The sequence below is a fragment of the Schistocerca cancellata genome, chromosome 9 (genome assembly GCF_023864275.1).
Source record: "Schistocerca cancellata isolate TAMUIC-IGC-003103 chromosome 9, iqSchCanc2.1, whole genome shotgun sequence".
In the NCBI taxonomy this organism is placed as follows: Eukaryota; Metazoa; Arthropoda; class Insecta; order Orthoptera; family Acrididae; genus Schistocerca; species Schistocerca cancellata.
This window is the reverse complement of record NC_064634.1, coordinates 95,167,880-95,239,968: the sequence shown is the minus strand read 5'-3', so window position 1 is coordinate 95,239,968 and position 72,089 is coordinate 95,167,880.

Below are 72,089 nucleotides of genomic sequence, written 5' to 3'. Positions count from 1 at the left end.
TTCATCGCTACCTCGGAGATGCTGTGTCCTATCGCTCGTGCGTCGGCAACTCACTTAAATCTTGATAACCTGCCATTGTAGCGGCATTAACAGATCTAACAACAGCGACAGGCACTTGTTATCTCATATAGGCGTTGCCAAGCGCAGTGCCGGGATTCTGCCGGTTTACATACCTCTGTATTTGAATACGCATGTCTATACCAGTTTCTTTGGCGCTTCAGTGTGTAATGTCGCATCGGCGTACTTGCGCCCATATCTTTGAAGATGGTACACTCACCGGACAAAGTCGTTTGTGACATGTACTCCTTTTTGATGTGCATCTTCTCGGGGGTGCATTAGACCCTGATGTTACTTCTATGGATGACAATGCGTAAAGCATCGAACATAGCCGATGGAAGAGCTCTTCGAACGAGAAAATTTATGGCGAATGGAGTGGCCTAATCGTTCTCCCGACTTAAATGCCATCGAGCACACTGTAGCACGTCCACATGCGTCAACGAACATCCAGCAGTGGTAAATCGCGCTGCTGGAGGACTCGAATTCCTTACCAACCCAGGGGCCAGCATCGGAGCGCATTACAGAGCACGCATTGCCGTCTGTGGTGATCACAGACACCATTAGGAACAATGTCCCACCTTTTGTAATGTCCGGGAGACCATCATGAATCGTTAGGATGTTGCTGTAATTATTATCTTTGAATAGAAGTGTCATTTGTGTTCGTTTCAATGTGCATTTCTTTCAGTTGCCTTCTCTACGATACTGTAGCATTTCTTTCTATCTATGGTTTCATCGCGCTATGTAATTTGGAACTTAATGCAAGAGCTATTTTTTCCTTAAGCTTTGCACACTGGTGTTGTGTAACGTTTGAGACGGACCGTTATATAGCAACTGTATCTGTTGTGTTCCAGTGCGTTCCCCTAAAATCTTGGGTTTAAGAAAATAAATGAGGAAACCCTGCAGTTGCCGCAAATAAAGCTGGTTCCATACAGATTATTTTTCCACCTGAGAAATCAACAAGCTTCCGAAACAAAGCGCTGAATAGGTAATAGCAATGAATTATAGAAGAAGATTGAGAGGAGCTTACGATACGTTGCTTCTTCTGAGTGCTCGCACTTCCTCGCTTTATCTGTTGCGGCAATAAATCGTAATACTCTTATCGGGTCACGTTTTACACGTTTAAAGAGAAGCTCTTAATCAGAGGATTGAACGCATTCCAAAGCACACCTCTAACTGTTGATCCTCCCCGCAGTGTAACTAGGAATCGAAGACAAATTAATAACCGTACACTGTTTTTCGAGATGGGAACCACGAAATAAAATTTAGTCGGACGAGCGGTTTAGCGAGAACATTGCACTTCCATGCACGCACGTATAGAGAAGCATCAGAGATTCATAAACACCATGATAGTTTTAACAGAAAAAAAGAAGGTTTGAAGTATAAAATGTGGACGTCGATTTCGCGACAGCAGCGTAACAATCGATTGTTTCTGATCGTGAGTGATGACACCATCCAGAGATAGTCACAGTCGGCATCACGTGACATATGGTTGTGCCCTCTACAAATGCGAGAACCCTTCAAGCCTTAGTGGGATTACCCGTTTTACCTCGGAAGATGTCTCCCTCAGTTGGAGATGAAACGTTAGGAAGCTGTTTTATGCATCCACCAAGGCCTTTCAGCCAGGAATATTTTAACTGAAGAAGACGCCAATCGTGAAAAACCTACATTCTATGATTAACCGCCTCAACCGGGAGGACGTGTCGGTTTTAGTTTGGTGACTGCAGGGACTGCGCAAGAAGAACGCTCAGCCCACTTTGCTATTCCGCTGCCGGGATACTGCAACAGACCTGAAATTTCTGAAGGTGAGGAGAATGTTTGGGTGGGCGCAAGATAACCGTATTCACAACCGCATGGAACTAGTGATGCTACTGGACGGGATCCACCAGGTGCGGCGAGAACTGGCTGCGACTGGCAGTAAGCTGTTGTACACTACTGGCCATTAAAAATTTTACAACAAAAGGAAATACGGATGATAAACAGGTATTCATTTGACAAATTTATTATACTAGAACTGACGTGTGATTACATTTTCACGCAATTTGGGTCCATAGTTCCTGAGAAATCAGTACCCAGGACAACCACCTCTGGCCGTAATAACGGCCTTGATACGCCTGGGCATTGAGTCAAACAGAGCTTGGATAGTGTCTACAGGTACAGCTGCCCATGCAGCTTCAACACGATACCACAGTTCATCAAGAGTAGTGACTGACGTATTGTGACGAGCCAGTTGCTCGGCCACCATTGACCAGACGTTTTCAGTTGGTGAGAGATCCGGAGAATGTGCTGGCCAGGGCATCAGTCGAACATTTTCTGTATCCAGAAAGACCCGTACAGGACCTGCAACATGCGGTCGTGCATTATCCTGCTGAAATGTAGGGTTTCGCAGGGATCGAATGAAGGGTAGAGTCACTGGTCGTAAACACATCTGAAATGTAACGTCCACTGTTCAAAGTACCGTCAATGCGAACAAGAGGTGACCGAGACGTGTAACCAATCGCATTCCATACCATCGCGCCACGTGACATGCCAGTATGGCGATGACGACTACACGCTTCCAATGTGCGTTCACTGCGATATCACCAAACACGGATGCGACCATCGTGATGCTGTAAACAGAACCTGGATTCATCCGAAAAAATGACGTTTTACCATTCGTGCACCCACGTTCGTCGGTGAGTACACCATCGCAGGCGCTCCTGTCTGTGATGCAGCGTCAAGTGTAATCGCAGCCATGGTCTCCGAGCTGATAGACCATACTGCTGCAAACGTCGTCGAACTGTTCGTGCAACTGGTTGTTGTTCTGCAGACGTCCTCATCTGTTGACTCAGGATCGAGTCGTGGCTGGACGATCCGTTGCAGCCATGCGGATAAGATGCCTGTCATCTCGACTGCTAGTGGTACGAGGCCGTTGGTATCCAGCACGGCGTTCCATATTACCCTCCTGAACCCACCGATTCCATATTCTGCTAACAGTCATTGGATCTCGACCATCGCGAGAAGCAATGTCGCGATACGATAAACCGCAATCGTGATAGGCTACAATCCGCCCTTTATCAAAGTCGGAAACGTGATGGTACGCACTTCTCCTCCTTACATGAGGCATCACAACCAAGTTTCACCAGCTAACGCCGGTCAACTGCTGTTTGTGTATGAGAAATCGGTTCTAAACTGTCCTCAAGTTAGCACGTTGTAGGTGTCGCCACCGGTGCCGACCTTGCGTGAATGCTCTGAAAAGCTAATCAGTTGCATATCACAGCATCTTATTTCTGTCAGTTAAATTTCGCGTCTGTAGCACGTCATCTTCGTGGTGTAGCAATTTTACTGACCAGTAGTGCATCTCCAATAAGGTGGACGGGCCAGCGTTCACGACTACGGAACTCAGTTCAAAATGGTTCTGAGCACTATGGGAGTTAACATCTTAGGTCAGCAGTCTAACTAACCTAAGGACATCACACACATCCATGCCCGAGGCAGGATCCGAACCTGCGATCGTAGCAGTCCCGCGGTTCCGGACTGCAGCGCCTAGAACCGCAAGGCCACCGCGGCCGGCACGGAACCCAGTACCGACTAATAGGCAGAAGAGTAATTTTGACGGCTTATAGAGAGTCTGACGTGAAACATCAGTCGCTGACAATTCTCGAACGGTAATTAACCAAAGAAGAAAGTTCAGTCCTACCGAAAGGAGGTAACTTTACAGTGACACCACTAAAGGTTCCCACAGAGAACATTACTGCAAATGTGGAGGCGGGAACCCGTCGCTTGTCACCATAGTTTGCTGACGAAATTAGGACGGAAGTGGCCAGAATATTAGGCAAAGCGGAGTCACCTACCAGTAATTTGTCTCAGTCGGAAAGGACGGCACTGACGGAGATCAGTGTGGATAACGGGTTCATTGTACTTGCAGCTGACAAAGGTAAAGCCACGGTTTTGATCAAGAGCGAAGATTACCACAGGAAGATTAGTGACCTTTGCGCCCCACTACTTACATAAAGCTTCAGAAGGATCCTATAACGAAAATTTTGACAGTCACCAGTCAGCTGATAAAACAGTCTTTTTTTCTCATCGGACGATAAAAGACAGCTCTGCAAAACAGAACCTTTCCACCCAGATTATACGGTCCACCAAAGATGTGTAAGCAACATATCCCTCTGCAACCGATTGTGAGTGCCACAGAATCTCACACCCGTGAAGTGGCTCGATATCTTGCCTCTTTTCTGTAACCGTATACAGGTAGAAATGACAGTCACATTAACAACTCTGTCTATTATATTGAGCAACGGGAGGAGATTAACGTCAGCTGATGTGGTATTTTTGTCAGTTTTGATGTAGTTTTCCTTTTTCTATTGTTCCTATAAACGAAGCTATTCCATACATAGCAGATATTTTTAGGACTGTCGTAGTGGCTTTATTTAGACACTGCCGTACCGCAACTGGTTTCCAGTACAACAATGAATTTTACGAACAAATCGACGGAGCGGCTATGGGCAACCCTCTTAGTTCAGCTGTTGTCAATTTACTTATGGAGCCCTCCGAACAGCGGGCGCTGGAGGCATCCAGTAAAGGACCATCCAAGTGGTAACGCAGTCTGGGCGATTGCTTTGTCGTGTATGGTCCGACAGTGAAGAGGAGCCGGACGTCCTCTTGGTGCATCTCAATCGTATTAACCCAAAGATACAGTTTACGATGGCGAAAGGGAGCAAAGGTCAACTTAAATTTCTCGATTTATATGTAATCAAAACGGGAGGTCGGGAATCTGGGCCACGAGGCATACGGAAAGGACACACACACTGATCGATACCTCCACAAGGAATCAAACCATCATCTTGGACGAAAAAGAGATACCATTAAAACCTTGATGGACAGAGCCGCCAAAATCTGCAAGCGGGTTTTTCTTTCAGGCTGAATAAAATCACTTACGATCAGCCTTCAAAAAAAATGCATATGCTAGTAAGGAGATTGACTGAAGGAAGAAGAAGCCCTAGAGAGAGGCCGCCATTAGGAAAATATTTTCTGCAGCTCATTAATACATCACAGATCGTATCGGGGAAGTTTTGGCCGTGTGTGGGATCGAAAAGATCTTTAGACCTATACGGTTTTGAGGACAGAACAACAACTGGGTAAGTTAATGTTACAATCTTATCACAAAAATACAAGCTTTTACACAGTTTACATTGTGACAATGTTGTGACAGTTGTCGAACGAACGCATCTCGTCCTCAGAAAGTGAAATAATCCTAAACACAACAATGGTAAATTTCAGCTAGAAGTTTCTTTACAAATTTATTCCTACGACTACGTCATGATATTACTACGATAAATTATGCGATTCTGGTTCAAAGTTTGGTACTATTTAGGATGACAATAATGTCCACTGAGGATAGTTACTTTTATGACAAGTTGAGCAAAAGATTACCCAAGGTCGCTCGAGTTTACAGTGGACGCAAGCTGGCGAACCAACACGTTTATGCTTCTGCTTGCGGTATTTACCTTAGTTGTGATGAACTGCAATCTGCATGGCTACTCTCATCTTCTGAAATTCCTATAAAAACTAATTAAGCCTTTGCTGATTTTTCCAGCAGAAACTCTCCCTATGCTTCTCGTTTGTGAGGAAACACTATTCTCATCCCTTACTCGGAATATGGCGATATGCACGTGCATGGTTGGTTCAGCGTGCATATTAAAATGCCCTCTCAGTCCTCGTAAGAACAATTAACTAACTGGCTGGTTCGTTTCTCCACAGTTGGAGCTCAATGACACTACAGCTAATATCTAGCTGACTGTCAGCTGCAGTGAATGCAGTCTTCAGATTTCTTCTCTGCATCGTACAGAGTGCTACGTGCCCCTTTCTGCACTTGACGCCAGCTCAGAGAAGAGTCCCCGAAAATTTCGCCATTGTCTTTCTCGTAGCTGAACTGTCTCCCCACCTGGGTTCTTTCGTTCTCCACATCATGGCTTTTTTCGACCAATAGGCGCGTTCCTCTCATTTTTTGGGAAACTCTCCCTGCCAATCGCAAGGGCCCTACCATTAAACTGCATGGAAATCTCAGCACTTTACTCCTTCCTAGTTCGTTTCCACCAATCGGATGTTTTGTGCCCACTCCAGACGCCCAAAAGCTACATGCGTACATCACATTTGTACCACTCGCTGTTCACATGATCAACTGCGGCACTGGTTTCGTTTGTATGCATTTGGAACTCCAAAACGCAGTCTCCTAAAGCTTCTTTCTGTCCTACTTCTGGTGGCGCGTTACTTGCTCTCCAGTATGTCTCACCTGTCCGGTCGCTCCCGGCCGCTGTGGCCGAGCGGTTCTAGGCGCAACAGTCTGGAACCATACGACCGCTACGGTCGCAGGTTCGAATCCTACCTCGGGCATGGATGTGTGTGATGTCGTTAGGTTAGTTAGGTTTAATTAGTTCTAAGTTCTAGGCGACTGATGACCTCAGAAGTTAAGTCGCATAATGCTCAGAGCCATTTTTTCCGGTCGCTGACTCCCACCACGGGACGCCCCCTAAGAGATTTTCGTGGTGCCTACAGTGGTGCAACCTCTGCTTCTGCCCACACCTGCTTCCACACAAAACGTTTCCTCTCGCTGCCTGTTTCACCTTCTACTGATCGACATGCATTATATAGAAGCACTGTGTTAATACCGTCTGAACCGTGGATTTACTTTCAAAATCTTTTCTTAAAGAATTTACTTTACTTACTAGCGACTCATCAAGACATTAACACATTTAATCACACTATGTGAGCGTGAAAGTACTTGCCAGTGGGTAACTGATGAAAACAAATTTCTTTCAACAAATGGAAAATTTATTCCTAAAAACCCTTTCTTTTTTAAAGAAAACATTTAAAAATTATAATCAGAAAGTACCCTCTAAATATCAAGTTACAATTTATTCAGAGGCAGAAATAACAACTTTTTTTTTTTACACGGCCGCAGTCATGACCGCTCACAACAACCTCTGAAAGACTACACTGGTGCAAATCTGCTACACACCAGATTACTTTAAATTTTAACAACTCTCACACACACATAAACTATGCAACCCGTAGGAGGGATGGAAATGGTACAAAACACTCACATTAAAAAAATTACTCGCCACCGAAAGTGCAACTTATTTTTAAAAGAAAACTCTTACCGTGGAAGGGTGGCAACTTTATATACTAAAATGACCATTTAAATAAAAACCCATGAATTTCAGTCTTACATAAAATATACAAACATGCTCTACATTAGACATATACCGCCTCTCAAGATGATAGGCAAGATAATAACATATTTCAGGAATTCAGCCGTTACACTTCAAGGAATAAATTCGTTAACACCGAACCCGACAAACATGACAGAGGCAGCTATTAACGTACGGCAGACCGACAGACAGACAGACAGACACTAACTGCCTAAAAAACGCGGACGGGAGACAGACGAGCAAGCTGGGGACGAGAGACTGACCAAGACAATAAGTAGAATTTAACAAGTAAATGAAACAACGTATCACGAATCACTTAACTTCTAATAAAGTGCGATGTCTGGCGAAGACCTGGTGCAGCACCCGCAAAACGCTCTCCCGAACCGTCCGCTGCCAGCCGCTTCAACGGACGCAGGAAGGCACGCCGATCTCCCGTCTCACGGCGTCGCAGCTCGCACCGGCCAGACTGATGTCGTGGGTTGACGCCTGTTGCTCTCGTGTCGGCCGCGAAGCCACTACCCCTCGCTATACGGCGCGGCCTACTGAACTCACATGCTCCGACGCTCAAGACGGACAATCATCTTGTGTCTCAGTGCGCGACCGACCAACCGATCGATCCAACCGCCAATGACCGTTGCCTGAACAAACTCGAGCGGACTGGCGGCCTAACACATACTAGCACTACGGACTACAAACAGACACTGACTGCCCCACACTGACCCTGCTGACCAACTGACCAGACTCCCCTTAGCGAGCTCATAGCGCCCCTTAAGTGCACGCGAGCAGACCTTTTCCCTTTCCCACCAGAGGGAGACACGAAAGCTGCGATTGCCACAGCGGCGCCACCGCCAGAAACGGAAGGCGACAGCTTCACACGGCTCACCGTCAATTCAGTGTCATGCCTTTTGCATTACATACTTAGAGGCAAATCTGCTCATTACCGCGAAAGTAAGTTAGGTGTCTGTTGTGTGTTGGCAGGAGAGCCAACACCGGGTTTGAGAGGAAGTCGAAAGGCACGCGTTGTAGCTAACGCAGGCTGGCGTGAGGTCTGGGACAGGACAAGGAAATTAGACTTTAGCAAAAAACGTACGTAGCTGCTGGAATAATTAACTTTAATCCATAAATGGTGAACGTCGCTCTTGACGGTACATGTCTTACAGCATCAATAGTAACTGGTAATGGCGCCTTGCTAGGTCGTAGCAAATGACGTAGCTGAAGGCTATGCTAACTATCGTCTCGGCAAATGAGAGCGTATGTTGTCAGTGAACCATCGCTAGCAAAGTCGGTTGTACCACTGGGGCGAGTGCTAGGAAGTCTCTCTAGACCTGCCGTGTGGCGGCGCTCGGTCTGCAATCACTGATAGTGGCGACACGCGGGTCCGACGTATACTAACGGACCGCGGCCGATTTAAAGGCTACCACCTAGCAAGTGTGGTGTCTGCCAGTGACACCACAGTGTCATATTCACTTTCCCATTATGATGTATAAAACTCTTATGTAAGGTGTGAAATTGACCATCATTTATTTTGCCACCATACAGACCCACCCGGAGGATTAGTCGTGTTTAAGAAAGGCAACAGATGCACGGCACCCCCTACTGACACTGGTGGTGTATAAAAATCCGTGCAGTTGCGTACAAGTGTATACTAGAACAACGAAAAGAAGTATCAACACCCGCATAGCCGAACGCAGAAGGAACCGTCATCTGGCCGTAGCAGAACACTTTTTTCGAGATGGGAACTACGAAACAAAATTCAGTGAGAGGACAGTTTTAGCAGGGACATCGCAAGCACGCGTGTAAAATGAAGCAACTGAGATTCATAAGCACGATTATAATTTTAATGAAAAAAAAAGTCACAGAATCAACAACACGTGGTGTATGGTGGTGCCCTCTATGTGCTCTGTAAATGGGAGAGCTCCTCAAGCCTTACCGTTTTCCTTAGAAGATGTCTCCAAGTTGGAGACGAAACGTCAGGAAACTGTTTTATACATCGACCGCGGCCTCTCAGCTCGGAAGTTTTTACCGAAAACAACGCTGGCCATGAAAGCCTACTTTGTATGATTGTACTCTTTCAGTCTGTATTTCTGGTGTACGACTAGTGCAACACTTAATGGTCCCAGATTACTGGTCACTTTTTCATATATAATATTATCGTTTTTGACTGCCCATTTAATTTGAACCGTCACTGTTTAAAACTCGAGACAGCAACTATTTGGTCTACATTGCAATTGTGGGAACTGAAATCGAACAGACAACAAACAGTGCTACATGGCTGTGATCCACAGTCAAAAAAAAATAAATTATCTTTCTTGCAACTACGCATTAAAGGAATTGTTTAAAGTAACTGCGAGGTCGAAATTGCAATCGTGGTGTCTGAAGTTAAATAAACAATCAAAGTTGATGATATTATACTTGATACATGTTGTCCAAACATCAAAATTTCCACTCGACTGTGAATTTCGCTCAATAAAAAACAATATTCCCTTTGCCAAGAGCGTAAAGAAACGTTTAAAAGTGCCCATAAGATCAAATTCAAAAGTTGCGTCATTGTCGCGGTAAGGTATTCCAGTGACCCATGAAATATATTTTCTATTAGAAATTCAATCACGGACTACAAATGTTTATCAATCGGGTTATTAATTTCAGTCAACGATGACCGTCTTAAGATCCCAGAAGACGCAGTATAATACACATATTGTGTCATTGCGTAATAGATGGTACAGTCTTAATAATTAGCCATACAAGATTTGTCATAAAGCTACGAAGTATCCAGGGTTAATTATTATGACTGAACCACCCGTATGTTTAATGTCACGATATGTGTAGTGTACTGCATCTACTCAGGTCTGAAGAAGCTCATCGTTGACTGAAATTAACAGCCCGATTGATAAACATTTGTGGTACATGAGAATATGTGGTGATTGAAACTAAACAGACAGTCAGAGGCACCATGTTAATCTTGAAAAACAAGGAAGGTCTACTTGAGTATGAAACTTGCTCAAGAAAAGATAGTGAGTCTCGTGGCCAGCCAGGCATATGGGGAAGGGTTCGAAATAACAGTAAAGTCGATATTTCATATGTTGTGATTGAAATTAAGCGGACAGTTAAAGGGGATAAAGATGTTCTTCAAAGACGGTAACTGCTATATGAATGTAAACTACTTTCAAGATAAGATCACTAGTCTCCTAGAAAACAGGAATACAAGAATTCAGAAAAATATTGAAAATGACTAAACAGTCAATGACGAAAATGGCCTTCAGAAACAAGACGTTCCATATGGCTGTGAAACCTGCACAAGAAAAGAAAATTACTCCTGATTTCTTCCTCCCACATCCATCTCGCGAAATAAAAGCAACAGGAAAAACAAAGAAATTACCGAAACTTCTTGGAAGATTAAAATTGTGTGCTGGACCGAGAATCGAACTCGGGACCTTTGCCTTTCGCGGACAATTGCTCTACCAACATCTTTTTTTTTTCTTAAATCTCATTTTGTTCGCTTTTGTTCGTTGCATCTGCTCGTTCGTTGTTGATCGAGTAACTCAGTTTTTTTGATTAATTTTATTTATTTATTTATTTTTTTATTGCAGAGGGCAGCTAACCCTCTGACCGAAAACGCTGAGCTACCGTGCCGGCCGAACTGAGCTATCCAAGCACGACTCACGCCCCGTTCTCACAGCTTTACTTCTTCCAGTACCTCCTCTCCTACCTTCCAAACTTTACAGAAGCTCTCCTTCGCAGGAGGACGGGAGGTGAGTCGTGCTTGGGTAGCTCAGTTGGTAGAACAATTGCCCGCGAAAGGCAAAAGTCCCGAGTTCGAGTGTCGGTCCGGCACACAGTCTTAATCTGCTAGGAAGTTTCATATCAGCGCACACTCCTGCAGAGTGAAAATCTAATTCTGGAAAGAAATTACCGATCACATAGACCGTCGCCGCCAGTCGCTCTTCCTACACACCATTAGGAAACCGGAAATGAAGGTACAACAGTGATTGTTTTAAACTTCTTAATTTTTATTATTATTTAACCAATAACATTCTTTATAAAGCATACTTAACAGTACTTCCCTTGGATTGGTTTGCAGTCTACAACCTATGGTAGACTGTATTTTTCTAATTAAATAATAAAATATGACTTTCTGTATGCAGTCTGTTAACTGCGGCTGTTATTCAGTCGTCTTATTCCTTGGTTCTCCAGAAGAAAGCCTCCAACGTCCAGAGATTTTAGATATCGCTCAGCATGTGGAGTAGTTCTGATACTTAATATACATAAGATAGCGACCTCACTGTCCTGGCGCTAAAGGTCCGAGAGATTTTGACCGGCCGCCGTGATGTTATGTGGATGTGACAGGAGCGACATGTGGTAACGTCGGCCTTTTCGCCGTATTTCCAGCCCGTGGAGTCTCTACTTCTCATTTTAGTCGCTCCTCAAATTACATCATGAGTCTGAGTGCACATGTTCCAGTACTCACACCAGGGAGAAGGTCCTCGGCAGTTCCAGGAACCGAGCCCAGACGCTGCACAGGACACCATCGATCTCCTCACGTTTCTTCTGCCATTGTGACCTACCCTACAGTGTGTATTCATCTCTAGCAGACGGCTTGTAGAATCCAGAAGAAAAACAGCTGGGCGTAGATGGGCTAATGTCCTTCACCGCATAAAGTATGCAGCTGGTGCAGACTTCTCTTGCTGGAGTTTTTGCACTCAGCATCCCAGGCCAAGGCTCCACGACCGTATCTATGAAGATCGCTCAGGGCCTCTGGATCCGCAGCTCCGTGGGACGCCATCGCTGCAGCTGGTCAGAAGGGCCGTGTCCCCGAAGGTCACGTAGCGTCCTCTTCGTATTCCCCTCTTGTTAGGTCAGCTCCGTAGCGATATCGTATTTTACTTCATTTTTCCGCTCGCTTGTGGTGTTGCTGGGAGGCGCCTTCCTAAGTTTCTGGTGCAGTCGTCTCCATGATCACTTTCCTTCAAGCTTGTTACATAGCCATTCTTTTCCTAGTATCGTAGGTACCGTTTTATTCTGCAAGAAATTCACATCATCATCTGTCATTGCTGACCGTCTATTGCACTCCCCTACCATAAAAGCCGGTGTTCTTTCACAACCGTGATACCGGCACCGACGCGAAATGTTAAGGTGTCTTGCGGAGTACAAACGAAGGTGGCGAAGTGTACCGCATCGGTGATATGCGCAACAGTGCAGCTCGAGTGTTTGGGCCACTTCAGCGACTGGTGTTGTGTCTCGCGGCCTGCGCCATTTTCCGTGAGAGGTTACCGCATTTTGCAGTGCGGCCGCGGCCGACGGCATTGGCAGCGCGTAGCGGTGTATCGAGTGGCAGGCGCGTCTGCGGCAGGTGCGCGCGTCGCTTCGCCAAGAACCGTCGTCTGCGACTCGCCTGCAAATAGGAACCCGGCCTGCTCTGTGACTCAGAGCGCACCTGCGGACTCGCGTAGAAAGCCAGCCAGGCACGGACAGCAGGGATTAGCGCTGTCTGCTGCCGGCATGCCATCTACCCGCTGCAGTGTGCGGTCTATCTGCCATACGTCTGCTGCCCTGAGCAGTTCACCTGCCACATACCTGTTGCACTGAGCGGTCCTCCTGCTGTATATCTGGTGCACTGTACGAATCAGCTGCCACTTTGATGCTGCACTGTGCTGTCCACTGGCATTTCTCTGTACAGAACACCTGCCACCTGGTTGCTGCACTGTCATCCATCTGCTCCGATGTGCAGTCCGCCATCTATCTACTGCTGCACTTTGTGGTCCAACTGCTGTCTACATTCTGTACTGTGCAGTCCCACTGCTGTCTACATTCTGTACTGAGCAGTCCAAATGCTGTCTACATTCTGTACTGAGCAGTCCCACTGCTGTCTGCATTCTGTACTGTGCAGCCCAAATGCTGTCTACATTATGTATTGTGCAGTCCAAATGCTGTCTACATTCTGTACTGTGCAGTCCAAATGCTGTCTACATTCTGTACTGTGCAGTCCAACTGCTCTCTACATTCTGGACTGTGCAGTCCAAATTCTGTCTACATTCTGTACTGTACAGTCCCACTCCTGTCTGCATTCTGTACTGTGCAGCCCAAATGCTGTCTACATTCTGTACTGTGCAGCCCGAATGCTGTCTACATTCTGTACTGTGCAGCCCGAATGCTGTCTACATTCTGTACTGTGCAGTCCAACTGCTGTCTACATTCTGTACTGTGCAGTCTAAATGCTTTCTACATTCTGTACTGTGCAGCCGAAATGCTGTCTACATTCTGTACTGTGCAGTCTAAATGCTGTCTACATTCTGTACTGTGCCGGCCGATGTGGGCAAGGGTTGTAGGCGCTTCAGTCTGGAACCGCGTGACCGCTATGGTCGCAGGTTCGAATCCTGCCTCGGGCATGGACGTGTGTGATGTCCTTAGGTTAGTTAGGTTTAAGTAGTTCTAAGTTCTAGGGGACTGATGACCTCAGATGTTAAGTCCCATAGTGCTCAGAGCCATTTTTTTCTGTACTGTGCAGACCCACTGCTGTCTACATTCTATACTGTGCAGCCCAAATGCTGTCTACATTCTGTACGGTGCAGTCCAAACGCTGTCTACATTCTGTACTGTGCAGTCCCACTGCTGTCTACATTCTGTACTGTGCAGCCCAAATGCTGTCTACATTCTGTACTGTGCAGTCCTAATGCTGTCTACATTCTTTACTGTGCAGTCCCGCTGATGTCTACATTCTGTACTGTGCAGCCCAAATGCTGTCTACATTGTGTACTGTGCAGTCAAAATGCTGTCTACATTCTGTACTGTGCAGTCCCACTGCTGTCTGCACTCTGTACTGTGCAGCCCAAATGCTGTCTTCCTGCAGCAATGTGCTGTCAAGCTGCTGCCTACCTGCTCCATTGTAACCTGCTGCGCTAACATCAGGATTCTGCTATACGTAGTTTACTGCTGTGAGACCTGGCAACATTGTTGGTGAAGAAGGCTGTTGCAGATTCAGTGGGAAGCGGAGAGAAATGTCTGCAAAACCACAGTGTTGCACGTCGTTATGTTCCCTGCACGGTTTGCTAACTGTGCTTCTATCAGGGGGATGGTAAAGTATTTCAGTGTGCCCATCGTGTTCTACAATATGCCATTTAGCTAAATGTATGGCGATTAGAAATAATACTTGACAACTACAGATCCCTGGCAATGTATTGAGAATTAGTTATGAAGTTTTGCTGAATATTCGATGTCAGCTGAAGGTGTTCATTTAGAATGAAACCTGTTGCTCCGTAATAAACGTACTTAAATACAGCTGTGGTGGTTTAATTAACATTTACACTATTCACCTGTGAACGTATAAAACGATCAAGATTATTTACTGATATATTTATTATAATTTTTGACTCGCCGAACGAGACGACGTATTTTAAGGTACAATTCGTCCAACTGAAAATGCGGCTATAAATCCCAAAATCCGTGCGGCGTTTTAATTGTCGGCTATACACCCACACAGCTCTTGTAGGCAGTGGCAATCATTGTGCGGCAGATATGGCAAAGTAGCCCATGAAGCAAGAGTCACTTCCTCCCTTCTGTATCATTTACAGTAATGATCATACAGCATGGAATCAAAGCTGCAAAAAATTCGGGAGGAAACGAAAGCGCAGAGGGTTAAACAGGGGAGTACCTTATGCCGAGGCAAAAAAATTTCCAAGTCGATGCAACTGCCCCCATTCACAACTTCCTTTGCGTTAGTGATTACGAAATCAGCCGTCAATGTAAGCATATTCACGCAGACGCAGACCAGCAGTGTAAGCACGAATATACTGCAAGTGTAGTTGCAAAGCAACCACTAATTCCACTTCGACAAAAATTCAAAAGTATTACCCAAATAAGGGAGGGAACCAAAAAGACAGCTTCACCACGACCAAAAGAATCACGAAATACAACAACAGCATGCTAAAATTCCAAACCACTACCATCACTGGAAGAGAAACAGTACAGGATGGTTCAAAAGGCTCTGACCACTAAAGGACTTAACATCTGAGGTCATCAGTCCCCTAGACTTAGAACTACTTAAACCTAGCTAACCTAAGGACACCACACAGATCCATGCCCGAGGCAGGGTTCGAACCTGCGACCGTAGCAGCAGCGCTGTTCCGGACTGAAGCGCCTAGAACCGCTCGGTCACAACGGCCGGCACGGTACAGGACTAAACACAAAACATAAAACGGTAATATCAACGCCGTTAGACCATCTAACACTCGTCCTGACTGATCATTCCGAAGAGAACCAGTCCTCGAAGGTAATGAAGTATGAAGTTGCGGTGTTACACCCCTCCTGCCCACAGTTCCTGCTACAAATGGCACCCAATGGAGGCGACGCCGTACCGCATCTGGCTCGACCCTACTTGCAGACGTGATTCAAGCAGTCACTTTGAACACAGATTAATCAATGTTTTCATGGGGCTGTAGGTGAACACGAAGGACACTATCTCAGTCATAAAATTTTTAAGATAAAATCGCTTCAGCTGTAAGTACTTTGCCGGCCGGGGTGGTCGAGCGGTTCTAGCTGCTACAGTCTGGAACCATGCGACCGCTACGGTCGCAGGTTCAAATCCTGCCTCGGGCATGGATGTGTGTGATGTCCTTAGGTTAGTTAGGTTTAAGTAGTTCTAAGTTCTAGGCTGATGACCTTGGAAGTTAAGTCCCATAGAGCTCAGAGCAATTTTTTTGGTAAGTACTTTATTTACAAGCTCGACCGGTCATGTGCAATAAAATCAAGTCATCCTTGCTATGAACTCTGGATCATGCCATTGTCTTTTTTTATCAGAGCATGACTTGAATTTATTGTCCCTGACGATGTAGCTGAAAAGCTGCGTAACTGGTCATGCTTATAAATAAATTAATTACAGATCAAACGATTTTATCTTCAAAAAGATACATCCAGGCTGAGACTGCCCTGAATACAAAGTCTGCTCAATCGTAACAATGAGACGAGCACAAATTCGAATTCTTAATTGTGTTATTCTACATTTAAGATTTACAAGGCAACAGCGAACGAATATTAACCGACCCGACAGGTTAGCCGAGAGCGTTAATGCGCTGCTTCCTGGACTCGGGTAGGCGCGCCGGCCCCGGATCGAATCCGCCCGGCGGATTATTGACGTCGGCCGGTGTGTCGGCCATCCTGCATGTGGTTTTTAGGCGGTTTTCCACATCCTGATAGGTGAATACCGGGTTGGGCCCCATGTTCCGCCTCAGTTACACGACTCGCAGACATCTGAACACGTTCGCACTATTCCTTGGATTACACTAGACGCAGACTGTTGGGGTACACTAATTCTGTCCCGGGGGGTACGGGGTGGCGGCAGGAAGGTCATCTGGCCACCCCTTATCACTAACCTTTCAGGCACTCAAAGCTCAGGTAAATTTCATCTCTTTGGTCCCACCAAAGGTGGCCAAAGGATCGTCTCAAAGATGATCATATATTCACATTCACTATCTGTGGTTAGCATTCATTTCACAGATCTCACCAAACTGGATGTAGGGATTTATTTTGTGGGAGTGCACATATGATAAATTAAATGAATAAATTGTCATTCTTTCCTACACTGGTATCGGGCTTCGCTGTATTAATTGAAATTGAGTTATTTTACAAAAAAAATGTGTTGTTCTGACAAAAATAATGAAGTATGTTGTACCTATTTTCAATGTCGATCGGTACTGTACCCTTTCACTGTCCCGAATTTTTTCGACAGTAATGCGGGACACCTATTTGTCTTGGATTTAACAATTATGAAACGATTTATCCGGAATTATATGTTCATTTAAGTTGTATCGGTATGCTGTTACTGAAAGGGTACTTTCCGAGATGAGTAACATATGGAGCAGTAATAAACTAGAAACTACGAGAGCAACTTTAATGACTAGAGTGAGTTATGATTAGACTTGTGTTGAATGTTTTCATAATGCTGTAGAAGAATGCAGACATCCTGAAGAAAATTAACGGCACAGATGAATATTGTATGTCTGCTGGCACTCCATCTTAGAAGGTGTTAATGAAATATAAATTAATGTACTCTTTGTAACAGCTTAAACTGGTAGTTTGCATTTATTACATTCAATTAAGACTTTCTCTGCAATATCAAAAATTTTAATTTGTTGGATTTGGCTCTGAACTCTGTTAAGGGGCTAGTAGGGTCTTAGGTATGCATGAGCATTATGCCGCAAACCGCTCTTTTCTACCTGTCCCAATTTCTTAAATACATGCCATCAAAGTTGTAAAGACAGTTTTGAAACACCCTGTATTCTAGATACTTTCTTATGACACAATAAGAAGCCATCGACAGTGAGGTTCAAAATGGTTCAAATGGCTTTGAGCACTATGGGTTCAAAAATGGTTCAAATGGCTCTGAGCACTATGGGACTTAACAGCTGTGGTCATCAGTCCCCTAGAACACACATCCATGCCCGAGGCAGGATTCAAAATGGTTCAAATGGCTCTGAGCACTATGGGACTTAACATCTATGGTCATCAGTCCCCTAGAACTTAGAACTACTTAAACCTAACTAACCTAAGGACAGCACACAACACCCAGCCATCACGAGGCAGAGAAAAATCCCTGACCCCACCGGGAATCGAACCCGGGAACCCGGGCGTGGGAAGCGAGAACGCTACCGCACGACCACGAGATGCGGGCAGGCAGGATTCGAACCTGCGACCGTAGCAGTCGCACGGTTCCTGACTGCGCGCCTAGAACCGCGACGAGACCACCGCGGCCGGCGACAATGAAGAGCAGCCGACAAAGGGCGATCGCCGACACCGCGACGCCGCCCAGCCCGCCAGACAACTGAACATCTTAAACGTCATTAGCCGTCTACTCATTGAGCTGTACGAAACTGATTTAATTTACGTTCGTATTCCTTACTGCAAATTAGTACTACGTCTGATCATGAACGTCTCTATAACGCTCTTTCACAAATCCTTATCATTCACACGTGTAATTTGTACCTGCTGGTCGGATGGAAGCGTGCGTCGCTGGCGTTGTCGGCACTGAAACGGAAGCGACAAAACATTCCCCATCTCGAGTCCCACCTACTGCGCAACGTCGTGGTCATCGGCCAACTTATCGTCTACAGACTGTTTGCCAGCCGGGTGGCCGAGTGGTTCTAGGCACTTCAGTCCGGAACCGCGCGACTGCTACGGTCGCAGGTTCGAATCCTGCCTCGGGCATGGATGTGTGTGCTGTCCTTAGGTTAGTTAGGTTTAAGTAGTTCTAAGTTCTAGGGGACTGATGACCTCAGAAGTTAAGTCCCATAGTGCTCAGAGCCATTTGAACCATCTGAGGTCATCCGTGCCCTAGACGTAGAACTACTTAAACCTAACTAACCTAAGGACATCACACACATCCATGCCCGAGACAGGATTCGAACCTGCGACCGTAGCATCAGCGCGGTTCCGGACTGAAGCGCATATAGCCGCTCGGCCACAGCGGCCGTCTGAATAAGGAACTAAAGGAAGCGCTGGGCCGTACCCAAAATTAAATCATGAGACGGAGCGATGTAGTGTTCTATTTTCCACGTTCCTCTTGATTCCAGAGGACGGTGTGATTGTTCCTCTGTATTATTTTCAGCTACAGTTGCATCAGGACAGATTTGTAGTAACTCTACGGAGGTACGTAAAATTAACTAAGAACTTTGTCCCAGCATCATGGTATTCTCCAGAGGCATCAATTACTTTGACCACTCTCTGCGTCACTTAATTGGTGAGAAAAGGTGTGAACGATAAATCTCTACATACAGCATCTTACCTGCATTCTATTTATTTGTGTATACTTGGAATAAAAGGTAGAAATACCACTCTATAGTTCTCCTCAGCGGCTGAAAGACGCTGGCTAGTTGAGGATACTGTTTCCTAGAAAGGGTGTGCCTCTATCACACAATATCACCCACTTACTTTAATATTTAGGAAGCACGTTATGGAGGCGCCAGAATTTTATTTCCTCAAAAATGGTTCAAATGGCTCTGAGCACTATGCGACTTAACTTCGGAGGTCATCAGTCGCCTAGAACTTAGAACGAATTAAACCTAACTAACCTAAGGACATCACACACATCCATGCCCGAGGCAGGATTCGAACCTGCGACCGTAGCGGTCGCTCGGCTCCAGACTGTAGCGCCCAGAAAATGAGTAGTGGAAACTGTTGCTTTAGCTGAGTTCTCTGCTCACGGGATTGAGAAACAGAAAACTACACTACAGGTAGTACAAGATTTCGGTTAAGTGAGTGGCACTAATTTCCCGGGACGTCTTCGTCAAACTAGAACACAGCCTGTAGGTGTCTGACCCTGACCCTCATTAGCGTTGTAGAAATAGCAAGACGTGTTTGTGTGGGGTCTCTAGTGCAAGTAGGACAAACAGTAAAGTAGTGGGGTATCTGCACATCTGTCCTTAGAGTCGCTGCGAGCAGTGTTGTTCTTGGCGCGTTTTGAAGAAAATATTAGACGTTCGCGTGTTGGAATGAGAGGAAACACTCTTTGTTACCCAGGAGTCTAAGGAGGGATACTTTTCTTCTCAATTCTGCTCAGTGTATGAGAAGGTTAGTATCTGCAGTCGCAGGTCGAGCAGTGATGTTATGTCCCGTGCAATACCAGCAGAGATGTCTGAGTAGCGTTCACGTCGTGCGAATCATAGCCGCCTTTGCCTGGAAAGGCACAGGAAACCTGGAGTCGAGAAGACTCGAACATGGGCAAACAAAGCGCTATTCCAAATGATTCGGCTGCTAGATTTCTTTGATTGGTTTTACATAGTATTACACACAATAATAGCTCCGTAACTCCAGAGAATCGAGAGGAAACAAAGTGCCCTTCGAAAAGGGAACATTAATATCACAAAGCTGACAGGCAGATTACGTGACTAAAGGTAACACTCAATTTTCATTTATTTATGTTTCGTCTACTGCATCTATATCTATACATGTGTTATAAATTAAAGTACCCCACAGCGTTTTTCTGCTTATATGTGAAGGTTAATCTCAGGAATTACTGTAGGGAGTTTGATGCGATGTTCACTTATAGATAGGCACATTAACGAGGAAGCTTTGTGTGTGTAATTTATAAACACTTCGCACAACTTGGCTGTTCTGTGGTGAACTGAATTTCTTTCTGCATGTGGCAGCTAATCTCGGAAGGTACAGTAGGGATTTTGATACGGTTTTCACTAGCAGATAGTCTGATTAAGGAGGAAGGTTTGTTTGTGTGCGGAATCTATTACCGCTACACCAGACAAGACGTCTGACCATAGACAGTTAATTCTACCAATGTAAAGTCAGGGCAAGTCGATAGTTATGTGATGCTTCCTTCTACTGGGTCACGAATGTGTAAGGGCTGTGAAACAGTGCAGAGAAGAAAAGGAGACGAGAATAGGAGAGAATACAAGCAGCCAAACTCGAATACAATCTGAGCTGCAGTTCTTGACTACTTGGATCAAACCAAATTTACGATTGGTTCTTGTATGCGCCTTATAACTGCGATTTGCTAATTTGGCGTCTACTAAAAGTTATTTATTTATTACATGAGCAGTCAGACTCTGCGAAACATGGCCAATTCACTGAATGAATGAGAGCAGTTGTGACAACTATTTTACAAATCGATACAAAAGTTGTGCGGAGTTATATGCGTTAGTTCTGTTGAGGTGACAATTCTGTTAATCTAGAAGAATATTATAAGTAGACAACATTTTATTGTTAAAGAGCATACACATAACACACGTCTTCTTCAATTGAGAACCTGACCATGTTTAGCAGTCTGTTTCAAAATCCTCGTTACAGGATTCCAAGATGGTGTGGCGGCGATAGTAGAGGGTTGCTGCCGGCTCTGTCCAGCAAATTGCTAACGTCAGCATCAGCATTCCTGCTGGAACTGATAACATCAGCATTAGCTTTCTCAGAATCGTTGATGCCAGTGTCCGGCGGTTGGGGAAATGACATTATTCCCAGAGTTCCCTCCCCCTGCGGCCAGTGGCGTTATGTACCTGTATTTTGCGAGAATGTGGAAGGTGTAAGATGGCAAGAACTATGCCCCTTACATGAAGTTATTAAAGATCACCTAACTCACGTTGAGCGAACAGTAGGGCTGAACAAAAATGACTGACAAGGCACAATGCATCTTGTAGAGGGTATAGTATGGACGTATTGGAATAATTAATGTCGGGTGATGGTTCTAAAGTAATTCACATGACATGAAAACTTTGTGGAAACGTGTCGATTTACGATTTACTGGAGGCTAGTTTATCCCAGGGAAGTATTCGAGTTGACTGTGGCTGGCTGGGGAGCGGCGAACAAAAAAAAATGGCTCTGAGCACTATGGGACTCAACTGCTGTGGTCATAAGTCCCCTAGAACTTAGAACTACTTAAACCTAACTAACCTAAGGACATCACACACATCCATGCCCGAGGCAGGATTCGAACCTGCGACCGTAGCGGTCATGCGGTTCAGGACTGCAGCGCCTTTAACCGCTCGGCCACTCTGGCCGGCGAGCGGCGAACAGAAGTGACAACAGGCAGCTTAGGGCAGCTCAAGCTCTGAGAAAGCGGGGCGCAGCCTCCAGCTGCCTTAAGATGAGTGACAGTGAGGGTGGGTGGTTGACCCCATGCTGGTGTACCAGGAAGCAGACGAAGAACTTGTACGCTTGTTGATAAATGTCCGTCATCCTGTTTTCAATTAAACATACGACTAAGCCGCGCAAAGCTATGGTGGAGCTGTCAACAGAGGCCAAAATATGCATGTTCGTGACTACAGCAACTTCACACTGAATTCGCAGTCTGCAGAGTCTGAAGTAAATCAGGTGAAGAGCGACAGAATGAAATACGCTGGCCTCCGATGGGAACAAAGGACCAAGGAATTTGAAGTACTCTCCTGGGAGTCAGAATTCCAGAAAAATTGGTGTTTTGTGCAGACGCTAACCTTGATGGGTGGCCTGGGAGGAGAGGAAGGGATATTTTGTGGGAATTTGTTCACTTCCCAGAGCAGGCATAGGTCATCACTGGGCAGCAACGCATAATTAACGCGACTTGTGCTGCAATTGGCGTAAGTGATTTTGCTAGAGGGGAAACCAAGGCAAAGAGCGGACTGGGAGAAGTCCCCGTATAGGTTTTCCGTTCCCAGCTTGCCTAGAGTGTGGACATGGCGTTCTTTACTCAGCTTGCCTGAGAAATAGTGAGCATCTCTGCAGTTTAGGACTTAGCAAATGGAACGATTGAGCTTGGAGATAAGAAGTTTTGGTTCAGCTATGTACTGAGCAAGATAGCTAGGAGTGAATAGACGAGTGCAGCCCTGCAGCACCATGAGGTCAGCTGACGCCCGCACAACGGCGCCGCTCCGCCACGTTGTATTCGGTGATATTGCGCCCGCTCCAGCCACTGCTTAATTTGTTGGATCACGTCGGCAAAGTTCCACGAGGGTTTCATGGGCCGTGTATTGTAGAATTCTTCTCGCAGTTCGCATTACGCCTGGGTCAGTCGATAGGAATTATTTTTGAGTTATCGCACTTTACGCCACGCAAACGCAATTTATTACCACTGCCTGGTAGGAGAGTCATGTAATGTGATGATTGAAGGTCGCGAGTTAAAATAAATTTGTGCTAATCAACAGCATCTGTTTTCAATCAAGTAGTTGAAAACCCAAAATTTGCATCTGGTGTTCAATAGCTGAATATAACATCAATGTGCACCCCTTTTTAATTAAAAGTGATCAATTCTGAATCAATTAATGTCAACACTGCCACCACAGTTCAATCAGGAGTCACAGGGCCTTATTACTTTCTTTGCATTTTCCGATATTGCGGCAGTTTTGCACTCTCTGTTGATCTGTTAGTCAATTAGCTGGGGTGAACACACGCCAAAACCAGATAAGTGATGGGTGGTGTGTTACAAAGGGCCCGAGGGAATCAATGGTGTGGAGCATCAGCTCCTCGTCCTTCGAGCAATTTTAATTTTTACAGGTCGATTGTGTGTGCACTATTATTTCTTCACTGTCTGCACATACTTCTATGCCTCATGTGTTCAATTGATGAGATGCTTGCATGGAACAAAGAAGACTTCAATAACTCTATCTGTTGTAATCATCCACCAGAGAAAGGTGTTCACAGTTTTCTACATCAAGAATGGAAAGGAATAATAACAAAGGAGTGTATGATTGCAGACAGAATGAAATCTTTGCTACATATAATGGCAATGCAACACATTACCTGCTTTCGTCCGCCAACAAAACGTGTCGCATTCTCTGGAATTGCATACCTTTTTTAAAACATGTATCCCATCTGCCACTATGCAAGAAGCGGTTGTGAGCTGTTTTGGAAATACCAATCAATAAGTATTTCATCCATCTCTAAAATATTGTTATTGTGTGTGTGTTTGTGTGTGTGTGTGTGTGCGTTTCAATATACTTAGGACTTTGTTATTATTATTACAGCACTATCAGAACTACAGTTCCCTGAACCATCACAACAGCCACAATAGTTCACAGTCCAATGGGTGACATGGAAGTGTTCACAGTAGCAGCCTTCTACCTCAAGTTTATTTGGGTAGTCGAGCAATTAGGATATCATAACAAAGACCAGCTATTACTGTAACTGCCATTTCATGCCAGCATAAACGCCAAAGTTATGCCTTGCATACACCATCCATACGTTGAAAATATGTTGCAATGTGGGCTCACTACTCGCTACTTTGCTTTTAAGACAAATAGAGGCTATTTCTGGGCATGTGACAGCCATTTACTGCTTCCTGTAAGTGACATACTTTTCCACACCTGTGCTTTCTGCTGGGGCGCATGAGTCTGTATGCAGCTCCAACACTTCACAGGGAGCACAAGCCATATTGAACAATAGTGGAACTGCATAGTTTCCTATGAAACAATTTAACCACTTGAGCATACACTCGCTGTTAAGATAACAGCCAACACTATACAGGGTGTTTCTAAATGAATATCGGGGTTTTAAAGCTTTATGATATTTATTATATTAAACTTATAGTTATAAATGATATGTTAAATGAAAGAGCAATTCAAACAGTTTTACCAAGGATCTTATAAATGTTCAATGTGAGCACCATTTGTCACAAGGCACCCATAAAGTCTATATCCGAGTTCTTCCCAAATGTTGATAAGCGTGTCTTCAGTGATTATAGCAAGAGCTGTTTCAATTATGTTTCTTAATTCATGGAGGTCTGCTGGAAGCGGAGGCATGTACACGCGATCCTTGATGAAGCCCCAAAGAAAAAAATATTTCTCACTCGCTCAACAGTCTCTTCACTAACGCTTCGTCGTCCTGCGCTCTTCCCTTTACAAATGCAGCTGGTCTCTTCAAATTAATGATACCATCTACGAATGTTATTGTCACTTGGAGGATCACACCCGAACTTCAGCCAGAACGCACCGTGCGCAGTAACAACAGATTCGGTCTTTGGAAACTGCAAAACACAAAACGTTTTCTCTACACTAGTCGCAGTCTTCGCTACTACCGCTGTCTAGCGGATTGCGGCGGAAACATTGCGCGCTGCGCATGCACACTGGTGCCAAACACAACTGTTTGAGATTAGATTAGATTAGATTAGATTTACTTTCATTCCAATTGATCCGTAGTGAGGAGGTCCTCCAGGATGTGGAACATGTCAGAAAAACAACAATACACGACAAATATTTACAACTAAAACAAGTAAGCTAATGTACCATTCCACAGGTCCCAAGTGGAATGATCGTCATTTTTTTAATGAACACTAAGAGTCATTTTACAAATACTAATGCACTGAATTTAAAATAAAGTTTTTTTATTGATTTATAAGGTAATAAACATGTAATACAACTACTATAATACTTATTTACAATGAACACATTACTGCACTGAAATGGTGCAGAAATTAGATTAAACTTACACACACACACACACACACAAATTTTCAATGAACACATTACTGCACTGAAATTGTGCAGAAGTTATGTTGTACTTATATACAAATCAGTTGGTTTTACTAAGAAATTCATCAATGGAGTAGAAGGAGTTGGCCACCAATAAATCCTTTAGGCTTCTCTTAAACTGAATTTCATTGGTTGTTAAGCTTTTTACGGCTGCTGGCAAGTTATTGAAAATGTGTGTTCCTGAATAATGCATACCTTTTTGTACAAGACTAAGTGACTTTAAATCCTTGTGAAGATTATTCTTATTTCTAGTATTGATTCCATGAATTGAGCTGTTGGTTTGAAAAAGTGATATATTTTTAATGACAAATTTCATTAAGGAATCAATATATTGGGAAGCAGTAGTTAGTATCCCTAGTTCCCTAAACAGGCTTCTGCAGGATGTTCTTGAGTTCACACCACATATAACTCTTACTGCACGTTTTTGTGCCCGGAAAACTTTAGCTTGGCTTGATGAATTACCCCAAAAAATAATCCCATATGACATTATGGAATGAAAGTAAGCATAGTATGCCAACTTTTTCATTTTTATATCCCCTATGTCTGACAAAATTCGTATTGCAAACAGAGATTTGTTAAGACGCTTCAGCAGTTCTGTGGAGTTTCTTTTTCATTTGAAATATCGTTTATAACTGTAAGTTTACTGTAATAAATATTATAAAGCGTTAAAACCCCGATATTCATTTATAAACACCCTGTATTTAGTGTCAAAATAATAACATTACTCATTATACCAAAAGCTGTATATTTAGAACTATTGAAAAACTGTTCAGTCTCAAACAGTGAAATATCAAAGCATATTGTGGCAAGACAGTCATCATGTAAGTATTAGCGCCAATCGCAAATAAGAAAAATTCTGTCAGTAATATACTGTATATTTAACAATTCGTTAACATTACAGACGAGGCCATGCCATTGCAGTAGAAACAGCATCACCTTGTGTGGAAATAATATTATATAATCATTCCTACATTTTAAACAAATGTGGTACTAAATGTTTCAGTGTAGATATGAAGTTGGATCATCAATTCTGGTTATTCTACCAGTAACAATTTATGTTTGCATGGAGTGCTTATGATGTGCTTTCTTGGCTTATGTTTTAGATGTACTTAATGACAATGTAGCCACTGAGGTACTGAAGGCCATGACGACATTTCCTAATTAAAGTTCCTGTGTGATTTCACCGGTCATTAAGGAGCAGATAACTGAGTATTACTACTTCCTCTACCAATAATAATTTACACTTCAATAGACTGCTTATGATATGTCCTTTCTCCATTTTTAGAAGCACTTGATGACAACAGGGCTACATTGCATGAATAAATATCTGAATATATGTCTTACACCCTGAATGATGGAAATGAGAAGAGGTTAACGTATTAAACTGTAATGTATTAAACATTATTATCAATTATGGAATTGTGTCTCTGTTGCATGTATGGGCCTGCGTGCATGATACTTATCTATTTCTCTTCTTCCTTTCCGTAAGTATCAGAGCTACCTTGGGGTGGATTAACCATGCCACTAATGTACATATTCTTGTCATCAACCTGGATCCTCTAAATGGTGGCCACAAACATCACAAGCCAGGTCCTCACACTTACTGTGGTCATCATTTACGACACAATCGCTGAAGCCCAGCTCCCTTGGCCATAAAACTGGTGGCCACAAACATTGAGATCTGGGTCATCACACTTCTAGTCACCACTTGTGACTCTGCATGCAGTAGTCTTGTCACCCAGCCCAGAACAGAACATCAAACTGGTTTGGGAGATTGATTCTGGCACATTTACTATGGTCACCACCGCATGCGACTACATCACCCTATCTGTAGCAACATGTTTACTGTGCTCACTTTGCAATTATCATGGAAACGTCCTGAGTCTAGTAACAACAGGAGTAACTAAGTCCATCTTATTAAGGGGCTCCGGAACGCCCTATACTTGCAATGTTAAAATAACGCTTATAAATTACATCTTTCCTCACAAAGTATTTGAGGTAGGAAGTTGAACTTTTTACAGATTATTTATTGGAATATGGGCTACAACTTAACACAGGGATTTTACAAAATTTTAGTTCAGTTATTAAAGATGATTTTTTTTCAATTGTAATGAAAATTCACAACATTTTTTTGCAATTTTTTATTTATATATTCTAAAATATACAGTTTTTTGGAAAAAGGCTGTGTTAAATTATGCAGAAGGTACTGTGTAACATTTACTGAAAGTTTGAAACAAATATGTTTGGAAGATCCTTAGAAAACATGTAATTAGTATGAGAAAATAAAAGTTTTGGGAATCGAGCGACAAAGATTGGATTAACTTTTTAGTGCATTCCAGGTCCATAGGATGGATTATCTTCATCCTCTGCAAACTCCTCCTCCAGCTTCCTCTTGTTCCTCCTCCTGTTTACTCTTGCTTGTATTTCTAGACTCTTTACAGCTCTGTCTGCAGCCCGAAGGCGTTCCTTGTCTAAAGCAAGCATCGCTCGTATCATGTTAGAACCTATCTTCATTCCCATTTCTAAATACCTTGCACCTTACAATGTTGCCATCATTGAAAGTCGCAACAGCATCATACACACCAAAGTGAAGTGCTTCTATTCCAACAAATACAGTCTTGGGGATTCTCGACCATATAACACTATTTACACTTTCATTGGGTTTTTCCGTGAATACACTTTTTCAACAGTTCAGGTGCTGCTAAGTCTCTGAAAATAGGTTTAGCCACAACACATACTTTATCTCACATCACTTAAATGTACCTGATGAACACGGACGTTAATAATAACACCATTTGACAGCAGTTTAACAGCGCCACAGTGGGTCACGCCCATGTAGAACACATTTCAAAAAAAAATTAAAAATAGTTGTAGTCTTCGGAATTGAATAAATTATATATCTATTAAAAGGTAATAGTCTGCAGATTCAGAAAACGCAAAAAAGTAAAAATTGAACTGTTATATCCTAGCCAGTAATGCCAACCGAGCCCGCTGCCAAAAAGGTTGGCAGCATCAAAGTCCGGACGCCGTCCGCATAAGCAGCGCCAGCGATACAGGAAATCGCCGCAAGTCTGCGCGCGCCACCGCTGGCTTCTGGCTTCTTAAGCGCTGGAGTCGCGAGCGCTAGGACAGTTCTGTATTCGCCGCTCAGTTGTATACTCGCCACCGATTTGTGTACTTGCTAGTCAGTTGTGTGTTCATCGCAGCAGAGTTGTTGTTTGTCGTCAGCCGACGCTGACCTAGCCGCTCCGACTCGAACTAGACAGATTTCTGTAGACACGGAGTTCACTACTGTGTTTCTGTATCTTCGTTAATAAAGATAAGTACCGACTTTTATTTAATCAGAGTGTTTGGGTTTTCATCTTTCTGTTCACTGTTCCAGCGGACCGGTCGGCCCGCTATTAAAAGTGTGGCGGTGACTTCGTAAGCCGTTTCTACAGCGAAGTGTTTGTCGCTACGAACGCCGCCACAAAATGAACTTTTCATGATTTTGAGCCTTTCCGGAGCCCCTTAATGAACATCAGCTAAGTCACACAGCTGCATTTGACTACTCTGCAGCTGCTGGTTCTTTCAGGGACAGGATCTTGCAATACTGCATTGATAACATCAATGTGGGTTATTGAGATCTGGCTCCCTTTCTTCGTACTTGCCAAGGAGTGTTGGAAATGGAGCTCCCTGATATCATCAATACTCAGCAGTATCCTGTAATCAAGTGCACAGCAGTTCTCTACTGTGAGCTGATGCATCCCCTCCCCCTCCCCCTCCCCCACTTGGGGAGAAGGGCACGATATAATGGGGTGTTCAATTGCAAAATGGTATGGAACTTTTATAGAGAGTGTCAAGCCATTTTTCTGATATGTCGGAAAAAGGGTCTTGTAAGGTGCTCAGATGTGAAGTCAATGTTGATATATACTCACATGTTTTTAATCCAGTTAATAGGGGGTCCAGTTTCATCCCTCTTCCAGATGATATCGCCACTCAAAAGGTATGTATTAATGTCACAATATAGATAAGAGCGATGAATATTTCTTTGCATGGTAGCTTCTGGCTTGCAAGAGAAATTATCCGAAACATGCCCATCTTATAGATATACATACAATATCTAATGAATGTGGGCGCTATATCTTTGATGGTAACTTATTCTGTGTCACAATTCCAGACCTATCAAAATACGAGAAGCAGTAACCCAATTATTCATTTGAAACTCATGGTCTGGATGTAGATAAGAAACAAAGCAAGCCAGGACACATGATGCACGAAGCAGACAGACCTTTCTACGTATCTGAAGTAGCTGGCCACATCATAAACACATAGATTTACTGCTATCCTCCGAAGATAAGAAGTATCACTACATCTGGATCTAGAGCATGTCCCACCAACTTCCCACCCAACTGAGAAAAAATGAGCATAAAAGACATTTTTGCCATAGATGTCTTAATTATTTTATTAAGCATGAGTATTCAAAAAGACATCTGATTGATTGCTTGAGCCAAGAAGCAGTATGTGTGGAAATACCCACTGAGGATAAAGATTTCTTAAAGTTTAGAAACGCACATCACCAGGAATGCTGTCCCCTTTGTTGTATATGCTGACTCCGAGTGCTTGCTAATCCCTTCGCTGTTTTGTGAAGATTGGCCCACAGCCTATTACACCACTTTCATAAAGTGACATGTACTTCAAGCAGCAGTGTATCAAATTGCATGCTCATACGATTCTAGTCTCAACAAATTCGAGTCATATGCCAGGGATAAACGTGCAAGATGGTTGCTCTCTAAAAAAAAGCTAGTGTAGAGTGGTGATTCTTTTTATGACAGAAACATTCCAATGACTAACTCACATGACAATGATGACATACAGAAGCAGCAGTTGAATGTAATATTTGGGGGTGTCACTAGATAAATAAACAGAAACACCACATACAGACCTTTGCCATCTAATGGGTAAGTTCCACAGTATGCCTAACAACGCTTGCAAGTACAAATTCCTATGACACATATCCATCTTCTTCCATAATTTTAGCGAGTATGACGCTTACTTCCTTGCTGAGCACTTGATTGAGTTTTGCTTGGAAAAAGATAAGATCAATGTCATACCTGACGATGTAAAAAAAAATACATTTGATTTTCCAAGTGAATCTCATCAAGTAGCGTGTTAAAAACAACCATTATTTCAGGGGATGATTGTATGCATTAAACAAGACAAAAGTGTCTTATGACCAAGGGTGCTACAAAAGATATGTTCTGACACATGACAGTAACATGTGTTCATATTCATTGTGATTTCATTCAAGGCAGTGCTTTACTTGTTCTACAGGACACAGCTACGCAATAATTAACGTTATATACAACCCCTGGCATGAAATACTGTGAGGTAAAAAGGCATCAGGTACATGTCGTTGCAGATATGAGCACCATTGTTGCATTGACCCTCTGTGTCGTACCAGGGTCAACAGTACACTGGGATACTGCCGTGCAGTAACAATGTAAACATTAGTTGGCTAAGTGTCTGCAGTGGGTTGTTCTGTTTATGTTGTGTGATTGTACTGTAGTCTTGTCACACCTGCTCATGTTTGTGTACATTCCCCCTAACTCCAGGTGCCTACCGTGATGTTTGGCCTACTTACAGGTCACATTTACAGCGCTCGTTTTTATGATGTTTGTGGTGTGGTACAATATGTCTTCTCTCCTGCAGATACTTTGACACAACCTAGCAATGTAGTCTTTTATTCCAAAAGGCAAATGGCAGACATGATTTACTGGTCTGTTTTAGTAGATGGAGTTGATCTGTACACTGAACGATTGCCAGCATGCAGGGAACCGCCTGTTAAACAGTTCAGCCGACTGTTCCAGCTTCTTGGGGAAACAGATTCCGTAGTACCCACCAAAGCAGACAGTGAGACGTCTTGTTCAGTTTGCACACTCCTGAAATGAAATGGAGAGCCATTCAGGTACAGTAGACAACAATCATGGAACCAGTGTGTGATCAATAGCAGCAGCTGAAGATGTTCTGATCTGGGTGGTACTTCATAAGTAATTGTTGTACCCATACCATGTTGAGCGTCTCCAGGACCTTAGGGCACAAGACCATCCTGCCAGAGTGCAGTTCCACCAATGGTTCTTGTGGCAGTGTTGGGCAAGTCCACAATCTGCCTCTAAGATTTTGTTTACTGGTGAGACAGGGTTTACATGAGATGGTATTGCAAATTTCCATAATCATTATGTGTGGGCCAATGAAAATCCCCATTTTGTTCAAGAAAAAAAGGAAACTATCGATTCTCAATCAATGTATCAGTAGGCATTCTTGGTGATAGATTATTAGGGCCATACATGCCACCACAGAGGTTAACCAGTGTTCGTTATGACTGCTTTCTGTAGTAAAGACAGTCTACTTCGCTGGAGTATGTACCATGTTAGGACAGACTATAGATGTGGTACATACGTGATGACTCACCAGTACACTTTCTCTGCATTGTGCGTCAGCACCTGACGAGGACATTTGAAAGCTGGTGGATTGTCCAGAGAGCCCTCACACCTTGGGCTACTCATTTCCCGGATCTAAATCCGTTAGACTTCTGGTTATGGGGACACATGAAGCAACTGGTCTACGCAACTCCAATAAACGATGTGCAAATTCTACACAATCGTGTCTTCCATACATCTCAACACATTCAGAACCAGCCAGGGCGATTTCAAAGAGTGTGTGAGTCCTTATACCGAAGGACAAAAGTATGCATTGAGATGAATGGACATCACTTTGAGCACCTCCCCTGAAGAAGCGATCATACACCAGAATGAATGGACATCACATGGAGCACCTCCTCTGAACAAGCGGTCACACATCAGAATGTATGCTTTGTGAGACCCATGGTTATAAAACATATTTTCTTGTTTTCATGCGTACAATTATTCCTTGAAATACTGGATTGTCTTTAATGCCATACAGGATGTAATGGGTATAAGTGCAGATATTTTTATGTGGTACCTTAATATATACACACATCAGTGTCTCGATTGTTTTGTTCTTTGCTTTCAATAGTCGTCCCACAAACACATCACGAACTTCATGACGGGACATTTTCTGCACTTTCATAACTGCAACACTAGGTGGACTACACCTGTCACTGTTGACTAACAATTTGGCGTCTATGTGTCCACACTTCAGTACCCAGGGGAAAATAAGCTCTATGAGTTTGCTCTTGCCATATGAACTTTGAAATGTGACATGAACCCAAAAACATACGACACGTAATAGCCAGTACAAGTCGCAAATAACGTGAATACTGATGCAATGTTGTTTAGTATACTAACAGAAACATTTGACGCACACCTGTTACACCCTATGTCTGTCCAAATGTTTACTAGAGGAACTTCTAAAAATCTTAAATTAAGCGGTCAGGAACTTTTCGAGATCAGTAGCAGCAACGTTAAATAACGTCTCGTCTCTATACCAGTGGTTCCCAACCTTTCTAAGACCGTTACCCTTGAATGTAATCATACATTAACTAGTAACCCCCTATCCCCATCATGAGCTTTGGCACCAAGCTAAAGTTTAAATGCAAAAAGAATTTTCTTTGAACATTTTTGTTAAACGACGAAAGATACACGATTTTTAGTTTTTGTAGGTGGTTTATGGAATCACGAGCTAATGAGTCAATGCGACAGTCAGTACTGCTTAATTCTAACAACCTTTTTTTTCTGTCTTTTGAAGCAGTTCTCGCTGCATCACGAGTGCCATCTACCGCTTCTTCTCACAACAGAAAGCTGACTATTGACATTGAGAGACGAAACTTGTTGCTGAACATGCTTCCTCAATACTTCTCTCCCAAGCGACTTTTTTCCAATCATGATGTGCATACCCCCCCTCCCCCCATTTAAAATACACTCCTGGAAATGGAAAAAAGAACACACTGACACCGGTGTGTCATACCCACCATACTTGCTCCGGACACTGCGAGAGGGCTGTACAAGCAATGATCACACGCGCGGCACAGCGGACACACCAGGAACCGCGGTGTTGGCCGTCGAATGGCGCTAGCTGCGCAGCATTTGTGCACCGCCGCCGTCAGTGTCAGCCAGTTTGCCGTGGCATACGGAGCTCCATCGCAGTCTTTAACACTGGTAGCATGCCGCGACAGCGTGGACGTGAACCGTATGTGCAGTTGACGGACTTTGAGCGAGGGCGTATAGTGGGCATGCGGGAGGCCGGGTGGACGTACCGCCGAATTGCTCAACACGTGGGGCGTGAGGTCTCCACAGTACATCGATGTTGTCGCCAGTGGTCGGCGGAAGGTGCACGTGCCCGTCGACCTGGGACCGGACCGCAGCGACGCGCGGATGCACGCCAAGACCGTAGGATCCTACGCAGTGCCGTAGGGGACCGCACCGCCACTTCCCAGCAAATTAGGGACACTGTTGCTCCTGGGGTATCGGCGAGGACCATTCGCAACCGTCTCCATGAAGCTGGGCTACGGTCCCGCACACCGTTAGGCCGTCTTCCGCTCACGCCCCAACATCGTGCAGCCCGCCTCCAGTGGTGTCGCGACAGGCGTGAATGGAGGGACGAATGGAGACGTGTCGTCTTCAGCGATGAGAGTCGCTTCTGCCTTGGTGCCAATGATGGTCGTATGCGTGTTTGGCGCCGTGCAGGTGAGCGCCACAATCAGGACTGCATACGACCGAGGCCAACACCCGGCATCATGGTGTGGGGAGCGATCTCCTACACTGGCCGTACACCACTGGTGATCGTCGAGGGGACACTGAATAGTGCACGGTACATCCAAACCGTCATCGAACCCATCGTTCTACCATTCCTAGACCGGCAAGGGAACTTGCTGTTCCAAGAGGACAACGCACGTCCGCATGTATCCCGTGCCACCCAACGTGCTCTAGAAGGTGTAAGTCAACTACCCTGGCCAGCAAGATCTCCGGATCTGTCCCCCATTGAGCATGTTTGGGACTGGATGAAGCGTCGTCTCACGCGGTCTGCACGTCCAGCACGAACGCTGGTCCAACTGAGGCGCCAGGTGGAAATGGCATGGCAAGCCGTTCCACAGGACTACATCCAGCATCTCTACGATCGTCTCCATGGGAGAATAGCAGCCTGCATTGCTGCGAAAGGTGGATATACACTGTACTAGTGCCGACATTGTGCATGCTCTGTTGCCTGTGTCTATGTGCCTGTGGTTCTGTCAGTGTGATCATGTGATGTATCTGACCCCAGGAATGTGTCAATAAAGTTTCCCCTTCCTGGGACAATGAATTCACGGTGTTCTTATTTCAATTTCCAGGAGTGTAAACCAAACAACACTTGCAGAAATTGGAAGACTGTAAGTCACCAATGTTCTTTTGGTTTGACCAGTTCCAGTGATAACAATAATAGTAATATCGTCCACGGCCAATAGCAATAATGTAGGCATTACATAGTTAATGTTGTGCTACACTGTCAATCAGTTCGCTTATCTCTCGCGAAGTGAATGATGAAGCAATGTCTCAGTCTTACTGTCAGAGATACATCATACAAATTAAAAAGTATGTGTATAGTGGACGGACTGTGTGGCGACGATTATGGTCGTACATTCGTTTCACTAGCTGTAATCTCCACCACAGTGTGTCACTGGTTAATGCTAGTATTTGAGGAAAAAAAGTAATTATTTGTAAATGAAGCTGTATGGTACCAGAGACCTTTTCAAGACTCAAACATCTATGACTTGTACATCATTTATTGGTAAGTGATGTACTCAGTATTAGTCTTATGAAATAGTGACATAGTAACGATATTTTAAAAATGATTTACCTTCTTGACCGAAACACAATCGAACACTTTTGATTTTACCCAAAGAAAATTTCATTTTGCCTCTCGAGGGGTGAATACCCCCATTCTGGGAATCACTGCCTTATACAGTAGCACAGCTATTATTAAAATAAGTGGCGGTGATAGCCAGTTATTGCAGGGTGTATGAAAAAGAATTATCCGATTTTTTAAAAAATCATAGTTATTATGTTATCTGAGATTTTTGCGTGAACAACGCACCACTGAATAGAGGAAACTCTCGAGTTTTACATGGTTCCGCTAGGTAGCAGCTGTGTGTGCCCACCTCAGTTCTACTAAAAATGGTGTCGGGAAAACAGAAAACGCTTTGTGTTCTGCGTTTTGCGCAGTACGGATCAGTAATAACTGTTCAGCTTGACTTTCGTACTCGGTATTGTGTGGATCCTCCTACAGCGCAGAGCATTAGACGATGGTATCAACAATTCCGAGAAACAGGTTGTTTGTGCAAAAATCCGTTCGCCGTGTAGGTTGACAGCTCAACATGCCCCTGATGTCTGTCTGGCGTGTGCTGCGTCGACGTTTACACATGAAGCAAATACGAAAGTCAGTTAATGCACGCTCTTCCTGGAGCTGATAGACAACAACGTGTGAAGTTCTGTAATTTCGTTCTTGGCAAGATGGGGGATGACAGTTTTCTTCCACGCTTAGCGTGTAGTGAAGTGGTAGCATTCCATTTAAATGGAAAGGTGGACAGTCATGTGAGAATATGGGGTGCGGAACACCCACACGAAGTTGTACAACATTAGAGGGACTGTACAAAATTTAATGTGTTTCGTGCAGGTTCACAGGCCAAGGTGTACAGTCCAATTTTCTTTGCTGATAATCCTGTTATAGGAAGCACATAACTCGATATGACTGAGAACTTTCTTTTCCTACAGTTGGACACTGATTCGAACGACTTCATTTACCAACAACAGGGGACACCGCCACACTGGCATTTGCAAACGAGGGAATCTTTAAGCCAAAGTATTACTAAACGGTGGATCTGCCGCACTGGACCAAATGATTCAGCCTTACATTACCGGACCAGACTCTACGTGATAATTTCTTGCGGGAGTTTATAAAAGACTCTGTTTATGTGCCTCCGTTACCAACAACAACGAATGACACGTAAATTTTGACAACATAGACCAGTGAGAGTAGCGACCTCATTCTATATTTAAAAATGAACAGTCGAGATCGCAATAATATTTCTTTATTAACCGGTTTCGGCTCATCTACAAGCCATCTTCAGAATTTTTAGGCCCCCTGTGGCTGGTGGTAGCGGCTACTCGGATTTATCGTGATACCACGATCGTTCATATTTAAACAGTGAATGAACTGAGACATCACATAACAGCAGCTGTGGAAGCTGTAACTCAAGACATGCTCGCTACAGTGTGTGAACAATGTGAATACCGCATCAATATATGTCGTGAATCTCAAGGGGGGCGTATTGAACACCTACGAATAGAAGCTTTTTAAGTTTCCCGTTCATCTAAAAACAAAATTCATTGTCTATGTTTATTAGTTTCAGGGGGTTTCAGAGGGTCTACACAAGGGCGATGTTCTTGAGGACGATATTATGGAAATGGAAGAGGATGTAGATGAAGATGAAATGGGAGATATGATGCTGCGTGAAGAGTTTGACAGAGCACTGAAAGACCCAAGTCGAACCAAGGCCCCGGGAGTAGACAGCAATCCGTTAGAACTGCTGATAGCCTTGGGAGAGACAGCCCTGACAAAACTATACCATCTGGTGAGCAAGATGTATGACACAGGCGAAATGCCCTCAGACTTCAAAAAGAATATAAAAGTTCCAATCCCGAAGAAAGCAAGGGTTGACAGATGTGAAAATTACCGAACTATCTGTTTAATAAGCCTAGGCTGCAAAATACTAACACGAATTCTTTAGAGACGAATGGAAAATCTGGTAGAAGCAGTCCTCGGGGAAGATCTGTTTGTATTCCGTAGAAATGTTGGAACACGTAAGGAAATAATGACCCTATGAGCCGGCCGGAGTGGCCGAGCGGTTCTAGGCGCTACAGTTTCGAACCGCGCGACCGCTACAGTCGCACGTTCGAATCCTGCCTCGGGCATGGATGTGTGTGATGTCCTTAGGTTAGTTAGGTTTAAGTAGTTCTAAGTTCTAGGGGACTGATGACCTCCGCTGTTAAGCCCCATAGTGCTCAGAGCCATTTGATCCATTTTGACCCTACGACTTACCTTAGAAAATAGATTATGGAAAGATAAACCTACTTTTCTAGCATTTGTAGACTTAGAGAAAGCTTTTGACAATGTTGACTGCAATACTCTGTTTCAAATTCTGAAGGTGGCAGGGGTGAAATACAGGGAGCGAAAGTCTATATACAATTTGTACAGAAACCAGATGGCAGTTATAAGAGTCGAGGGGCACGAAAGAGAAACAGTGGTTGGGAAGGGAGTGAGACAGGGTTGTAGCCTCACCCAGACGTTATTCAATCTGTATATTGAGCATTCAGTAAAGGAAACAAAAGAAAAATTCGGAGTAGGTATTAAAATCCACGGAGAAGAAATAAAAACTTTGAGATTCGCCGATGACATTGTAATTCTGTCAGAGACAGCAAAGGACTTGGAAGAGCAGCTGAACGGAATGGACAGTGTCTTGAAAGGAGGATATAATATGAACATCAACAAAAGCAAAACGAGGATAATGGAATGTAGTCGAATGAAATCGGGTGATGTTGAGGGTATTAGATTAGGAAATGAGACACTTAAAGTAGTAAAGGAGTTCTGCTATTTGGGGAGCAAAATAACTGATGATGGTTGAAGTAGAGAGGATATAAAATGTAGACTGGCAATGGCAAGGAAAGCGTTTCTGAAGAAGAGAAATTTATTAACATTGAGTATAGATTTAAGTGTCAGGATGTCGTTTCTGAAAGTATTTGTATAGATTGTAGCCATGTAAGGAAGTGAAACGTGGACGATAAATAGTTTAGACAAGAAGAGAATAGAAGCTTTCGAAACGTGGTGCTACAGAAGAATGCTGAAGGTTAGATGGGTAGATCACATATCTAATGAGGAGGTACTGAATAGAACTGGAGAGAAGAGAAATTTGTGGCACAACTTCTTCTAGAAGAAGGAGTAGATTGGTAGGGCATATTCTGAGGCATCAAGGGATCACCAATTTAATATTGGAGGGCAGCGTGGAGGGTAAAAATCGTAGAGAGATCAAGAGATTAATACACTAAACAGATACAGAAGGATGTAGGTTGCAGTAGGCACTGGGAGATGAAGAAGCTTGCACAGGATAGAGTTGCATGGAGAGTTGTATCAAACCAGTCTCTGGACTGAAGACCACAACAACATCAAGCACAATATTAGTTTCAGAAATATAGACGGGTGACTCTTTTTGCTACACCTTGTATATTTATGACTACAAACCAGCTATCCACTGGTATGAATGGTCATCACCGAACTGCTGTTATTAAAATGTGATAGTGTGTTATATTTCAGTCTTCGGACTGAAGATGACAACAACAACTTCACATACTGGGGCTAAAGAAATGCTTCGCTAGTACTGGTACGAAGTACGGCTCTACCGCGCACTATACAGTTGCTTGCACAGTATACGTGCAGGTTTATACGACTAGTAATTTGATCCGGTAGTGCACCGCCTCTGCCGACGCAATTAAACCTGACGACGTGTGCAGCAGGTGGGGCTGGTACAGGCTGCAGGTCGGGCGGGCATTTAAGAGGCGGCGGTCATTAAGCGACGGCAGAGGAGGGCCGCGACAGGTGCCGTGGCGGCGGGCAGGGGCTGTGGTTCTCCGCTCTGCCAGGTTGCGCAAGGCTGGCGCGGCGTGCAGTCTGCCCCTCTGCCGTATAAATACGGGGCTGAGTCACGCCGGCCAGCTCATGATAAAAATGTTTTGGCGGCAGACACCCGCCGAGACGGCCGGAGGGCCCGCACTCGCCGCTGCCCCCCCCCCCCCCCCCAGAACACTCTCCCCCACCCAGGCCGCTTTGGCGACCCACTGCAGTCTCCCTCCTCCCGATGGCAGCGCAATTATTTTCAGAGTTACCGGCGGTGACGCGCCGCTACTCGCCGAGCGGCGGGTATTTTCGTGGACGCACCGACTGCTTCTGTAGCGAACTTTCCGAGACTGCGAGACGCGCCTTCTTACGTAAACGGATTTCAAATTTACTTCGCACTCTTTAACGAGCGATATAATCCTCTAGAAACCTAAAGCGAAATTTATAAAATAAATTGAAGCAGAGAGATTTTCATTGCCTCGTAAACATATACGTCAATAATTTTTTCTCAACATAAACAATATTGAAGTCTACGAACGACGTCTGTAACACACCACGTTGCCAAAGAGACAAAACGTGATAAGGGTAAAAAAATAATTATTACTTTGAAACTTCCTGGCAGATTAAAACTGTGTGCTGGACCGAGACTAGAACTCGGGACCTTTATCTTTCGCGGGCAAGTGCTCTACCAACTTCTTTTTTTTTTGTATATAAGTGGACGTATTTTTTTACATAATGGTGTAACAATAACAAACATAAACTGCTTCTAGCATTTTTTTAAATATATAAGACGATTACCTTTATAAAATAAAATATTTCTGGGAAACGTAAAGAAGTGGACTTTTTTTACGTAATAGTGAAAAAATATCCTGCTTCTGTCAGTAGAAAGCAATAACGGACCACGTACCTCTTTTGGACGCGTACCTCGCTAATCCCGTTATACCTCGCGTTGGTGTTGGGTACGTCTTCACGTGTGGTGGTGGATCCTCTCCACTGTCCTGGTCCTTTCTTGTTCTGATACTTATAGGCAATAATTACATTCTCCTACCCGGGACACCCGAACTGGGTGGGGGATCAAGCAAGGCACTCCTTAAAAAATTAGCGTAATATGTTCGATGTCTCGGATGTCTCATAAGCTGTGAGTGATGTTCTTGTAGTAAGGCCCAAAAGTCGAGCACATTCTTACTGCCGTCTCGGAAAAGATAACGCACAGTCAAACCTCGAATCCGAGTCACTGCGTTTGTCTTTTTGTTCGGGGATAATATGTCATATATGGGAGAAGTAGTACCCGTGGTTCTGTTGCTTGCGGCCCCACCCGAAGGAGGAAGACGATCATTTTTTTTTTTTTTTGACCAAACACCATACGTCCGCCGAAGGCCCGCACATCAGGCGATGCTCCTCTGTGTCTATAACATTGTACTGCGGACACAGTGGCTCGTCCGTCATATGAAGTGTATGCAACCGGGAACGAGTACTGAGCTACCCAAGCACATAGTTTTAATCTGCCAGGAAGTTTCGTATCAGCGCACACTCCGCTGCAGAGTGAAAATCTCATTCTGGAAACGCCCCCTAGGGTGTGACTAAGCCATGTCTCCGCAATATCCTTTCTTTCAGGAGTGCTAGTTCTGCAAGGTCCGCAGGAGAGCTTCTGTAAAGTTTGGAAGGTAGGAGACGAGGTACTGGCAGAAGTAAACCTGTGAGGACGGGACGTGAGTTGTGCTTGGCGGTAGCTCAGTTGGTATAGCACATGCTCGCGAAAAGCAAAGGTCCCAAGTTCGAGTCTCGGCCCGGCACACAGTTTTAATCTGCCAGGAAGTTCCATATCAGCGCACACCCCGTTGCAGAGTGAAAATCTCATTCTGGTAATTATTACTTTATTCACCAAAGTACCTCGATGTATAAATATTCTCAGTGTGTACACTAAGGCACAAAAGTCATTGGATACCTTTTTGATGTAGTGTCGAACCTCCGTTTACCCTGCATAGTACAGCAACTGGACGAGCCATGGACTAAAGTCGTCGGAAATAACATGCAGGGATATTAAGCCACGCTGCCACTATATCCGCTTATAATTGCGAAAGGGTTGTGCACGAACTGACATCTCGATTATAACCCTTAAATGTTCGAAGGGACTCCTGTCGGGCGACCTGGCTGGCAAAACCATTTGCTCGAATTGTACAGAATGTTCTACAAACCAATCGCGAGCTACTGTGACTCGGTGACATGGCGAATTGCCATCAATAAAAATTCCATCGCCCTTTGAGCACATGAAGTTCGTGAATGGCTGAAAATCGTCTCCAAGTAGCCGAACATACACATTTCCAGTAACTGATCGGGTCAGCTTGTAAGGTGTCAGGCAAATCCAAGCCCTTCCATGAAAACCCTGACATGATAAGCAAATCCAGTAGTATGTCACATAGCTCCGAATAAATCGTGACATTAAATTGACCAAAGTAATACGAGTAACGAGTGAGCAAATGGAATACCACAAACTAACACAAGAATGCCTAAATGCATGTCATACCTTCCCACCGTGAGACAGACGCAGTTCCGAGGGGAGAAACGAGAACAGAAGCCGAGAGCAGAACCGTGTTAAGCTAGAAGGCCCTACGATAAGGGACGGACAACCACGTCACCAGATAACCACCAGGACCACCCCCCCAGCCCATGTTAAAAGCTATAGCCCTACAGAAGAACAGCCGCAAGTTTTAGCGTGAGACTTTTTCGCGTCCCTGTTACGTTGCAAATGTTAAAAACATTGCCCCGCCACGAAAAGTAACCGCCAGGACTACCCCCTAGCCCATGTTAAAACATAGAGCCTTCCAGAAGAACAGTATAGATCTTACGATAACACTAAAAGGGCCACACCAGCTGCAAGTTTTAGCGTGAGACTTTTTCACGTTTCTGTTACGTTGCAAACGTTAAAAACATTGCCCCACCACGAAACGTATAACGTTTCTCATTGGATAGACAAAATTTTTGTAGGCGGAGCTTACAGTTAACATTGAGACCCTGATTGGTCAGATGAAAACACAGCCAGATAGTTTTCTTTTAGACCAACTTCGGTAAATTGTAGTAAGGATAGAGTTAGTTCCGAGACGGCGAGCTGGATGGAGCTGCGCTGGCCACCGCCCCCTGACGAACACCAACAAGGTAATGAATGCACGCGATGCCGCATTTTTGAGCGCATAAGGCTTCACTCAGAACTGTAGAAGTCTCATCTGTTACATCCCCTTTTTACGTAATACTAGTGTCGATCGTCAACTGAAGCTCATGGTATTCACATTTGCTACGTAAGTTAAAATCTGAAACGCAATGATTTTTCTGTTATATAATTATTGAGAAGCCACATCAGCCACTGTAATTTACGACAAGTTAGATAAGTAATTAAAGATAATTGAGGGTCACTGTCGATCATTTCGATAGTTTTCTCTTTTGTGAAACTTAATTTAAACCTAGATTATAGATGTGATATGGCATAGGTCATCCTTCGATCCGTTGTAGAACATTTTTGCTGAGCTCAGTTGGTTTTTATCATCCTGTATTAAAACATTTCCTTTTATCAAGAGTGCAATTTATAAACAATGTTTTGTGAGTAGAATAAAATTTCCAATAGTAAACTTAACTGCTTTTTCGACGTTATTTTACCAGCTAATTAAAAATAGGAAAGCCTTGAACCCCTTCCACTAAATTTAGTTAGTATTAAGAATCTTTTACAGGGAGTGCAGTGGAGCTGACGCTGAAATCATTAAGTATTTGGTTATATCATCGCTAGTCTCACTGAACTCTTCTGAACTCTACATGTCATGTGTGGTCTGACGTCTCCTTACCAGCAACAGGTCCCAGGTTCAAACTAGTCAATTCCCTAAAATACACGCTCAGAGCGTCGTTGCGCGAAAGTGGTAGGGGGACACGACATAGAACAACAGACACCACGCAGAATGTTAGAAGCTGGACCAAAGGACCCCGTTCATTCCATGGAAACAGAACCCACACCATTATGGAGTCGCCATCAGCTTACACAGTGCCTTGTTTACCACTTGACCCCATGGCTCCGTGTGGTCTGCGCCACACTGGAACCCGACCATCGGCTCTTACCATCTGAAATCGGGACCCATCTGACCAGGAGACGTTTTTCCAGTCGTCGAGGATCCAACCGACATAGTCACGAACCCAAGAGAGCCGCTACAGGTGATTTCGTGCTGTTAGCAAAGGCACTCGCGTCGGTCGTCTGCTGCCATTGCCCATTAACGTCAAATTTCGCCGCAATGTCCTAACGGAAACGTTGATTTCTCCGGTTATTTCACGAAGTGTTGCTTGTCTGTTAGCACTGACCACTCTTCAAAATGCCACCGCCCTCGGTCGTCAACTGAAGGCCGCCGGTCACTGCGTCGCCTGTGCTGAGAAATAACGCCTGAAGTTTGACATTCTCGGCACACTCTGGACACTGTGGATCTTTGAACTCCGAATTTCCTAACGATGTATGAAATGTAATGTCCCATACCTGTAGCTCCAGCTACCGTTCCGCGTTCAAAGTCTGTCAATTGCGGTCGAGCGGCCATAATCACCTTTTCACATGAGTCTCCTGAGTACAAATGGCAGTTCCGCCAAAATGCACTGCCTTTTTAATGCGTGTGTACATGAATTACAAGTACACAATACAAATCAGTAATATTCTACGAAGTATCAAAATTCTTAAAATAGTTTCTTGCAGAAGTAAAAGAATAGACTATCTTACTGTCAGAAGATCTAAAATCTCAGAAGAGTTACAATCTTAAATCGGTCCCCTGCACGTCGCTCTGTTCTTTTATTTTTATTTATTTATTTTTTTCCCTAGCCGTTTCTAGCATGTGCAGAGGACATGGCTCCTGATGGTAGTGGCTAAACTGATTTTCTCTTTTCTCTGTCCTGATCTTCTCCTCCTTCACCCCCCCCCCTCTCTTCCTCAATTTCTTAATCTTCTTTGACGATGTTATAATATGGGGAATGGCTTCGATGTTAGTTTTTTTTAAAGTTAGAACTGGTTACACGCAAAGACCATTTCACCTTATGCAGTTATGTCACGTGATGATACGAACAGTAGATTTTTCCAATTTCATAACAAAATAGAAACCACAATGTATCACGTATGTATCATGCAACCAAAAAATGTATAAAGATATGAGAAACATTATGTTAGGTAATAAGCCTACAAAATACATTAGTCTTACTACTCCATTACAGTAAATTACAAAACTTTAATACGTACGGAAGTATACGTAATGAGAGAAAAGCTCCTTAAATTTTAAACTTACATTTTTCAAAGATCGATTAAATGGAAAACAGCTTTGGCAACACGCCTGTTCATGTAACTTAGAGCAAATCTCAGAAAAAAGTTCTTTATTTTTAAAATATTGTAGACTGTAATTGTTCTTTAATGATTATATTTATCACACTTCGTCAGTGCACGTAACTCCAATGAGGCACGAATCACAGCTTGGACACGCTATTAATTTTGACTAATGTCTCGTTTTATTAGTATTCGTATGACCCACTTTCAGTCTCTCAACGGTAACAATTTCTTTCCTCGTGAAAGCCGAGTTGAGAAACCAAGGGCATTGGCTTTTCGCTAGGGAAAGGAAGGCACAGAGTTTAACGTCTTCTCAAGACGATGTTATTAGGGCCTTGCATTAAGCCCCGTTGGAGAACGGTGAGAAACTGAATCGTTGGCGTCCTTTTCAATTGAACCACCTCGGCGTTTGCTTTAACCGATTCAGGGAAACCACGTATTCGCCAAATTTTGATGGCCGGTCGGGAATTTGAACCGTTGTCCTCCCGTATGCGATTTCATTGCCTAAGTAATGCACCATCTCGCTCTGTGTGTATCATACATGATACAAGGACACGCTAGAAGATACAGTAGCCGTTTTTAATATACAGTCAGGCACTACTTTTAATATTTTTCAGTGTCTGTCGTATGATGACGAATTGCACTAAAACTCTCGGCACCTGTAGAGAGAGAGAGCTGTCAAATAATAAAATGACATTCAGTTACGGTAGAGTGTTGATAAACATATTATTGAAAGTAATTAATGTGGAAGGCTAGTAAAGGAATGAATCTTTAATAATCTGTCACGTAATAGCATGACTTGTGTTCCCTTCTATAAATGCGTGCTGTGTGCGGTACGATGCGGCACGTTCTTCCTATCCACTCAGTCGTTACTGTTCCTCCTTGCCGTGCGGTGTACAAGGTCGCAGTTGGACGCGAAAAAACGAACACAGCCTTCGATCTGCAACAAACTGACATCTCCCACTGTGCGAAGGATCCAACTCAAAAAGACATTCCCACTTTGATGAATACACGCCAGATATACGGTTGGAAATATCATAAGGCGATTTGAGAAAGAGCATCACATGGAACGTGTTCCTCGGAGAGGAAAGCCAAGGAAGCTGAACGAAAGATAAAAAATTAATAGTAAGAAATATCAAGTGCACCTAATGCTGCTAGAAGCATAATTAAGATGAGTCGCTAAAATGAGTACGCAACGGCGTTCGGATGAAATCGATCGATTTGGTTGTGGTGACGGATTGACCTATAGCGTAGCCTAATGTTCCATGTCCGCTCCATCTGTAATCGGTCGATTCCTGTCCAACACTAGTTGTACCGCAATAATTTTAGTTGTTTGTCAGAGGAGAAGGGTAAGAGGAAGAGTGGCAAGAAAAATGCAATATGCGACAAAAATTAAGTTCGCAAGGTACCTCGTTAAAAATGGCAAGAGTGATTACGTTCTTCGCTCTTGAGAGCAAGTACAACATATTTTCGACAGTCAGAGGAACCGTAGTGTGGAGAAAGCCGAATGACGAGCCGCTGACTAAATATTTGCAAACTTATGTAATATACGTTGGAAATATTGTCTTGGTATGGGTATGTATTTCGACATTCGATGTGGGTAAATTACTTTTACTGCCATCACATTAAACAATGACCGTCACTTCATCATTCTGAAGAAAAATTTTTGCACAAGATTGCAGAAAAGATGGAGATTTGATCTGTATGCAAATTCTTCCAAGATATTGGCCCGAAGCACTCAACATACCTTCAAGAGAATGCCTGTTGTATAACTGTTGCCAAGTTATTCAGACACTGAATCAGTCACTATATCTGACCTCCCACGGGAAATTATTGAACGAACACGATAGAAGACTCGCAAAAGCTACAATCAGCTCGAAAGATGACGTGAAAAAGCTTTAAAAAAAAAGGGCGGGGGGGGGGGGGGGGGGAAACCAGGTGGGGCTGTCTACACTGCGAAGATCGTTGGTTGCATGCAAAATCATTTAAAACTGTTTGCAAAATGTAAGGGCTATTCCATGAGTTCCAGTATTATTTCTGTATTCAAGAAAAATTATGCTTTTACCAGAAATTAAATATCTGTATTAGCAAACGGTTGTAGGTTGGCTAACTATTGGCTTCCAGGGGCAACGAAAATACGATTTTCAGAATTTCATATACTTACTGATCGAATTTTAAAATTTTACACGCTGTCATAATCTACTGATTAGGAGGTATAACCTTACCTTATAGGTTTTTGACTCAATAAGTATTCAAGTTAGAAATTGTGTGCACAGGTTGATTCCGTGATGGTGTTACAAACTGCCGGCCGGGTGGCCGAGCGGTTCTAGGCGCTACAGTCTGGAACCGCGCGACCGCTACGGTGGCAGGTTCGAAACCTGCCTCGGGCATGGATGTGTGTGATGTCCTTAGATTAGTTAGGTTTAAGTAGTTCTAAGTTCTAGGGGACTGATGACCTCAGATGTTAAGTCACATAGTGCTCAGAGCCATTTGAACCGTTTTTTGTTACAAACTGCCAGGTAAATGTCTAAATTTGAGGTAAGGGATACTGGTCTGGAAACGACGACGTCGAAAAGTATAAGCGAAAATCGTTGATACCTCTGACAGTGGATTATATCAACAGGTACTGTTGTTGCTGCGATTGTATGGTAAACAACTCGCAAATGTGACAGTGAGGACTCAAACAAGAAGAAAACACCCAGAAAACTTGAACTGTAAAATGCGTACTTTAAGAGCTATGAGTACTTCTCCACCTTCGTGACTTTGAAACACATCTGTCCTAGCGAGCAAATGGCCAAAGCTTGTTTTATCTCTTCTCCTGAATGAAGTGAAATGCATATTCCTGTCACGAAAAGGTTTAATGATAGGTTATGAATTTCGTAAGTCGAACGCGGAAAATATGTGCAAAATAGTGGAAAATGAACAGTGTAAACTTACCACATCATCCAAGGAAAACATTTTTAACGTTTTAGTACCGGCAAACATTCTTTTCTCCGTCGTCTTAGTACATGTCACTTCATTCAAGATGTACATTTGCAGACACATGTTTATAAACACTTCACAGATGTTTTTGTACATGGTGTGGTCAAAGATGAATTTATTCGTAGTGCTAAAGATATAACTATTAAACAATTGACATATGCAAGAAATAACTATAGAATAGGTCTTTTAAATTCCTGAAATAACTATGGCCTGTGAAATATATTTGTTCATTTAACATAGATTCTGGTTTTTTGATTTTGTGGAGGTATATCTCCAGTTGTTCTAAAGACTTAGGGTCTTACCATTGGCTTCGTTATGTAGTATTACCAAATTGTTTTCTAGACTGTTAATGCCATGTCCAGAAAAATTTAGTTTTTTGGAAAGATGGGCTTTCTCAGTATTCCCATTCGATCAACGTTGACATCTGGTGTACGTGTCTCACATATCCTTGGCTATAAAGGTTTTAATTCAGCTATTCCTGGTATTATTTCAATAAGACAATTCAATTTACATACACTGATGAGTCAAACATAATGACCACTTGCTTTATAGCCTGCTGGTCAACTTTCGAACCCAGCACAGCAGAGATTGTGTTTGGCATGTACTCTGCAAATCCCTGGCACGTTTCCGGAGGTATGTGGTGCCAGATGTTTCAAATGTGTATGCACAGCGCACGTAATTCCCGTAAAATACGGGCTGGTGGTTTGTGGCTGCAGAAATCGCGCCCGATAGTATCCCAGATGTGTTCAGAGAAGGTGATGGCCATCATGCTACTCACACCACTGCGATACGGACAGTTATCCTGCCTGGCATCGCCGGAAGAATACAGGAATGTAAATAGTTCGCTATAATTTTCGCGAGGTCCAAAACTGTCACGGTTCCTTCGATTACGACCACAGGTCCCATGGATACCTCCCGTCTGCACCGCTCAGTCGTCAGACCCGCCACCTGTCCTGCCTCACAGAGCAGGAAGGCCTCCGACCCCCGAGTTATGTGGTGAGATGTGGACGTCCAAGAATTTATCAACCAGCGTTCTTTAAGAACTTTCCATAGTCGCTCACGACAATTGCACCCACTCAGCCGAGCACCTTCGCTATTTCCGAAATGCTAGTCCCAGGCGCCGAACAATAACAATGATTCTCCATTCGTCTCTGGTTCGCTGATATCCTTTCCTTACCGCGTCACGTACCCAGAGTGTCACCAGGCGGCATTCAGTCTCGCTGTGAGCAGTGGTCGTCGGCATATACAGGGTGTTACAAAAAGGTACGGCCAAACTTTCAGGAAACATTCCTCACACACAAAGAAAGAAAATATGTTATGTAGACATGTGTCCGGAAACGCTTACTTTCCATGTTAGAGCTCATTTTATTACTTCTCTTCAAATCACACACCAACAGAACGTACCAGCGTGACTTCAAACACTTTGTTACAGGAAATGTTCAAAATGTCCTCCGTTAGCGAGGATACATGCATCCACCATCCGTCGCATGGAATCCCTGATGCGCTGATGCAGCCCTGGAGAATGGCGTATTGTATCACAGCCGTCCACAATACGAGCACGAAAAGTCTCTACATTTGGTACCGGGGTTGCATAGACGAGAGCTTTCAAATGCCCCCATAAATGAAAGTCAAGAGGGTTGAGGTCAGGAGAGCGTGGAGGCCATGGAATTGGTCCGCCTCTACCAATCCATCGGTCACCGAATCTGTTGTTGAGAAGCGTACGAACACTTCGACTGAAATGTGCAGGAGCTCCATCGTGCATGAACCACATGTTATGTCATACTTGTAAAGGCACATGTTCTAGCAGCACAGGTAGAGTATCCCGTATGAAATCATGATAACGAGCCCCATTGAGCATAGGTGGAAGAACTTGGAGCCCAATCAAGACATCACCAACAATGCCTGCCCAAACGTTCACAGAAACTCTGTGTTGATGATGTGATTGCACAATTGCTTGCGGATTCTCGTCAGCCCACACATGTTGATAGTGAAAATTTACAATTTGATCACGTTGGAATGAAGCCTCATCCGTAAAGAGAACATTTGCACTGATCCGTAAATAGAACATTTGCACTGAAATGCGGCTTGACACATTGTTGGATGAACCATTCGCAGAAGTGTACCCGTGGAGGCCAATCAGCTGCTGATAGTGCCTGCACACGCTGTACACGGTACGGAAACAACTGGTTCTCGCGTAGCACTCTCCATACAGTGACGTGGTCAACGCTACCTTGTACAGCAGCAACTTCTCTGGCGCTGACATTAGGGTTATCGTCAACTGCACGAAGAATTGCCTCGTCCATTGCACGTGTCCTCGTCGTTCTAGGTCTTCCCCAATCACGAGTCATAGGCTGGAATGTTCCGTGCTCCCTAAGACGCCGATCAATTCCTTCGAACGTCTTCCTGTCGGGACAGCTTCGTTCTAGAAATCTGTCTCGATACAAACTTACCGCGCCACGGCTATTGCCCCATGCTAATCCATACATCAAATCGGCATCTGCCAACTCCGCATTTGTAAACATTGCACTGACTGCAAAACCACGTTCGTGATGAACACTAACCTGTTGATGCCACGTACTGATGTGCTTGATGCTAATACTGTAGAGCAATGAGTCGCATGTCAACACACGCACCGAAGTCAACATTACCTTCCTTCAATTGGGCCAACTGGCGGTGAATCGCGGAAGTACACTACATACTGACGAAACTAAAATGAGCTCTAACATGGAAATTAAGCGTTTCCGGACAAATGTCCACATAACATATTTTCTTTATTTGTGTGTGAGGAATGTTTCCTGAAAGTTTGGCCGTACCTTTTTGTAACACCCTGTATAGCCAGAAAGGAGCTACTCCGTCCTAAACTGAGCCAGCCAGTTTGCTCAAAATACATTGAAGAGAAAACAGCATTTGAGACACGATATCCTTCTGAAAACCGAGCACCTAGGAATATGTCACGTCCTTTCAGTCACTGGACTCTGTTACGAGATGTTCGGGTTGGATTAAGATTTCCTATGGTTTTCTTAATTCGCTGAACAGGAAATTACGCGAAGAGTATTGAGTTTTCTCTTTTTTATGTAGCCTAAGTTTTTCGTAAAAAAATTTGTCGTCATAAAATGGAAAACTAATCCTAATTTTTCCAGAGCAGTTGTGAAACCTGTCACGAATGGGGAAAGGAGATCTGTTATGGACGGAGGTATTACGGAAAGCAGAAGTGGTCCTAGACCACAGTCTTCCGCTGGTTTTTCTCACAACGGAAACCAACTGGTCAATCCGTGAACGCTGTCGTAACACGCCAGCATCCACGTGGGGCAGTACAGCAATGCAGCTGCGGCGCAAGGCCAAGGCCCGAGACCCCCTGTGGAGGATGCCCGCGGTTTCCTCCAGAGACAACAGAATTGCCTCTCTGGCAGAGTTCATGCAGTTCCTCACCTAACTAAGCTAATGTACCGTACCCTTCTTCAGGACGATGCATTCTGTTAGCTTAAGTCCGACACCGATGCCTGTAATTTGAAGACGATCTTTGCCACCTTTGAAATTTTCGATTATTATCTTATTTAAAGTAGCAATAGCCTCAGTGATACGCATGAAACCTGTCAACATCGCTCTGTGGTATACTGAGTCATTCGATGCGATGATATTCACAAATACAGTATCACGAAGTCTTTTCTTTTTAGTGTGTTCGAACTTGTCTGTCCTGCAATAAAATGCTCTTCCACTTCAGTGTCATGTCCCCAAATACAATCCTCTCGAACGTCATTGGTTACTCCACAGTTTCAAAGAAGGATAGCACTTGTAAAGACCTGATGAACAGTATGTCCAATGTTCATATTGTTTAACGTTATTTACACGAACGACCCTTCACTATCGTTTCTAACGTTGAAGACATTTATGAAGTGGTATTCCAGCAGTGGCTTCGGTCTATTTGTGCATATAAACGTCATTAAATAATGAAATAATATAGGAGTACATGTTTGACTCCACTACCAGCTGCTGTGTAAACTTTCATGAGATATGCTACCGCTTTCGGTCTGTGTGGACCATTCTCGCACTGAAAAAAAGTCGTTTTAGCATCTAGCTTTCTTTTATATTAAACATAGTTGCCCTAATACTGACTAAAATAGACAGTCTTCAATATTTACATTATATGTCACCAATTACTATACAGACTGATGTTTGCCCGTTTAATTCAATATTAAGGCAATATTATTTAACATATCAGAAGGGTATCGGACGGATGCCATATTCCTTGACTTCCGGAAAGCGTTTGACTCGGTGCCCCACTGCAAACTCCTAACTAAGGTACGAACATATGGGATTGGTTCCCAAGTATGTGAGTGGCTCGAAGACTTCTTAAGTAATAGAACCCAGTACGTTGTCCTCGATGGTGAGTGTTCATCGGAGGTGAGGGTATCGTCTGGAGTGCCCCAGGGAAATGTGGTAGGTCTGCTGTTGTTTTCTATCTACATAAATGATCTTTTGGATAGGGTGGATAGCAATGTACGGCTGTTTACTGATGATGCTGTGGTGTACGGAAAGGTGTCGTCGTTGAGTGACTGTTGGAGGATACAAAATGATTTGGACAGGATTTGTGATTGGTGTCAAGAATGGCAGCTAACTATAAATATAGATCAATGTAAATTAATGCAGATGAATAGGAAAATTCATCCTGTAATGTTTGAATACTCCATTAGCAGTGTAGCGCTTGACACAGTCATGTCGATTAAATATTTGGGCGTAACATTGCAGAGCGATATGAAGTGGGACAAGCATGTAATGGTAGTTGTGGGGAAGGCGGATAGTCGTCTTCGATTCATTGGTAGAATTTTGGGAAGATGTGGTTCATCTGTAAAGGAGACCGCTTATAAAACACTAATACGACCTATTCTTGAGTACTGCTCGAGCGTTTGGGATCCCTATCAGGTCGGATTGAGGGAGGACATAGAAGCAATTCAGAGGCGGGCTGCTAGATTTGTTACTGGTAGGTTTGATCATCACGCGAGTGTTACGGAAAAGCTTCAGGAAATCGGGTGGGAGTCTCTGGAGGAAAGGAGGCGTTCTTTTCGTGAATCGGTACTGAGGAAATTTAGAGAAACAGCATTTGAGGCTGACTGCAGTACAATTTTACTGCCGCTAACTTATATTTTGCGGAAAGACCACAAAGATAAGATAAGATAGATTAGGGCTCGTACAGAGGCATATAGGCAGTCATTTTTCCCTCGTTCTGTTTGGGAGTGGAACAGGGAGAGAAGATAGTTGTGGTACGAGATATCCTTCGCCACGCACCGTATGGTGGACTGTGGAGTATGTATGTAGATGTAGATGTAGAAGGTAAGACTCTAGAAGGACATTTTGTCGGAAGATGGACCACATAGATCGAAACCAACAGAACATTTCAATGAAGTTTATACAGCAGCTGATGATGCATGTAAACATGTCTTCCATTACACATGTTATTGATCTGGAGCACCACCTTACAAAAATATTTACTGGAAGAATATAATGGAGTAAGTACAGAAGAAGGCATAAAATCAATCATATACACAAGAAACTATAACGTAGTCAACATATCGTAAATTTTTGTGTAATAAACAAACGGACTGGTTCTCATGTTTTGGATAGTTAAAAGCAATGATTGGATACGTAGCAAAAGAAATAAACAGAAGGGTCATAAGGGTCTAACTACAGAGGGCTTTTAAAACTAAGTTCCTAAATGTTTGAAAAACGAAGTGTACCATCTTCGACTTAAGACAATCAACACGAACTTTTAATTTAAAGAAAAAAAACAATTACAGAAACTATGGTTGGTAAGCGACGAATGCAGAGATACAGTTGGAAATCTATACGAGCGACAGAAGACAACGAAATGGATCAGGCAACAAATCGGAATGGAAGACACAACTGTGAGCGTAACAGAAACGAAATACAGATGGGTTGGACATGTGGCCAGGTCAAAGGATCGTAGACGGACCGAGGGAGCTGAAGTCGGATACACAACATTGCAAAACATGCAGCAGCGGAAAAAAGTCAATAGCTGAAGAGCATGATGCATGGAAAACTGTGGAAAAGGTTTTCACTTAACAGTGGTTGCTGTACACAATGGGTCACAGCGAGAAAAAGGCGTGAATGTGCTCATGCACCCACTTACTCTGGTTCATTCAAGTGCGTCCGTTAATATGCTAAATATTTTCACTCCTGGAGCCTGCTCGTTTGAGGAATACTAAAATTTGTTGTTCACGTTACACTCGATTAAGTCAAAGTCAGTCCTTTGCTTAGGATGCAGGAAACCCACATTATCATCCTGGGCAAGAACCTAGTAAGAGGAGTTTGCCATTGCCTTCTTACGATAATCTTTGACGTGTTGTGTGCGTGGCTGTGATGAATACTTCTACAGTGTAGTGTTGTTTTTGTGTTGTCAGTAACGTAGGAGAGACAGTGGGTGAAACTGGGTGCTGCCACATAACCTCCTTCTCTCAGATACCACTAAGAGGGCTCAGGGTAGTATAGTACGGCCAATTCCACCCCCAGAGTCACAGGTACACATCTGGAGAACCTCCCCCTTCTGACACTCATCGCGGGTAATTGTATGAGGTTCAGGGTGTCTATAATTAAAGTTCCACTTTCAAAACATTGTAGAAAGAGAATAATTGCTCAGAATGAAGTCAAATTTGAACAGCATATTATTGACGCAGGGATAACGTCATATATATATACAGGGTGCCGCAGGGTAAGGGGAAATTTTGAACGTTACAGTTGGCAGCACTGTAGCGCCGGCAGATGTTCGAAACTTTGCACAATTGATGTGAACGCATTGCCATTTAGTAATCATGGAGAACTGGACTGGTGCGGAAAGTGCAGTAGCTGTGAGAGCGTTTTACAAAAATGGTGATAGTGCGACTGCCGCGCAGAGAACATTTCGACAGCATTACCAGCTTGGACGTCACGGACGTGTCCCATCTGCGCATGCGATTACGACGTGGGTGCGTAATTTTGAAGAAACAGGATCTGCCTTGAAAAAGAAACCTCCAGGTGGCATTCCAACGGTACGTACCCCAGAGAACATAGCAGCTGCTAGAGCTGCAATCGAGAGAAGTCCTCGCCGCTCCGTTCGACAGCATGCATCTTCGCTAGGGATTAAGCGACGAAGCTTACAAAGAATACTGCACGAATTAGACTTCCATCCCCATAAGTTGCAGATTGTGCAACACTTACATGAACGAGACCCAGCGTCACGTATGGAGTTTAGTAACCAGATATTGGCTAAAATCAACGAGGTCGCGAATTTCCTTGGTAACTTATGGGTATCAGACGAAACCCATTTCCACCTGAAAGGATTCGTGAACAAACAGAATTTTCGTTATTGGGCACAGGACAATCCTTGTGAGTTTCACCAGCGACCACTACATAGCCCCAAGGTCACAATATGGTGTGCTGTATCATATCATGGTGTTATCGGCCCTTATTTTTTTGAACGTGAGGATGGCTATGCAGTGACAGTAACATCCGCTCGATATGTTGAAATGCCTCAACCATTCTTTGCGCCGAGACTGTACGAGCTTAATCTTAACGTCGAAAACATGTGGTTTCAGCAGGACGGAGCCACGTCACACACTGCTCGACAATCGATGGCAGCAGTTCGTCAATTGTTTGGAAGACGCATTATTTCACGTAACGGTGACATTGCATGGCCTGCGAGATCCCCTGATCTTAGTGTGTGCGACTTCTTCCTGTGGGGATATCTTAAAGGCAAGGTGCACCATACACGACCTGCAACAATCCATGAACTGAAGGAGAACATTGAAAACGAAATCACTGCCATTCCCCAAGATTTGCTACACCGCGCATTCCAGAGTTTTCATAACATGCTGTTAGAGTGTGAACGCCGAATGGGAGCACATCTTTCCGATGTCATCTTTAAAAAGTAAAGAGACACTTTTGGACAGTTTGACTGCAAAGACATACTGAATAATGGCATACTGAATACATTCACTTTCGTTGATAAATTACTAGTTTTATGAATTTATTCATGGAAATGACATTATTTCGAAATTTCCCGTTTCCCTGCACCAGCCTATATATATATGGTTCAAATGGCTCTGAGCACTATGGGACTTAACATCTACGGTCATCAGTCCCCTAGAACTTAGAACTACTTAAACCTAACTGACCTAAGGACAGCACACAACACCCAGTCATCACGAGGCAGAGAAAATCCCTGACCCCGCCGGGAATCGAACCCGGGAACTCAAGAACGGCTGGACCGATTTGGCTGATAATTGGTGGAGAGGTAGCTTAGAACCAGGAGACGGACATAGGATACTTTTTATCCCGTTCGACCTCTATAAAACGTGGTATAACAAAAACGCATCTGACATGGAATAATGGAATAACAAAACGCAAATGACAGCTAAACGTCTATGGTTAAGTATCAGTATACATCAGTAAACATCATTAATTAAAAATTTAAAGAAATGTGAAGAAACTTCAGCTGACAACAAACACGAGAGTTGCATCGCTTAATGATACATCAGCTGGAGATTTCTCTGAGTAATTGCTCACTATCGTTAATGATTGAGTACCTGTCGAAGAATCGAGCGGATTGATTTCATTTCCTCATAATTTCTGTAACTCTGTCTCATCGAAAGACGAACTTACCAACAAAGTATTCCCAAACATCATTACTAACTACAAAAGTAATGAATGGTTGAGTGAGCGAGCAATTTTAGCGGCTAAGAATAAAGACGTAGATGACCTAAACTACATAATTCAGGATGAGACCATTGGTAAAATGTATTCATTCAAATCTATCGACTGTGTAACAAATGAAGATGAAGCCACCAACTATCTAATTGAATTTTTAAACTCCTTGGATGTGCCTGGCTTACCACCGCACAATTTACGCCTAAAAGTTGGTTCCGTAGTAACCATGCTTCGAAACTAAACCAACAAAAACTGTGCAACTGTACGCGTTTGGTGGTAAGTAAATTGATTAGCAATGTTATTTACGCGACGATACTGAAAGGAAAATTCGAAGGTGAGGAAGTTCTCATTCCGAGGATCCCGATGATCCCAACCGATATGCCGTTTGAGTTAGAAGACTTCAATTTCCGATCCGTCTTGCAGTCGCCATGACCGTTAACAAATCACAAGGCCAATCCTTGAAAGTCTGTGGTTTAAATCTGGAATATCCATGTTTTTCACATGGTCAATTATATGTGGCATGTTCACGGGTCGGAAGACCATCTACGTTGTTTGTTCTAACAAAAAACGGTGTGTATCACAAGGTACTTAATTGAAGAGTGGAAGCTATGCACCAAAAAACATAAAGAATAAAGAATCATTAAAATATTTGATTTGTTTATTTGTATTTCCTAATAAAAAATTGAACTTGACATCCAAAATCTGATTATTTATTGGCTTTACGGCGGAGCAGAGATCGCCGGGTCAGCTAGTAGAACATAAAAAATTAACGAAAATTTGATCAGTAGATAGCGCTTTAAGCATCAGGATATGCACACCAATCGACGCACGGCACACGGTTGTTCCTCTGTTTATGCTGAGATGTCTCCATGAAGGATCACGCACTGCTGGTAAAACTCTTTCACAAGAACGGTGGCTGTGCACCGGTACCTTGCAAAGGGTTTGAAGAAGTACATTGGTCCGATGTCCGCTAGGGTTCTGGAGAAAATGATTACAAAATTCTAAAGGACACGTTCCCTTGAAGTGAAATGTGGCAGAGGGTGAAAAGTAGCTGATCCGACGTCGTCCAAAATGGGGCCACAGCGTTGCAGGAGGGGCCGATCGGTGGATTGGCAGACATGCAGCCAACGGGGAATTGCCCGAGCTTAGGACATGCCTGGGAACACGGCGCATAAAAACCTGTGAAACATCCTGCATTGCTATCCATACAAAATCACCCATGTTCTGGAGTTGCTTCCTGCTGACCTGCCAGTAAGACACACGTTGTTTTTGGAATTTCTTGCTGAAATGGGAGTGGACAATGAATGACCATGGAACACTCTGGGGACAGACGAAGCCCATTTCCATCTCGAATGACATGTCGATACACAGAATTGCAGAATTTGGGTAACGGAAATTCCGCTTGCATATCAACTGGTACTACTTCATTCTGAAAGGTGATTGTGTGGCATGGGCTGACGTCATCGCTTGTCGTAGGACCGCATTTTTTCGGGGAAATGAGTCTTTCCGGTACTGTCACCTGTACCATCACTCGTATACGCTGTGAGAATCTGCTACGCACCAACGTCATTCGAATCGTTCAACAATGTGGAAGTGTGGGTAGGATCATTTTTATGCTCCACACATTGCTAATGAAACGGCTGCTGCAGAGATATTTCGGAAACGCTACAATTGTAATTATCTTAGAAAAGTATCTTAGAAAATAGAAAGTATCTTAGAAAATAGATTAAGGAAAAGCAAACCTACGTTTCTAGCATTTGTAGACTTAGAGAAAGCTTTTGACAATGTTGACTGGAATACTCTCATTCAAATTCTGAAGGTGGCAGGGGTAAAATACAGGGAGCGAAGGGCTATTTACAATTCGTACAGAAACCAGACGGCAGTTATAAGAGTCGAGGGTCATGAAAGGGAAGCAGTGCTTGGGAAGGGAGAGAGACAGGGTTGTAGACTCTCCCCGATGTTATTCAATCTGTATATTGAACAAGCAGTAAAGGAAACAAAAGAAAAATTCGGAGTAGGTATTAAAATCGATGGAGAAGTAATAAAAACTTTGAGGTTCGCCGATTACATTGTAATTCTGTCAGAGACAGCAAAGGACTTGGAAGAGCAGTTGAACGGAATGGACAGTGTCTTCAAAGGAGAATACAAGATGAACATCAACTAATGCATAACGAGGATAATGGAATGTAGTCGAATTAAGTCGGATGATGCTGAGGGAATTGGATTAGGAAATGAGATACTTAAAGTAGTAAAGGAGTTTTGCTATTTGGGGAGAAAAATAACATGATGGTCGAAGTAGAGAGGATATAAAAGGTAGACTGCCAATGGCAAGGAAAGCGTTTCTGAAGAAGAGAAATTTGTTAACATCGAGTATAGATTTAAGTGTCAGGAAGTCTTTTCTGAAAGTATTTGTATGAAGTGTAGTCATGTACGGAAGTGAAACATGGACGATAAATAGTTTGGACAAGAAGAGAATAGAAGCTTTCGAAATGTCGTACGACAGAAAAATGCTGAAGATTAGTTGGGTAGATCACATAACTAATGAGGAGATATTGAATAGGATTGGGGAGGAGGGGAGTTTGTGGCACAACTTGACTAGAAGAAGGGATCGGTTGGTAGGACATGTTCTGAGGCATCAAGGGATCACCAATTTAGTATTGGAGGCCAGCGTGGAGGGTAAAAATCGTAGAGGGAGACCAAGAGATGAATACACTAAGCAGATTCAGAAGGATGTAGACTGCAGTAGGTGCTGGGAGATGAATAAGTTTGCACAGGACAGAGTAACATGCTGAGCTGCATCAAACCAGTCTCAGGACTCAAGACCACAACAACAACAGAATTGTAAGCTTCATTTCCCTACAGCTAGGTCATCTAGATCATCTGATCTTAATGTGTGTCACTTCTGGCTGTGAGGGCATTTGAAAGATGTTGTGTTCACTGCTTCAATTACGAAAGCAGCTGAACTGGAGGCATGCAGGGTGCAACGCATTCTCAACGGGACCCCCACGACACTCCAATCTGTTGTGAAACATGCTCTTTTCTCAACTTGTGGCAGAAAACAGTGGACAGCGTATTGAAACATGTCTTGCGCCATTCGCAAGGCAACTAGAAACTGATGTCATTTTGCTTTTTATGCGGTTCTTAGTCCCACGACAGTGAAAAACGCATCCCATGTGTACGACCTTGCCATGGTGGATGGGCTGACCTAACTAACAGTGCCTCAATTATTGATTGCCGAACTTGTGTAGTCATTCACAGTACGGATAGTGTAAAGTGCAACGGAAACCACAGCGATTCATCTGCGATTAGTAGCCGCCCCCATCTACGTTGCGACGCTTACAGCGCCATCCATTGGTAACATTTTCGTTTTTTTTTTCAGGACGTTTCACCATTTTTCAATAATATGTTGTTCATATTTGACGTCATTCCGAGCAGTGGTTCTCTTCCTACAGCTTTTTGAGACTCGAACTTTAATTTTTGACACACTGTACATTCAAGATCAGGATGCAATTTGACACAAGTCTCATGCCGCACTAGGGTATTTGTGTGTGGTGCATTCAACGTCAGAACACGAGGATTGGAACTTAAATAAAGGCAACTGTTTATTCACAAACGATACAAAAGAGTTACCTGTTTACACCTGTTATTGCCCTTCAAAGTAGTCACCAGCGCTGTGTAGAACCCGTTTCCAGCGATGTGGAAGGCGTAGTATACTGCTAGCAGAGCCTGTTCTGTTGACGGTGCGAATGGAGCGGTCTACTGCCTGTCGAATCTCTGGAACAGTTCTGAAGTGGTTCCTTCATCTTCGGAATCAAATCAAAGTCACAAGGAGTCCGGGGAGTATGGTGGATCGAACAGTACTTCCCAGTCCCATCGATCGAACAGAGCAGCCACAGCTTGCGCTGTATGCTCCCGCGCATTGTCGTGCAAAATGATCGGTGGTTTGCGCAGGAAGGCGCTGCAGTCTGGAACCCCCAAGACCGCTACGGTCGCAGGTTCGAATCCTGCCTCGAGCATGGATGTTTGTGATGTCCTTAGGTTAGTTAGGTTTAACTAGTTCTAAGTTCTAGGGGACTAATGACCTCAGAAGTTGAGTCCCATAGTGCTCAGAGCCATTTGAACCATTTTTTTGCGCAGGAAGTGTCGCCGCTTCTTTCGCAAAGCTGGTCGCAGGTGATGCTCCAAAAACGTACAGTAATACTGTGCATTGACGGTCTGCCGTGTTCCTGTTTCGAAAACATAGTGACACCGTTGCGTTAGACCGCTCGCTCACCAAGTGACTGTGTTTCGCTCGATTGTGCGCACGTCGGTGACGTGGGACGGGCGAGTCCATTTGCTCGGAGGTAAGGTAGGTATGTCAACAACGTGTGCTATCGGCGACAATAGGAGATTCCATTGCATAGTATCTCCACAGCAGTGTTGTCACTATTTAAGTTCCAACCTACGTATAACCTGACACTTCAACAATGCATCCTGGGTGATTGTGGGACTAAAAACTGTAAATCACCCGTCCACTGTGATGGTTCCATCCTAGATTATGATCCGACATCGGGTCACCCAGCCCTTCCTCTCTCCCTCGCCGGCCGCGGTGGCCGTGCTGTTCTGGCGCTGCAGTCCGGAACCGCGGGACTGCTACGGTCGGAGGTTCGAGTCCTGCCTTGGGCATGGATGTGTGTGATGTCCTTAGGTTTAAGTAGTTCTAAGTTCTAGGGGACTTATGACCTAAGATGTTGAGTCCCATAGTGCTCAGAGCCATTTGAACTCTCTCCCTCCCCCACCCCTTCCTCTCTCTAGACCAATAGAAAGGCTTGCAAAAGCAGGTAAATCCCCCCTTTTATTATTAGAGCAACTGCATGAGCCTAATCATTTGTGCTCTATGGGCTTTAGCGAGAATATTATCAGAAGCAGAATCATCATGCTTAAAAAGGCAGTACATAATAGAAAAATTTTGATGCAATACACTTTGACATTACAGTGTGTGACTGTAGCGGGGCTGAATTATTATAGACTAATAATATCGTGGCATATTCTGCAAAATGGCAGTAAATATTAACATAATTTATGTCGGAAGACAGTTTGACATTACAATGTGTGACTGGAAGAAGGTGAGTTACTATAAATAAATGGCACCATGACATTTTCTGCAGTCATGCCAAAGTGTGACTGGATCCTTGCATTATCATTTACAATTGGTTGGAATGTTGCCGATTTCTCATACTTTTGAACGCGAGACTAAACAAATACAAATAATATTTAAACAAATGCGTTGATATCCTATGTTAAATAATTAGTACAACATGATATTTGAAGAAATATATTAATATTCCACATTAAACAAATAGCACGCCACAGCAGATACGTACCAAGTATACATTTCCCTACATTATAAGGGTGAGACATCACTGAAGACTGCCTCTGGTACACTCGTAATTAACGACGGGAGTGTTCGATTGTGTACCTTCACAACATATCAAAAAAACGTACAATGTAATCAATTACCGCCACCGGTGTTTCAAAAATGACATCATAGTGGGTTAAAACACTAACGTCACTATAAACTGCCCATAGCAGACTGGTAAATAACAGTGGGAAATCCGAGAATGGAAGTGCCTCAGCCTATCTTACCTGCGATCACCTCACTGTTCACCTTAATCTGCGCCATAGTAAAGTCATCAGAAGATCAAAAGCAATTGCATAACGACTTACACACGACATCTGTATGGTGCCAATAGTGGTAACTTCCTCGGAATATGGAAAAGTCTGATGTCATTCACATGAGTACTACAGGAAATCAGTTAAATTTCGGTTGCACGATAAATCACACAAATCTAAAGACTGTGAGTTCAGGTAAATATTTAGGAATTACAGTTACAAACAGCTTAAATTGGAACGATCACATAGATAATATTGTGGGGAAGGCAAATCAAAGACTGGGTTTTACTGCAGAGCATTTAAAAGATGCAACAGCTCTACTAAAGAGGCTGCCTACACTACACTTGTCCGTTCTCTGCTACAGCGTTGCCATGCGGTATGGGATCCATACCAGATAAAATTGACGGGGGACATTGAAAAAGCCCAAAGAAAGGCAGTTTGATTTTTACTATCACCAAACAGGGGAGACAGTGTCACGGACATGATAAGAAAGTTGGCTGTCAACCATTACAGCAAAGGCTTTTTTCGTTCTGGAGAGATCTTTTTACGAAATTTCAGTCACCAACTTTCTCCTCTGAATGCGAAAATATTTTATCACTAACCTACACAGGGATAAATGGTCATCATAACAAGCTTTCATTTTTGTCACGCATTGTTAGAGAGTGGAATAGGAGAGAAATATTACAGTACGAAGGTAGAACGAAGAACTTTCTGTCAGGCACTTAAGTGGGATTTGCAGAGTTGTCGTATAGACGTAGATGTAGATATATTTGTAAGACACACCGCTAAATTTTGGGTTGTAAATAATAAATATCACCATAACCACCCACAATGCGTGGGAATAGGATAGACAAGCACTTCATCTAAAACAAATTAAAAAATGTGAGGTGAAGACCCACACGTAAACTTCTCATGTAAGTCTCCAGACCGCTCGGAGCTCACTCATTCTGCCAAATGCAGCCAAGTATCTCAGCACTGTTAGAAAGGGCGCCAGCAACAGCCCACACAGGTATTTACCGGGTGATCAAAAAGTCAGTATAAATTTGAAACCCTTATAAAACACGAAATAATGTAGACAGAGAGGTAAAAATTGACACACATGCTTGGAATGACATGGGGTGTTATTAGAACAACAATAAAAAAAAAAACAAAGTTCACAAAACGTCCGACAGATGGCGCTGGACAGCAAAACGTCAGTGACTGCGCATGACAATCGTGTATAAAAGGAGCGGTAATGAGAGAGAGAATGAGATGCGCCAGCAGTCGCAGCATGTTGACGTTACCTGAATAGGCGCTTTTAGTGAAGCTATATTATCAGAATGGGGAATGTGCTAGTTCAGCGTTACGATCCTATCGCCATAGGAAGGGGATTTGAACGGGTAAAGGTCCGTTGACAAATGCAGCTGTGGCGGGAATGATTTCGAAGTTCGAAGCCACGGGTTGTTTAGACGATAGACCCCGTAGTGGCCGACCGAGCACATGGTGTAATGCTGCTGAGACAGTTCAGGAAGAAATGGAGACTGTAGCGGGTTCGTCTATGCACGGAGAAGTCGGCACTCGTGCAGTCGTACGTCGCACCGGCATTCCATACACTACTGTTTGGTTGGCACTGAGGCATACCCTCCGATGCTATCCGTACAAAATCCACCGGCATCATGAACTGTTACCTGGCGATTTAGTGAAGCGGAGGGCATTCGCGGTGTGGGCGTTTCAAAAAATGGCGGAAGATGACGATTGGTTGAGTAACGTGTTGTGGACGGACGAAGCTTATTTCAAGCTCCGAGGGTCTGTCAACGCCCACAATTGCAGAATTTGGGCTACCGAAAATCCTAGAACTGTCGTGGAAAGTCCATTGCACGACGAGAAAGTCACGGTATGGGTTGGATTTACCACATCTACCGTTATCGGGCCTTTTTTCTTCGAGGAAATGCGTGATTCTGCTTTTGTAACTGATACCGTGGCGGGTGAGAGGTATGACGATATGTTACAGAATAGCATCATCCCCAGCCTGGCAGATAAACACTTGCTGGAACGTACGATGTTTATGCAGGATGGCGCTCCACCCCATATTGCTAGACGCGTGAAAGATCGCTTGCGCACGTCGATTGATGATGATCTTGTGCTCAGCTGCCACTTTCGTCATGCTTGGCCTCCCAGTTCCCCAGACCTCAGTCCGTGCGATTATTGGCTTTGGGGTTACCTGAAGTCGCAAGTGTATCGTGATCGACCGACATCTCTAGAGTTGCTGAAAGACAACATCCGACGCCAATGCCTCACCATAACTCCGGACATACTTTACAGTGCTGTTCACACCATTATTCCTCGACTACAGCTATTGTTGAGGAATGATGGTGGGCATATTGAGCATTTCCTGTAAAGAACATGATCTTTGCTTTGTCTTACTTTGTTATGCCAATTATTGCTATTCAGATCAGATGAAGCGCCATCAGTCGGACATTTTTTGAATTTTTGTGTTTTTTTTTTTTTTTGGTTCTAATAAAACTCCATGTCATTCCAAGCATGTGTGTCAATTTGTACCTCTCTATTTACATTATTCCGTGATTTATTCTGTTTTCAAATTTATACTGACTTTTTGATCACCCGGTATTTGCAACCGACAGACCAAACACGCCTTAACCGCCAGCAACTGCCGGAAACATCCCAATCATAAATGAGATACAGAGAGAGAGAGAGGGACAGAGAGAATGAGAGAAAGAGAGAAGAGGGGCGGTGCACCTGTGACTGCCAACTGCCCAGATCAGTCGTGCCTCCAGCCGCGATAAGGCCTACAGGTCGTATCATATGGCCAGCGATGGGTGAAGCAGCCAGCGAACACAGAAGGCAGCAAGTCTTAAAAACAGGTTCCACAATAATTTTACACTGAGGCGCCAAAGAAACTGGTATAGGCATGCGTATTCAAATACAGAGATATGGAAACAGGCAGAATACGGCGCTGCGGTCAGCATCGCCTATTAAGACACCAAATGTCTGGCGCAGTTGTTTGGTCGGTTACTGCTGACACAATGGCAGGTTATCGAGATTTAAATCACTTTGAACGTGGTGTTACTGTCGCCGCACGAGCGATGGGACACAGCATCTCCGAGGTAGCGACTTTCCCGTACGACCATTTCAGGGGTGTACCACGACTATCAGGAACCCGGTAAAACACCAAATCTCCGACATCGCTGCGGACGGAAAATTATCCTGCAAGAACAGGACCAGCGACGACTGAAGAGAATCGTTCAGCGTGGCAGAAGAGCAAACCTTCATCAAATTGCTACAGATTTCAATTCTGGTCCATCAGTAAGTGTCAGCATGCGAACCATTCAACGAAACATCATAGATATGGGCTTTCGGAACCGAAGGTCCACTCGTGTACCCTTGATGACTGCACGACATAAAGCTATACGCTTCGCCTAGGACCGTCAACAGCGACATTGGACTGTTCATGACTGGAAACACGTTGCCTGGTCGAACAAGTCTCGTTTCAAATTGTATCGAGAGGGTGGACGAGTACAGGTACGGTGACAACCTAATGTATCCATGGACCGTGCCTGTCAGTAGTGTACTGTTCAAGCTGGTGGAGGCTCGGTAATGGTGTGGGCCATGTGCAGTTGAAATGACATGGGACCCCTGATACGTCTATATACTACTCTGACAGGTGACACGCACGTAAGCATCCTGTCTGACCACCTGCATCCACTCATGTCCATTTTGCGTTCCAACGGACTTGGGCAATTCCAGGAGGATAATGCGATACCCCATACGTCCAGAACTGCTACAGAGTGGTTCCAGGAACATTCTTCTTACAAGGGGAGGCCGCCAATTGTGAAATTCAGATTCGATTCATACTGCGCATAATAAAAGCTCATGGCCAGAGGTGTAATGTGGCAAAGCACCAAGATGCACTTCTCAGCCGTTGTCGAGAAAATCGACAGTTAAAAGAAACCGTTGCTGTGAAATACTCTCTACGATTTACGATTTCTTACATCGTTGTGGCGCAGCGGTAAGCGCTCGGGTTTGTAATCCGCATGTCGCCGGATCGAATCTCGCGCCATGCAACTTGTTTTTAGTATTTATTTTTTGTAATTCAAATGTATATATATATATATATATATATATATATATATATATATATATATATATATATATATATATATATATATAAAAATTCCCGGCAATCAGTTGCAACAATCATGCATATAATAAGTTGTTGAAAGTCATTCGTCGTGGAAAAACTGGCGACTTCGAACATGAGTATGTTTCCCGCATACAAAATTGTATTTCACAAATGTTATTAATTGTCTTCGTAATGTTTACACGTGTAGTTAACGGAAGACGTAGAAACGATATTCCGAAACGAATACGTGTAGAGTAAGTCAAACGTTCGACGTACAAAAAACAAATACTTAAAAAAAAGGTTGCATGGCGCGAGATTCGATCCGGAGACCTTCGGATTACGAACCCAAGCGCTTACCGCTGCGACACGATGCTCGAGGAAATCATAAATCGTAGAGAGTATTTCACCGCAACGGTTTCTTTTAACTGTCGATTTTCTCGACAACGGCTGAGAAGTGCATCTTGGTGCTTTGCCACATTACACCTCTGGCCATGAGCTTTTATTATGCGCAGTACGAATCGAATCTGAATTTCACAATTGGCGGCCTCCCCTTGTTAGTGTAAACACTTCCACTGGCCACCAGACTCCCCAGACATGAACCTTATTGAGCATATCTGCGATGGCTTGTAACGTTCTGTTCAGAAGAGATCTCCCCCCATCGTGCTCTTACGGACTTGAGAACAGCGCAGAAGGATTCATGCTGTCAATTCCCTCCAGCACTACTTGAGACATTAGTCGAGTCCATGCCATGTCGTATTGTGGCACTTCTGCGTGCTCGCGGGGGCCCTGCACGATATTATGCACGTGTAACCGTTTCTTCAGTGTATTACACAAAAATACTTCCAGTAATGAGTCGTTATCAAAAATCATCACATTGTAAGTCGGCTGTTTAGGTTTTCTTATTGGTAACGCCACGTAGCGCTCTGTATGAAAATCACTGGCTATGCTGTGTGCAGTCTGTGGCTAGTTTGCATTGTTGTCTGCCATTGTAGTGTTGGGCAGCTGGATGTTAACAGCGCGTAGCGTTGCGCAGTTGGAGGTGAGCCGCCAGCGGTGGTGGATGTGGGGAAGTGAGATGGCGGATTTTTGAGAATGGATAATCTGGAGGTGTGTCCATCAGAAACAGTACATTTGTAAGAATGGATGTCATGAACTGCTATATATATTATGACTATTAAGGTAAATACATTGTTTGTTCTCTATTACAATCTTTAATTTGCTAACTATGCCTATCAGTAGTTAGTGCCTTCCGTAGTTTGAATCTTTTATTTAGCTGGCAGTAGTGGCACTCGCTGTATTGCAGTAGTAGTAGTTCGAGTAATGAAGGTAAGTGATAGTAAGGGCCATTCATTTATAGGGATTATCAAAAGTCAGATCGCGTTGCGCCAAAAATATTGTGTGTCAGTTTAAGCACAGTCATGTACAATTTTTCTAAGGGAACGTTTCATATGTCGACCCTTAGCCGAGGATACCTCACTGGAATCTTCTGATTTTTGTCTTGTATTTTGTGTAATTAGTGTAGCTATTGTTTATTGCTAGCGCGTAATTGTAGAGAGGATCTCCTTTGCAGTTGCGGTCTTTCATTGTTGTACAGTAAAACAGTTGTGGCATGCATGTAGATTTGCACCAATTATTTCGCAGCTGCGCTTGCATTAACTAGATATTATTTTCAGTGCTATGTTAATGTGTTCTCTTATTTTTGCTCTTCAAATTGTGCTTTTCTATGTTACCGTGTGAAATATTGTGACAATAATGGCGTGTGAAAAACGTAACACTAGGCTCCAAAGTAAACTGAGAAATAATAGTGACGACAAGTGTAGCTTATTAGCACCAGTGTGTAGTGAATTAACAGACATTCGAAGTAGTAATTTGGTAATTGTGCATAGGGAAATGGAGCGGGCGGCAAATAATGGTGTAGACAATGAAACAAGTAGTGAACAGGGAAGCATTATCGATCGATCGGTCGGCTACAGCTCTCCTCAGGAATCCGAAATGACAGAACACAATAATGCAAATACTGTAGACTTAGGTTTTGGGTCCTCGCCGTTTTCTCAAATGAGTCAAGACATATTTTCTGCTTGTCAAAATGTGTATGTTACCGGTGAAAATACACTGCCAAAAAGCATAGAGAAACAGATTCCAGACACTAATACAATATTATTGCAATTAATGGAACAAATGGAACAAAGTCAGAGACAAACACAGCAAAAACTTCAAAAGTTACACACAATGGAACAAAATCAGAGACAAACACAGTAAAAGCTTCAAAAGTTAGACACAGTGGAACAAAATAAGAGACAAACACAGCAAAAGCTTCAAAAGTTAGACACCATGCTTGAACAAACACGTGAAGATTTAACTACTGAGTTACATAACATTGAATCAAAATGTCAAAAAGTCTGTAATGACGTAAAAACACAAATTTGTGAGCATTTTCAACCTATTTTTTTCGCGGCATGAAAATGCATTACAGAATCACGAAGCAGCCATAAAAGAACTGCAAACTATTGTTCATGAAAATCATGAGGCCTTGCAAGCTAAAATTGACTCAGTTGCATCTACCGATTCAGTTACGCAACTTGCAAAAACTCAGGAAAACGTAAAGGACACAGTAGATACTATGAAAACTGGTTCAGAAAGACACATGGAGGAAATTAGTTCATTATCAGAGAAAGTAGTTCAACTTTCGGATCAGCTAAATAATTTATCTACGAAGGTAGATGATAATCTGAATGACACAAAACCGATAGTCTTTAATGACACAGAAGAGTGCGAACAAATTAGGAAATTCAAACAAAATCAGAATCAAATTAATACGCAACACCAAAGAGAAATCCGGGAAGTACAAGATCAGCTGACACAGGTAATACAAGAATTACGTATTTCAGAGGCCACTCGCACTCCAAAACGGGAAGAGGGACATAGAAATACGGAACAGCCACAAAATAATAACACGGGGTACTTCGGAAATTATGTAAGAAATTGGCAAGGTACACCGAATTTTGAGATGGAACCGCCGAAACGAAGTAACAATGACCGATATGCGACTCGCCGACATGATGATTTTGACTATAAGCTGTTTATTATTACACATAAATTCAAAACATTTAAGAATTCCAGCAACGACATTCATCCACAAGCGTGGCTTCATCAATTCTCTCATTGTTTTCCTCCCAACTGGTCATTAGAGCACAGATTAGAATTTATGTGTGGCTATTTAGAAAATGAACCAGCTGTAAGAATGCGATTGGTCATTCACGATTGTTACAGTGAAGGAGAATCTTATCATGCCTTCCTCTCAGCATATTGGTCTCAAGCTACACAAGACCGAGTAAAACATAGCATCCTAATGATGAAACATTTCGAACAATCTGAATTCTCCAACCTTGTGAAATATTTTGAAGACATGTTGCACAAGAATCAGTACCTGTCAAACCCATACAGCCCCTCAGAACTCATCCGAATTGCTTAATCAAATTACCTGAACATTTACGACATATTATTTTGGCAGGACGTTGCAAAGACGACATTGAAGCTTTTCAGGGACTCTTACAAGAATTAGAAATTGACACTGACAATCGCAGAAAGCGAAAACAGGAACACAACAATTACAGGCCACATCCGTCGCAATTCCAAGATGAAAGAAATAACAACTGGACACAATAAGGCTATTCTCACAACACAAATCGTGACCAAAGCAGACACCACCCATATGACAACCATTGGCAGAGTAGTAATAATTACAGGGAAAGATCACCTCTCCGTGGTAGTGACTATCACCGAGACAATCAGAGAAACGGACAATATGGGAACAAAAAAAAATATTATCAAGGGAGACAGAATAATTTCAGACACAATGGTCCTCTGTGCAGTTACGACTCAGGGAGAAGTTCTCCACCACGTGACCGACAAGAAATTAATTACAGAAATTACCGACATGACGACAGACAATATAATCGTAACGACAGACCTGAATTGCATCAGAACTGGCGGGATTCAAACAGGTGAATTCTCGACAAGGTGAATTTGTAGAAGTTAGGTCTCCTAATCCCAATAACGACGCGTGCCAACAAAGAGACAGACAATGACTCGCTCCGCAAGCAGCCAATTGCGCCGGCTGGCTCAGAGAAAAATAACATAGATGCTAACCTTGAGAAAAATTTTAGCATTCTTTACCAACATAAACCGCATGATAATCTGCGTTCAAGTTGATTTGCTGCGTACTGAAGAAAGAGTAAAGGTTTACACCATATTTTACATTTAAAACTGTTTATTGAAAGATAATCTGCTTTTTAACTTAGTCTTTGCTATAAAATTTTTCACTTCACATTACTAGTATGCTTTGTCACTCTTAGAATCTGTTAACATGCAACAATGTTTGAAGTTAAATATCCAGTCAAGAACCAAGAGAACTTATTTAAACAGAAATTACGAATGCATTGTTATAATGAACAGACGACACAGTGTTGTTATTTGTACATTCTTGATTGTTAGTTGCACAATTACGTAACGACTATTAGGCTTACATACTTAGAACATATACTGCTAATGAGATTGTAATGCAACATTTTGGTTTACTTGAAAAGATACTCTTTGTGTGAAGTACATTCGGTGAGATTAAAGATGACTTAGCATTTGGTTTCTTTGATAGCTACACGATTATATCACAATGCTACTAATATGTGACACAATTTACATTGTTGCTTTTGTGGTGTATCTGTTTTATATCTGCACAGTTTTTATGCATTATTCTGGAAAGTAAAACATGTTTTAGTAGTAACTTTTGTGGTATAGCTACAATGAGGTAGCCTTTTCATAGCACAACAATACGTTACAGTACAGTACTTTCTTCATCACGGCAATAAGCATAATAACTACGATATCTATACGCAAAGCATTTCACTTTCGTTTATGATGAGGTAAGTCCATTGACTTCAGCAGAACTTTGCTTACAGAGGACGATAACTACGACACTTCCACAGAATTATCTTACAGCAAGACGCACATTTAGCGCTACAGGACATGCATTTGAGTGATTAATTTTGTACCTAAACCATTTATTTTTCAAGATTTTTGAATTAGAAAGAAAGTTTTCCATGATGCATTTCATCCATTGCTGTAATCTGTAACACCTGAGGGTATAATTACATTAATCCTCAGGGGGGTACACACTTAATTTGTGTACCATGTGTGTGGTAAGCACAAGGAGCCCTAGCTAATATGGTATTTGCTTATACAACTTTACACATCGGTACCATATTTCTCTAACACAGAATTACACAGCTATCTGATCATTTAACTGAGAGAGACAAACATTTTTTTTACTACATCAGTGACACATGTTTACACAATTACACAGTTGGATAACTTCACACTTATGAAACTGTATTATGTCTGTACTGTGTGAACTGATCATATTTTTTCAGAACCATTGTGATACTATGAGAGCTTTGAATGATGTATTTGGTATGGGATCATGATTTTTAAACTATGTTTGAGGTAGATGACACTTTTGACATGAGCAGAGAATTTTTTTTAGGTTTTGAAATTATTGGAGGAAGCTACGATGATTTTGAGATTTGGCTGAGGTTTTATGATGTTATGATGACGATGTGTATTACGCTGTTGCAGTATGTTTATGATCAACAAGCTGATGCTATATGAGGAATTTGATTACGCTATGAAATATTGAAGAAGTGTGTACGAATATGTATATGTGTAATAAAGCAAGGAATAATGAGTAGTGGTTAGGGACTCTGGTTTGTGAAAATGGATGTTGGAAACCAAGAATCGTACTTTAAAGAGTTATGAAATGTGTGTAAATGCGTGAATGTATCACAATGCCGATGAAAATTTTTTGGACACTGTTATATTTACAGGATTTTGTTTCTACTGATTTGAAACTCAAATTCTCGACCTGTGAAATTTTTATATGAGACTGTCACTGTAGTGGAAACTGGTGTCATAAATATTTTGGTAAGAAAGTTAAGTGACCACCTGCACATAATGCGTCATGGGCACCCAGCTGTGCGACAGTTGCTTGGAAAAAAGCAGTATTGTGTGCCTATCAGAGGCACAGGTAGAGAAAAAAAAGAGACCATTATCCTCGCTATTGACATTGCTTTGTAGAAAGCATCGCAAATACGACACGCTCAAACTTGAAACATATGATTACACTGTGGAGCTCTTAATTTATGATATTTACTAAAATGCCTAATGAAATGATGAGAAACATATCTACATCTATTGTCTTTGTAGTTGAGAGATTGCTCAATTTGTTTAATATTTAGTTTCTAGCTCCACTGCAGCATTGGTTAAAATAAAATTTAATAGATGTACTAATATCACTATTTTCTGTCTACAGACCCACTAAGGAATAATTTTATGATCTACTTCCAAAAAAAACGAGGGAGCGCAAAAAGACATTTCCACTTCACAGGAATTGCATACATAATTTTTGTCAGTGACTTGGTAACTTGTCTGCTAGAGTAAGTTACAGCGATGCATCACTCTAGTATTAAGTTGTGACA